Raw genomic sequence first — 72089 nt, forward strand, 5'->3', positions numbered from 1 at the left:
TATCTCTGCAGTAATGGAGCTTCCCCAATTGGTTTGCAGACTTTTTAGCATATTTACATTTCAAAATATCCCCTCTCCCCAGGCTTTTTCAGGGTTCCGTCCTCATTACAGGGCTAGATTGTGCTTAGTGCTGTGGGCCTGCCCAAGGAGCCAGTCTCTCATCACAGTGCACTCCTTTGTGGATTTAGGGCAAAAGTTCAGTCTTTACTCAGGTGGTGCACGAGGACTAGGACTTTAATTCTGACAAGAGATGTCTAAATGACATAGACGAGAAGAAGCAAGGGTAAGGCCATGAGCCGTCCCCTCCTACAGTGGCCAGAGTAACTGGACTGTCAGTGGGAGAAGTGTAACCCACATACCTGCTGGGTGTGGTGCTCTGTCCCCCTCCAGTGGCACAGAGAACAATTAGAGAACAATGAGTCTGCTACTGCCTTAACTAAGTGCCATGTGGCTTTTAGCTCATGTGGTAGAGGCTTATGCATTTAGCTCCAGAGGTCCCAGGTTCAATCCTGTCCTCCGTAAAGCCATGGTCTAGCCCATAACCTTGAAAAGAAGAAGAAAGATGCTGCATAGCTGATACAGAGAGCAGCAATTCAGAAGGGTGAGGGGTTTCCCCCCCAAAGATAGCACTCAGATATGGATCAGCTGCACCATTCAGTGAGTCAGAGTTCACCTGGGACAGTAAACAGAAAGATTCATAAAAAGAACAGGAGTACTTGTGGCACCTTAGAGGCTAACAAATTTATTTGAGCATAAACTTTCGTGGGCTAAAACACACTTCATTGGATGCATGCAGTGGAAAATACAGTAGCATGCATCCGATGAAGTGGGTTTTAGCCCACAAAAGTTTATGCTCAAATAAATTTGTTAGCCTCTAAGGTGCCACAAGTACTCCTGTTTTTTTTGCGGATACAAACGCAGCTGCGACTCTGAAAAAGGTTCATGAATTTCATCCACCTTTCTGAAGGATTAACAGTTTGTACCACCACCATTGTGAAATATACCCTGAGAATGTAGATCTTCCCTCTTCAAACCTTTCAATGGATTGTGTTATCTCATGGCTCTCACTGCTATTTGAGGTATCATCCCTTGCCTCCACAATTATCTATCCTGTCACCTCTCCCTGTTAATGTAGGCATCATTGCAGATTGAGAAGGGCAGTGGATAGCAAAAACTTTAAGGCTAAGAGGATAAGTGAGAATGCATGGGAAAGGACAGTTAACTGAACTTGACATTGTAAGTGACATTTCTAATTTCCAAAAGCCTTTTAGCCCTTATGAAATGCAAAGAATGACAGTGTTTCTTTGAAAGACTGGCAGACCCATCTGCCTTACAGTAAATGCTAACAAATTAAATCCATAATGAAGGTCAAAGAAAGGCAGGGTAGTGTTTGTCAGAGTTTGTTACAGGTCTATAAAATCATGACTGGTGTGGAGAAAGTAAATAAGGATGTGTTATTTGTTCCTTCTCATAACACAAGAACTAGGGGAAGTTAATAGGCCGCAAGTTTAAAACAAACAAAAAGGAAGTATTTCTTCACACAACTCACAGTCAGCCTGTGGAACTCTTTGCCAGAGGATGTTGTGAAGGCCAAAGATTGTAACAGGGCTCAAAAAAAGAACTAGATACATTCATGGAGGATAGGTCCAATCAATGGCTATTAGCCAGGGTGGGCAAGGTTGCAAAACCATGCTCTGAAGCGTCCCTAGCCTCTGTTTGTCAGAAGCTGGGAATGGGTGACGGGACAGATCACTTGATGATTACCTGTTCCGTTCATTCCCTCTGAAGCACCTGGCATTGGCCACTGTTGGAAGACAGGATACTGGGCTGGATGGATCATTGGTCTGAACCAGTACTGAAACAAGTGGGAAGATACCTCCATGCAGAGATACATCAGGACCTAAATTTTGCTGGGTCCTGTGTGTCTGTGGACAGGATTCCAGGGCCTGTTACCCTCCTTGCATTTCCATGCAGGAACTAGGGAGAATTGCAGTCCTTGTGAGACCCAACGTTCAGTGCCCTCTGCATGTCTCCCAGTGTTCTAGACCCATAGAGGATTGCATATGTTGGTAGGCTAGAGACAGCCCTCTAACTCAAGCTGCAGAAGTTCTCCTTTCTCTCTCAGGGTCCTAGATTTGATCCCCTCTTTTGTGAGGACCAAAAAGATGACTGTTACACTTGCAAAGAAGATGGGTGTGTACTTCTACACTGCAGCCAGAGGTGTGATTGCAGAACATGTAGACATACCTCAGTTACCCTTAATCTCACTAGTTTGGGCACCAGTAGCAGGGAAGCTAATGCATCATGGGATAAACTGCCAGAGTATGTACCCAGGCTCCCTGACATGCTTGTAATGGGGCAGCTAGCCTGTACTGCCATGGCTTCACAGCTATCGATACCCAAACTACCCAGATTAAAACTAGCTTGGATATATCACACCTCTGATTGGAGGGTACTTAACCGATCTGCGATTAGTTCTGCTAGCCACCTCAAAGGGGACAGGACCTCGCCAGCACACTCCATAGGTTGGACTCAGATTACAGCACATTCTGTACCCTCTCTACAATCCTTAAAAGTCCCCAATCAGCAAGTATTATTACTGCAAATGAACTCATCTGAACATAATTTGACTCCAATTCTGTGCTTTCTTGTAACAACACCTTCACATACTGTGTTTACAGGTGAAAACGATCTTCCTGCCATCTTTCAACCACTTTTAACATAGAAGATAACAGCCAGTGGTAGGATCCAACACAACACACTCCACCTTTAACTTTTTATTATTATTATTATTGTATGGAATAATCATTCAATGTAGGAATACTTTTCTTTGGCAATTCCCACCACTTTGCCAAATAATCTCAAGACTGCCTTTTCAACTATATATGCCATTGAAACAAGATTGAGCAGGAATTTAACATAACTAATTTGTTTGTTTTGAATGACTGTTGCAATCATCCGCTAAGCAAGATCAAAATATTGTACCAAACTTATGAAGACTACAGTGTCATGGGAGCTGAACTGTGGTGTGTGAAATTTCTGTTTTCTCTACCAGAGTTATCCTTATCCAGATGAAATGCACAGATATTAAAGACAGGTTTCAGAGTAGCAGCCGTGTTAGTCTGTATTCGCAAAAAGAAAAGGAGTACTTGTGGCACCTTTGTTAGTCTCTAAGGTGCCACAAGCACTCCTTTTCTTTTTACAGATATTAAATATCCTTCCAAGCTCAAGATCCTTAAAACACATTATAAATCAAGAGCTACCATTGGATGGAAGGGGGCTCCTGTTCAATATGGCACATAGCAACATTAGACAATAGTTTAGGAAAGGAAGGGAGTAGAACATTATACCCAATTGACAGATAATGGCAGCATGGGCACCGTTGTCCCTCAAATTGGATACATCACAGAGGCGATGTGTGTGGGGAGTGCCTAGATTTTTCCCTTAGTCCCGCTTCCTTGGAGGAACATGGAGGTGAAGGGGCACAGAGCGAGCGGTGACACGAAGCAGTCTGTGTCTGCCGGTCAGTTTGCCCACATGGGCTGTGTAAGAGGGGAGGGCAGGGAGCAGCTCCTTTTGACTCACTGCACAGCCCACGTGGGGAACTGACCAGCAGGCCCAGAGCACCTGGTGTTGCTGCTTGCCCCCCTCCCCATCAGCCCTCTGGGGGGATCAAGGAACATTCAGGGGGGCAGCCAGGTGTTTACTGCTAGCAGGTAAGTTTCCCCCAGTAGTCAGTTTCCCCCTCGTGGGCAGGAAAGCAGTGACCTATGAGATCCAGGAGGCTGAGCTGCTTTTCCAGCTCTGTGCAGTGTACAGGCCAGGTGAGTGAGAGAGTGAATGACTCCTGGGGGAATTGGAATTCTGTGCCTGGCTGAGCCCCTTGGGGGAGGGGGTGGAAAACAGGACTTCCTCTTCCCCTGGAGCAGCTGGGGTCGGTCAGACCTGCCAGGAACCTCCTCAGGTGCAGGAAGCTCCACACCCCTCCCCTACTTCCTGCTCCCATCACTCCTCAAACGCAAGGGGGAGGGGTCACTCTATAGGAAGCTGCCCCCACGTCCACCAAATCGCCTTGCATTTGGACCCACCCACACACACAACCTCCCCCACTGATCCCTCCACACCTGGACCCACCCGTCAATGCCCCTCCCTCCCCTGCACCTGAATCCATACCCAGGCGAGTCCCCCCGCCAAGCCCCACCCCCAGATCCCCTGCTGAGTTTCACCCCCCCACCGCCCCTTACCCCCTCCAAATATAGACGTCAAACTATGCTATGAATGGGAGGGTATAAAACACCGGGAGGATATACGGGGGATATAATTGCTAGACTACGTGAAATTCACAATCTTTGTTTAATGAAATTTCCCACCATATCTGCCCCCACTTTTAAAATTGTCATTCTTTCCCCAATTCCTCTCTAGCTTCCCAATTTTGCTTTATTTGCAAAAATGGCTTTCCCCTCCACACTCAAGAACTTATGCAAACATTAATTTGAATATGTTTTCAATGTGAAAGCCTTCTTCACTTAAAAATAGGGCCCTCTTTCACTTAGAAATGCAAATGTGCTTGAAAACTCATTTTCATTGGAAAATGGGTCTATTTTTGTTTGGAAAATGTGTTGAAACTTCTGGTCACATGAGCCCATTTTGGTGCATGTAGTAAAGTGTCACTAGCTTTGCATTTCATTAAGATTACTTTGCTAATAGTTAGCCAATTTGGATTTTACCCAGAATGCTGGGTCTAATGCCTTTGATCTCTCAAAAAATAGTAGCTAGTGATCTTCATTAATAATATATAGGCCAGGAGTCTGCTTTTACATCTAAGATATTGTACCTCCAATTAAACAGTGCTTTATAGATCAATACTTGAGTGATGATTTAATACCTGATTCAAAAAGAAGACTGCTTTTTGCTGTCCCACATGAATGGAGTATTTGTTACAGATGTCCCATCTATACTACTGCACAAGAGTAGAGAAGAGCCATTGATACCAATTCATTCAAATCAAGGTTAGTGAAATGAGTAGTAACTAAATCTGTGGGTCTCAACCAGGGGTACATGTACCTTATGGGTACCCAGTGGTCTTCCAGCGGGGACATCAACTCATCTAGATATGTACCTAGTTTTACAACAGGCCACATAAAAAGCACTAGTGAAGTCAATACAAAACTAAAATTTCATACAGATGACTTTTTATACTGCTCTATATATTATACACTTAAATGTAAGTACAATATTTATATTCCAATTGATTTAGTTTATAATTATATGGTTAAAATTAGAAAGTAAGCATTTTTTTCCAGTAATAGTGTGCTGTGACACTTGTATTTTTATGTCTGATTTTGTCAGCAAGTAGTTTTAAAGTGAGGTGAAACTTGGGGGTACAGAAGACAAATCAGACTCCTGAAAGGGGTACAGTAGTCTGGAAAGCTTGAGAGCCACTGAACTAAATGCATAACTATGAAATATCTACTGTAACCTCATGTTGCTAGTAGATACAGTTTGAGAAACTGTGCAAGCTTCTGACAGAACCCACCATTATTAGAAAGATGGCTGAGAAGATTTCCCCATGTTTATTCCTGCTTCCCCCCCCCCGCCCACCATTCCTCATACGTTCTTGTCAACTGCTGGAAATAGCCCACCTTGGTTATCACTACAAAAGGTTTGCCCCCTCCCCACTCTCCTGCTGGTAAAACCATGCTCTGAAGTGTTCCTAGCCTCTGTTTGTCAAAAGCTGGGAATGGGCAACAGGGGACAGATCATTTAATGCTTACCTGTTCTGTTCATTCCCTCTGAAGCACCTGGTATTGGCCACTGTTGGAAGACAGGATACTGAGCTGGATGGATCATTGGTCTGAACCAGTACTTAAACAAATAGGAAGATACCTCCATGCAGAGATACATCAGGACCTAAATTTTGCTGGGTCCTGTGTGTCTGTGGACAGGATTCCAGGGCCTGTTACCCTCTTGCATTCCCAAGCAGGAACCCCTTGCCCCTACTTGCCCCACTTGCCCAAAGCCAATTTAAAAAAAAAAGCAGCAACAAGCAACAAGCTACAAGCCAAAAACTAGCCAACAAGTAACTCACAAGACAAGTAAGCCAAAAACAAGCGCAGTTTCTGTTTTTTTTCCATGGGTTTGGCATGTCTGAGTGCAATTTACAAATATAGGGGTTTTTTTGTTACATAACTGCACTCAAAAACAAAACAATGTAAAACTTCAGAGCCTACAAGTCCACTCAGTCCTACATCTTGTTCAGCCAATTGCTAAGAGAAACAAGTTTGTTTACATTTATGGGAGATAATGCTTCCCGCTTCTTATTTACAATGCATCTGAAAGTGAGAAAAGGCATTCAGATGGCACTTTTGTAGCCAGCATTGCAAGGTATTTACGTGCCAGATATGCTAAACATTCATATGCCTCTTCATGCTTTGGCCACCATTCCAGAGGACATGCGTCCATGCTGCTGATGCTTGTTTAAAAAAAATGTGTAACTGAACTCCTTGGAGGAGAATTGCCTGTCTCCTGCTTCATGGTTTTACCTGCATTCTGCCAGATATTTTTTTGTTATGGCAGTCTAGAATGATGACCCAGCATATGTTGTTTGATTTAAAAACACTTTCACTGCAGATTTGACAAAACACAAAGAAGGTTCCAATATCAGATTTCTAAAAAATAGCTACAGCACTCAACCCCAGGTTTAAGAATCTGAAGTGCCTTCCCAAAATCTGAGAGGGACGAAGCGTGGGGCATACTTTCAGAAGTCTTAAAAGAGCAACACTCTGATGCAGAAACTATAGAACCCGAAGCACCCAAAAAGAAAAATCAACCTTCTGTGGGTGACATCTTATGAAGATAATGAAATGAACACGCTTTGGTCCTCGCTGCTTTGGATCATTATTGAGCAGAATCCATCATCAGCATGGATGCATGTCCTCTGGAATGGTGGATGAAGCATGAAGGGACATATGAATCTTCAGGGCATTTGGCATGCAAATATCTTGCAACGCCAGCTACAACAATGCCATGCAAACGCCTGTTCTCACTTTCAGGAGACATTGTAAACAAGAAGCAGGCAGCATTATCTCCTGCAAATGTAAAGAAAGTTGTTCGTCTTAGCAATTGGCTGAACAAGAAGTAGGACTGAGTGGACTTGTAGGCTCTAAAGTTTTACACTGTTTTATTTTTGAGTGCAGTTATTTTTGTACATAATTCTACATTTGTAAGTTCAACTTTCATGATAAAAAGAGATTGCACTACAGTATTTGTATTAGGTAAATTGAAAAATACTATTTCTTTTGTTTTTTACAGTGCAAATATTTGTAATAAAAATAATATAAAGTGAGCACTGTACACTTTGTATTCTGCATTGTAACTGAAATCAATATATTTGAAAATATAGAAAACATCCAAAATATTTAAATAAATGGTATTCTATTATTGTTTAACAGCGTGATTAATCATGCAATTAATCTCAATTAATTTTTTAATTGTTTGGACAGCCCGAGGTGGCACTAATTTGTATTAATTGGAAGGCCAGGTGTTAGAGAGGCCAGAGAAGAGGTTGCTGTAATCAAGGCACAAAACAAGGAGGGCTTTGATTAGACAGAGAGGAACAAGGTTAAATTCATACAGAGGTTGTGTGGTGTGGAAAGGAGAGGAGAGAATCCAAGATAAACCCTAAGTTACAGGCATGGGAGACAGGGAAGATGTTGGTGTTGTCGATATTGACAAAAAATGGAGCAGGGGAAGAGAGATACTAGGAAAAATTCCCAGAGAAGATTACGAGTCTGGACCACGTTAAGTCAGACTCCATGGTGGGATGTCTAGGAGATGTCTTCAGAGAAATAGGCTGACACACAGGGCTTGGTTCGAGACAAGAGAATCGCAGCAGGAGAAGAAAAGCAGATTTGTGAGATGTGATAATCAGGGCTCTGAATGAGGCAAAGAAGGGACTTAAGCTAGGTTTCTTACATCCCACACGTGTTCCCTAACCATTGGGCTATTGGCTATTCTTGGGTGGGTGGATCTATCAACTCTATCCTGGACTCAAGAAACCAATATGTTTATGAGAAAAATGTTGGTTTTAACAAATGAACATTTTCCAAGAATTTTTTTTGGAAAATTCCTAACTGTATTATTAGTCATAATAAATATGGTAGCTGAAGCTGTATGAGCAGATGAGATTACCTAAAGAAAGTGTAAATAGAGATATATTCTTATCCCCTTTCTACAAATGGTGAACTAACTTAAAACACTGTCTGCAATAATGCCATCTGGTGAGTCACAACCATGTCACAGAATGACCCACCCAACCAAGTTGTTGTTAATACTATGATTAGAATTCAGGGCATTTTTATCTCCTAGCCCTGTGCTAACTACTTTAGACCAAGGCAATATTTTATGTATCAAATTCTAAAAGATTCATTAGAACTCACAGGGGGGAAATGCTGGAACAAGCACGTAACTGAGCATTTGATTTACATACAGCAAACTGGTAGCAAATTATGCACAGAAGGTTCACATGAAAAATCCTATTCATGCTATCAGCATGGAAAGATGCAATGCACAGTTTAGAGCTTTACATGAAAGAGTGTATTGGGAAATTTTTATAAAAGTTTAACAAACTGCCCATAAACCTTCATTCCAAAGTAAAAAAATGATATTTAGCAGTAAGTAGTAAAGGCAGATTCAATAAGTAGGGCTCTGTTTTAAGATTTGTTCCAAAATTTACTTTATGCCCAGTAAATTTGTCCTATAATCTTTGTAACTGGAGCAACCGATGGCTTCCTCTTCTGATGAAAAAAACCCAATCCCTTAGAGCCATTTGCAGAACATTTGGCTTTGTTATTTTCATTCTCTTCAAAGCACAGGAAGATAGCATGAGTTCCAATGAGTGCTGCTGTTTTTTCAGGATCACTAGGGGATGCCACTGTTTTTTCCATCGATTTTGGGTCTGTGTGGCCTAATGGGCCGTTTTGGGCTATTACAATGTTTCATGCTCAAGACCGGAATACAAGTAATCTTTTGGGAATTGCCACAAGCATTGTTTGCTAAGGAGCAAATTCTGACACCAGTTATGTCAGTGCACATCTTTACACCAGCCTAAGAGATCAAAGTGTGTAAAATATCATCACAACAAAATAAATCTTATTTAAAAGGTAATTGCCTTAACAGACACCAGGTTCTTAACACTAGTAAACCACACAGAAAAATAATAATGCTTAGCTCTTAAAAAAGATTTTACGTGTAGCTCTCCAAGTGCATTGCTAACGTAAGTGGCATTCTATAAATAGAGAAACTCAGGCACAGTCAGGTGAAGTGCCTGGCTTACAGTCCACAGCAGGTCCATGTCAGAGGCAGTGATAGTAAGTACCCAGCTCTCCTGATTCCCAAGCCAGTGCCCTACATGCTAGACCACTGTTCTCAACTGGGGGCCCTCAGCAGGTTTCAGGGGGTCTGCCCCAGGTGGTGGAGCTTGGGCTTGAGCCCCGGGTGGTAGGGTTCAGGGAGGGTTCACCACCTCCACCCCCGAATCACCTCAGCAGGCCACCCAGCCGATCTGGGTTGGGGGAATCAAAAATTGCTGCACCACTGCAGAAAAGAGCTCCCTTCCCTCTCCCTGGATACTCTCAGAAATGATCAAGTCTGCTACCTCCAAAGAGACAGTACATACGCCAGTCTGTCAGCTTAGCTGAGAACCCACTTTCCTTTACGTTTATAAATGTGCTTGTCCTAGACAAAGGAATGTGGATTTGCCAGTCCACCGGTCCAGCTTTGTAAACCAGAGACAATGACATCTGAGGTAAACACCAGTTATCAGGAGGATGGGAAGTCAGCATGGCATCAGTTCTCTGGAGCACATGCAGCAGGGGAGAATACACTTCAAAAGAATACATTTCTATAGGACTGTAGGAAAGAAAGGAAGAAAACCCTTAGGTATGGCTCACTTAGGGGACAAAGAACAGCACTTTCTGACTCTGAAGAGCAGAGGGGATCAGGATGCTGATAACTTAATGTAAGCGAGAAAGCTACTTAGGCAAAGATTACAGCTTGCCAAAGTTAAGTGTGCTATTTTTGTTTTGTTTGTAACCAGACCGGTCACTTTTTCTCTTGCTTAGTATCACTCAAATCTCTGTTCTTTATTAATAAACTTAGGCTTAGTTTTACTACAGACCCTCTCTGTGCTACAGTATTAAAGTAAAGTGTGGGTCCTTGCTAAACTAGTAGGCTGGTCTGTACACAGTCCCTTTGGAGGCAGTAGACTCAATAATTTCTGTGAGTAACCAGAGAGAGGCCTCTGGAGAACTCAGGAACTGGGGTCACTTGCAAGGCAAGGTTTAGACAAGCAGAGTCTGGAGGAGTTTGCTATTGAGGCAGACTGGTATAACAGGGAACCCACACACACTTTAAGCTCCAACAAAGCTCTCCTGTCCAGGCAGAGGGGCAACATAGTGTTTTTTTGGTTCTGGGCCCCCTGAGATAAGTGTCACATGCATATCTATATTTCCCCAAAATTTCCCTCATTCTTTTTGCACTAGTGTTTTAGCTCCAATCCTGGCCCTGTTTTACATAGGAATAAGGAGCACTTAACCTGGCTTCTGCACATACAACTACTGGATTTGTGCATAGGTATTGGACATTTCTGCCTGGACGATACATGTGTGTGTATCACGTGTGCAATTGCATGTACTGAATATTGAAATTTCAATTCTCCCCCCCCGCCTTTTTTTTTTTTTTTAAGTTCAACCAAATACAATGCCAGGGTTTAAGTTAGAGGGGTGAAAATATTTGCAAATTTCTACACAAACCCAAAGTAGAATTGGAGAGGTTCACTAATTATGTTGCATAAACACTTTCTGTGGAACAGCATGCATGCTCTCTTTTTATCACCTCAGAAACACTGCTGGAGATTCTCCTTTTTGCCTCTGTAAGATCTAGATCGTCTGTTTCACAATTTTTTGTTAATTCTTTAGAGCTATTGCAATGAACTTATAGAATCATAGACATTTAAGGGGGCTGGGGGGGGGGGGGGGGAAGAGAAATTATAGCCTCTCCCAATCCATCCCACTCTCAGTGAAAGAAGTTATCCCTGCCGTATGTATACTAATGCTTTGCTCAGCCACTTTTCATTGTCCCAGAATGTCTACAGACCTTCTTTGTAAATGTTGTTTCATTTAACAATTATTCAAACTGCAGCTGTTCATATGGTTTCCATATGGTAACTGGTTTCTAAAAGAAAGTTCAAGCACATCCAACCCTTTGGTCTGGCATGTCATTTTAGTGATGCTGTTCTATCTGCTTTGCAGTTGCGCCCTATTGTGAAGGGAGCTGGACAAATAGAGGTAAGCATATACCCTCCCCAAAGAGCACGTGAACTGATTTCACATTAAAAATAACACACACATTTTATCTGTGAGAGTAATTAACCATTGGAACAATTTGCCAAGGGTTGTGGTGGAGAAATGAAGATTGGATGTTTTTTTCTAACAGATATGGTCTAGGGACTATTTTTTTGAAGTTCTATGCATTGGCACTAGAACTGGAGTGGAAGTAGAAGGGCCCATGGCCCCCCTCTTTTTAACAAAAGAATCATATGCACTGTGGGAAAAAACATGATTGTATTGCTAAAGACCAAGCCACACTAGGACATTGGATTGGACGCATTCCTAGATCTCCATTGCAATCCTAGATAATCGTGTAATCATGTGATCAAAATTGCATTAAGTATACATTTTTGGCTAACTAGATATTGTAAGGCTTCTATCTGCCACAGCCTGTTGACAGTGTTTGTTAGGTTTTCTAAAAATACAAATATATACTTTGATTTTATTTTTATAAAACATTACAAAAATCATTGTATATGGTAGCTCTAATATGGGGACACGTTTGCCTCCCTTCAGAGTTGTTTGTTATTATTTCCAAGGAAATTTACAATTTACTGTTACAATTGTTAAAATATGCATTATATATAAACAAGGATGATTTGACTGTAATGTTACAGAACTGCAAGTTACAGTTTAATAAATAATACTAATAGTGCAGTATTAATAGTGGAGTATATGCAGTAAAATGATAAATGCAAGTGAAGTACGATACATGAAGTGGAAAAATAAAATGCAGTCCTGATGTTTAGAATTAAATTTGTCTTATTTTTTTCTTTAGTACTACTATAATTATACCTTAACTATTACAGTGTGGCTACATTTGTATTCTGGTTGTTTCTGTTACTATTTATCCTGCAGAGTACAACTTCTACAAAGATTCAAGCGCCCTTGGTCCTATGGCCTGTGCTATACAGGAGGTGGTGAGGCTAGATGATCACAGTGACATTCAGTAGCAGTATCTAATTTTTCTTTATCTTGGTTTGCTGAAATATTTAAAATTATAATAAGCAAAAAGCTTTTCTGGGAGCTATTTTTCTGTATTGTCCCATTTCTCCCTATTGATCTTGCAGGAGAATGAGATGCATTCATCACTCCTGAACTATACTCAAGTTAATAATTATCCAGTCATAGAATATCAGAGTTGGAAGGGACTTCAGGAGATCATCTTGTCCAACCCCCTAGTCAAAGCAGCACTAATCCTCAATTTTTGTCCCAGATCCCTAAACGGCCCCCTCAAGGATTGAACTCCCAACCCTGGGTTTAGCAGGCCAATGCTCAAACCACTGAGCTATCCCTCCCTCCAGTCTAGCAAGGCATTTAAGAATATGTTTAATTTTGCTTACCTGAACAACCCCCACTTCACAAATCATTGGATCAGGCCCCACAAATTCTGTCTAAGTAGGGAACTGAACCCTAGTCTCAGCCTAGCAGTCTAACTGCTCGTCCATCTTTCCCCTCACTGTTGGCTCTTACAGCTTCTACAGCCCCAGCTCAGACTTCCTCACCATCACACACTTTACTGGGGTTTAATCACAGGGTACGTGGGATTTTTTAAAAAAAATTTTTAGTGAAACACTTGTTAAACAACTGGCAGATCCATCACCGCTTTCTAACTTTTGCTATATTTCAGTGAAATAGATTCCTATTTGCTGATAAATTAATACGTAAATAAATACAAAGACTCTCTCAAACAATACTTTATTCGAAAACATCATGGGTATCTGGGAATGGAATCTGAGGAATAAGAATTTTATGAAATGTTAAGCCATCTAGTCAGCAATGGGCAAGAACCAAGTTCATAAATTTAGTCTTTCAGATCAAGATGTGGTAACTGCATTTTTTTTTAAAAAAAAAAGAAAAAGACACTGTTTTCTCCTGTAATCCTGTCTTCCTCCCAGTTGGATGAGAAAGATATTACAGCCTCGTTGTCAGTTGTGAGTTAAGACAAAGGTTGTGTTCTTGACTGATACAATACTGTCAACCCAAGCATCCAAAAGCCATGAGCCATAGATATGAGAGTTCTTAAAAAAATCATGAAATTTTACAAATAGTCATGGAGAAAGGCTCAGAAACCAGAACAAAAATATACCCTTTTGGATGTACTCATGAGACATTTTCAAGCTCTCTTTGCATCCATGAGATCTGGATGCTTACATAAAAAAAAAAAAAAAAAAAGTAAAGCTGACATTCTCATGCAATCATGAGGTTCCAGAAGCTAGTGCTTTAGCCTAAAACAGACTTATGACATAACTGCAAGAAATGACAATACTATGATAAAACATGCTGCAGAGGGACTTGTAGAGTTAGTGACAATTCACAACAAATTCTTTTGTCCTTGTTTCTTGATAGATTCTTAAGAACATATGATGGAGACCTCTGTTTGGATTCTTATTATTTATATTACAGTAGCAATTACAGGACCCAGCTGAGATTGAGGTCCCCTGTACCAGACACTGTACAAACACATAAGCCAAGATTGCAAACTCGGCAATGCAGTGACTATCTAAATAGATACAAAAAGGGGGAAGGAAGGGAAGATTATTTTTCTTATTTCACAGATGGGGAACAAAGGCAAAGAAAAATTAAATGATTCATATGAAGGAAATCTATGTCAGAGCCAGAACTGAACCCAAATCTTCTGAGTTCCATTGCAAGGCCCTATGTAGGAGATCATCCTCCATCTCAGTCCTTATTCCAAATTTTTGGAAGCTTATCCATACTCTAATTTTCAAGCTTCTTGGTTTGTCCACCATGAGCCTGAAATACCAGGAAACATCTCCCTAATTTTTCAACTCGCAAGGAAACCCATAATGGCTTTCCTTATGGATGAAATTTATCATGCAATTTCCACTATGGTTGATGGTATTTTATCTAAGGAAATCTCTTAAGGATTTCCTTTAGCTTTGTTTTACATCTTCTCTTTAACAGTGCATTACTGGTATATCTTAAAGTCCATTTTCCATCTAAATCAAAAGCACTTAAATTGCTGTTGTAATTTTTGTAATGCTAGGAGTATGAAATTCAACTCAGTGGGCTAGATCCACTGAAGCCAACTGAGTGATACAAGATATGAATTTGGCCATATGCCTATATGCAATGGAAAATATACATTAGGATAGTAAAAAAAAATTGATGGAATTATGGGCTTATAAGGGGGAAAATGTGAAATTAAACAGCAATCAAAATCCGTAGGTTTTGAAAATTAGCTGAATAAACTGCATACATATATAGCACTGCCTAAGAAAGAACTTAAAAAGAATCAGTGCTGAAGTCTGATTACATTATCCCTGAGAATGCAGAGGTAATGCAACTACATCCTTGCACACAATATGCTATTTATGTATCTGATTCAACTTGTCTAGACCATGCAGTAGACTCTAGAGACTAAGCCGCAGTCATTCTTTCATTGAATACAGTTAATTTATTACAATAAAGGGCATTGGGATAGAATTTTATGATTACACTCAGTGGTGCATTTTGGAGCAGAACAACATATCTTAAAATTAAGATCACCAGGTATCAGATACATCTTTTTTTTTTTTTTTTTTTCCCTTTTTAAGGTTCAGCTGTGAGCTCATTCGTTCAGTAGCTGATTAACTTGTGAGAGTCATAGCAAATCCTAATTTCTACCATGGAGTTCTCAAATTCAACTCTTTTCGGTCTCAAATTATAATTTTTCAGACACACTATAATGCACTGGGCACCTTATAAACAAGAGAAACCAAAGCTATCTTGGAGAAGAGCTATCTTGATGCGATATGACGGGAGAGGGTCATAAACAAAGATGGACAAATAACCATGAGATCAGTTATTCAGTAAGGCCCTAATCATACAAGCACTTATGCACATGCTTAACTTAAAGTATGTGAGTAGTCCCAGTGGAGTCAATTGGATTACTTTCATGCTTAAGGTTAAGTATGAGCATAAGTGTTTGCAAGATCTAATCAAAGGGACTAGTCACATAATTAAAGTTAAGTGCATGCCCAAGTGTTTGGATGATCAGGGCCTTATGGTTCACTTTCCTTTCTCAACCTTTCCTTCTTATAGACTTGCAGTATAAGTAATTTTGAGGAGGGATTTGAATGCAGCAAGGAAATGGCTTGGACAATAGACTCAGTGGGGGTGTTCCAAGCACAAAGAGTTGCACGGAAGAAGGTACAGATATACCTGTGAGAGATTGTGATGAAGCAGTGATCACTGATGGCACAGAGATGTTGTATCGTAGGAGAACTAAGAATTCAAAATGTAAGTTTTGAATCTCGGGGGGGGGGGGGGGGGGGGGGGATGAGTTAAACTAAATAGTAACAAACATGCTCACTGGATAAGGGGCAAACAGGTGACAGGATTTCACTGGTAGTCTCTGGTGGTTTACATGAGGGAGTAATTTTCACTGTAAACTAACCTTTACCATGTCAGGATCTCAGTGTCAGTTTCATCAGTGTGTCTTGCTACCACTACTATTTTCCTCAGCAGCAGTAGCACTAGCCCTGCTATTAGCCACTGCTGGGCTTTCCCTCTGAAGTGCCCGATGTCTCATTGCTTGACAGGTTACAGAAGAGTGAGGTATTAATAATAAAGCTAAAACAAGGTAAAATACATTGTCCGCAGAGTACAGGGTGGGCTAGTTGGCCAAAGCGATACTTGTCCATTTAGACTAGAGAAGGATCCAACCAGTAACACTCGGCCTGAAGCTCACTAAACTCTGGATTCACATGCTAATCTGAGTTTTGCAATTGGAGCCCCATCTCTGATTTTAACCTGTTAATTCACATAATAAATAGAGTCCTCCCAACTCCTTCTGTCTCTCTTTTCTGCAGCACCCACCACCCTTGCCATGTAGAGTACTCCTTTTCAGGATCCCAGACAAAGAGGCTCAAACTATTCAAGCCCTTCTGCTAAACCAACCATTATGAACTCAATTCTGCCCATCAGTTACACAAATACAATTCCCACTGAAATTTCTGTGAGAGTTCAGATGAAGAATTGGGTCCTATTAATTATAGTAACATCAAGGACGCAATCAATATTATGGCCCTTTCTGCACTAGGCATCACACATAGTAAAAGACAATCCCTGCCCCCAAGCAGCTTAAAATATAAATAAATAAGACCAGCAAAGGAAATGTCATCCCCATTTTACATTTGGAGCACTGAAACAGAGAGAAATTAAGTAACTTACTCAAGCTCATACAGACAAGACCATTCTTCTCCTCTGATTCATGCATGACCAGGATCTGTAGTTTATTTTGAAGTTCACAGGCCAACAGAGACATCATTCTCCAAAGTTTTAAAGAGCAGGGGGGAAAAAAGCTTAAAAAAAAGGAAAACAAATTTTTGTTCTGTGGGTTGTATGTAGGCCACAATTTTTTTATAAAAACAATACGGAGTCCGGTGGCACCTTAAAGACTAACAGATTTATTTGGGCATAAGCTTTTGTAGGTAAAAAACCCACTTCTTCAGAAGCATGGAGTGAAAATTACAGATGCAGGCATTATTATACTGACACATGAAGAGAAGGGAGTTACCTAACAAGTGGAGAACCAGTGTTGACAGTGGGGGCCCAATACAATCAGGGTGGATGTAGTTCACTCCCAGTAATTGATGAGGTGTCAATTCCCGGACAGGACCAGGTTTTTTATAATAATTAAGAGGAGAGGAAATATAAACATGCTTGTGCGTCCTTTTCCTGGAATTCAGGAGATCTGATTTCTGTTGCTCATTCTGGCACTGGTTCCCTGAGCATGTCTATTAATATTTCAGTGTATCTGCAAATGGTGACACTTATTTTTCCATATCTTACAGGATCCCTAATGTTCGTAAAGCCCTTTGAGATCCTTGAATGGAAGGTGCTATATAAGTGGACAATATTCTATTATACTAAATCTATTACTATTTTATCTTCCTAAATGATGCTACTATGCAGAATACTGTAATATACATTATCCCATACAAAAATACTATGATATAAAAGTATAGAAAAGGAAAGGTATAACCAAACCAAGTAGCATCACAGAAGACGAAAAATACTTACCTACCCTACCACCATCATTCAGATTGATAATTCTCTGAGAGATCTTCAAAGAGACCCTCTCTGCAGCATATTGAATTCAAGAGACCATTGTTTGTCTATTTAAAAATCCTTTGGCTTCATCATAATCAACGCAATATATTTGCGATCATAAAAATAGTCCGAAGCTTTACTAGATGAAGCATATCAGCTTATTCTCCAATTTTAGACAATTCTGTTTTATGGATATCACAATTCCAACAAGGAGTTGCCCAAGAGCAGCTGGCTGGAAAATAGCTTAGCACTATCCTGAAGAAAAGACTAAATGATGACAAAACATGGCCCTTATCAAATAATTCACCACAAAATAAAAAGATGTACTAAGTGACATGATTCACCAAGGAAGCACTCAGACCCTAAGGTGATGGGGGCTATATAAGTAACTAAATAAGTAAGTTCATAGAGAAATAAATAGCCTCCGATATATTCCAGAACATGAAACATTTTTTTCCATCACGTTAAAGCAGATCTTTTCCTTATGCATAGCCTCAAGAAGTGAGTAAACATGACAGAGAGGGCCTGATCTCTCACTCTCTACTGAAATCCCCAGACTTGCAAATTTCCTGCTCTAGTGTTATTCTGCAAAATGTTGAATTAGCATTGCAAAGGGTATACTGTCTCTGATAATAAACAGCTTTCAGATTCTCCATCTCTGTGTTCATTGCCTCAGATCCTTATTTATAGATTGTCAAGTCTCCTGGCAAGTAAAGGCTTCAACTTTTACAAGTCTAGGAGACAAAGAATCCAGCTGGTCTTCTGCACTTCTAATACCATGAATGAAATAAAATCATTATAGCTCTCCCAAGGGAAATTGCTCCTTGCCAGAACGGGGTTCTTTAAATGAGGAAGTGGGGATTGGTGAACAGTAGATGAGACAGAACTCCCAGATATATTTCCCCCATAATCCAGCTCCTGTTTTAAAAGTTAGGCTACACCTACACTACAGTACTTTCAGAGGTATAGCTGCACTACTGTAGCACTTATGGTGGAAAGGCTCTCGGCCAATGGGAGAGAACTCTCCCATCACTTTAATAACTCCTGCCTCCATGAAGCTCTCCTGCTGACATAGTGCTGACTACACCGGCACTTAGGTCAGTACAACATACATCGCTCGGGATGCAGATTATTTACATCCCTAAGTGACGTAGGTTATGCCAAAGTAACCTCTAGCGTAGAAAAGGTCTTAGTCTGTTATTTTGCAGAAGTTGCTGTTTCTTAGGGCCCATGAGTAAAACAAACAAAAAATATATATATAAAACAATTACTTGAGGGGAGGGGAAATAGTCTAGAAAAGCACTGAACTAAAGAGCACATGGGCCTGAGCCAAACCACAAAGTCAACAGAAGGACTCTTGTTGGCTTTAACAAGACTGGGATCAGGCCCTGACAGCATAAATTACTTGCAAGGGTTTGAAGTCAACCCTTCACAGAACACACAGCCAACATGCAATAATTCAGAATACTAGCACCCAATCCTTCAACCAAACTGTCCAGGACATTTAAATTTTTTAATGCAAGCTAAAGGCACAGCAGGAAAACAACTCAAAGCAGCAACAGCTTCAAAAGGTGAGTCGGAGAACCTAAGTTTATAATGCTACTAGACACTAAAAACCATGGACTTAACAGGGACACTGGTTTCATGGCTCATTACAACAATTCACAACAGACACCTGCTTGCTAACCCTTAGTGGCTCGCTTCAAACCCCTTTTGCTCAACAATCTAACCCTTATTACAGTCAATTTCAAGCGGCCTTCTAGAATGTGTTAGGCTGTTAAGCACACAGGGTATCCCAGTGTCTCTCAACCTTTTTGATACCAGGGACCAGCTTGCTGCCTTCCTAAATTGTGTCAGGGAAATCTCAGGGACTGGCAAGGAGGCTGCCACGGATTGGCACTAGTCCATGGACCAGTTATTGAGAAACACTGGTATCCCAAATTTGTTTGCAGTATTATTGTAGCCCCGTTGGCCCCAGTACATGAGAGAGACAAGGTGTGTGAGGTAATACCTTTTATTGGACCAACTTGTCTGTCCCAACTTGTACTTAGCTCAGACATTCAGATTTCCTTTCCTTCCCCACATGTAACGATGAGCTCTAGGTAGATCAAAAGCTTGGTACTTTCATTCAACAGAAGTCGGTCCTATAAAAGGTATTATCACACCTTGTCTCTCATATCCTGGGATCAACACAGCGACAACACCACCACAAACAACTATCAGCTTTGTCAATCAAGGAAAGCTGATCCAGCCCATGAAAATGTGTCATCGCAAGCAGGATTTATGCTCTGACCTTCAGCTATCTCCTCTGCTGTGACAAACAAGTTTCATTTGCCACTCAGAGAAATCAGTTTATTTCCAGCAAAAGAAAAAAATAGCTTCTTGCTTCCTAGGGGAAAAAAAATTATTTTGTACCCAGCTGGAGGAAATGCCATAATTTGCTGGTTTCACTTTACAGGAATACTTTCTGTTCAGTTCCAGATAGAGCTTCCTTTGACACAGGTAAAACCTGCTCTTGTCATTAAAGTTTAAACTGGAATTCTATCCTTAGGTTACGTATCATCTACTATGTGCTGATTCTTCATAACAAGAATTAAAGAAGTAAAACAGGTAAAAAACAAAAAATAGTGGTTTTATTTAAAAAAAATCCTCATTTGCTTTGCTAGATTTTGCAGTGTCATGTTATTTGTTATTCATGAGTATTCAGATAAGAGCTAGGTATCTGGGAAAATGTCACCCAAAACTGTGAATTTTATGGTAAATTAATAGTTGTCTCAAAACTTCTATTGAAAATCATTTGCTATCCTCTATTCATTATTCTCCTGTATACGAAGCATCAGAGTAAATTTTTTCCAAAAGCACCTAGAGATTCAGGAGCCAGAGTCCCATTTGTAGAAGTGACATAAGCACTTAAAAACCTAGGTCCTATTGACATTCAATGAAACTTTTGGCTCTCATATGCCAACTTCCCTTCTGAAAATGGAACTTAGGAGCTTTTGAAATTTTTACTCTTGCTCACTGGCAATTGTAAACCATGGTACACACTATGGACAATGATGTGTTTTCAAAGGACTTCAGTAGTTTTCTCATCCTCTCCATCTTTCCCTTTAGTGTCTCCTTGTTATTGACTTCGCTCTCACTCACAGAATTGTCCTATGGCAACAGATGCTTGTTTGTGTTAATGTCAGTGCTTGTTAACATTAATAAGGGTGAGCGTCTCTATGTTCCCCACGGAAAAGCAAGTTTATTTGCCATTCTCTGCAAATCACTCAGGAGCAGGGATTGATGGGTAAGGAGCTTAAACGAATCACAGCATGTTATGATAGCACTAGCCACAAATCCTTCCTCATCTGTCATTTGAGTAGTAGCTGCGTGAGCACATGATAAAACAAAGGTGTCAAAATTAACTTCTTATCACCTGTGTCCCCCAGCCTCTGTAGATCCCTGGTCTAAGTGGCACCACATCAGTCCAAACCCGTCAATTATTGCCCAAAGGAGACTTAACTTCATTACCTGTTCATCCAGTCCAATGTTGATACTAAGGTAATGGATGTCATGGAAACACCTCAGACAGGCAGAGGTGTGACCTTGCCTGTCAGAGATCGGTGTCTACAATCTCCACCGGTTTTGGGTTTGATATGTATCGTATGTTGCATCTTGTACTTTCACTGGCTGACAAACTATATTCCCTAACAAACTTATTGCTCAACTCTGAATACAGCCCAGTGCTATTGTATCTTAGATGTGTCAGGAGGGGAAAGTATTTGTACATGCCATATTGCAAGCAACACTTTCCTTGTCAAAGACAATGCTCATACCAAAAGGATCTCTCCATCTTTTTTGGCCTGAAGCCCAGGTGCTCACCACAGTCTCCCTACACCATAGTCTCTAGAGTCACATAATTGAAATTCTATTACAATTTCCATGACCATCAAAAGCTTCCAAAATACAGAACATACACTTAGTGATCTTTCATTGTTACTGAACCCCAAAAACCTATCATGCTTGTATCTCATGCACCATATTTAAGGAAAGGGAAATGCAATTCAGTAAATTATCTACTTCAATTTTTTCTTTCAGTCATTTCTGAAGGGAAAAGAGGGATCTCTTTTCTTCTGTTTGTTTTAAATCCATTACTAAGATGCCAACCATATACTTAGCCTTAGCTTGGGCTTTGCTGTAAAAATCTGCAAGAAGGTTGCTCTGGTAGGAGTTATAATGAGCATAGCTGTCACAAAGAAAAGTAATCTCTGACTCCTAAGACAAACCCTGTTTATTGTGCAGCTGGTGACAAGCAGCAAGAGAGCTAATTCCTGAAAACTGAGACTTTGGTTTCTAACATTAGTGAACCTAACATTTTACTCTTGCTTTTAACAGTTATCTAATCAGAACAGTCAAAAAAAAAAAAAAAAAAAAAAGGGGGGAATTATCATTAAGCCAGGAAACAACAGACTGGAATGTGTAGACAGTTGAAAGCTAACTAAGGCAAGCTGGAGCATATCACCCTGGCATTTACAAGACTTATAAGAATATTAATGCTGAGGAATATTTTCAACACTCCACAATTACCAGTAATTGTTTTATCTTTGAATTAATACCAGCAAGTGCTGGAGACATCAGGGTTGTAGCAATCTGAAATTGGTACACACACACACACACACAGGCGCTAATCTATGATCCTCAACCCACAATATGTTTAGGCCAAGATGCGCAGGCGTGGGTGGCTAACATTAGGCACCTATGACCATATTCAGGTACTTCAACAAGCTTCAGTCTGATTTTCAGAGATCCTGAACATGTAAAATTCCTATTAAAACCATCTAGGACCAGGCTACTTGATTCAGGTGTCTGGACATAGATTTATGAGTAACTTTAGGCACCCAAATTTGAAAATTTAATTTTCCTGCAGAAGGTTGGTCATTGTGTTCTATATGGGGCCCAATCCAGGTAGGTGCTGAGCAGTTTCTGTTCAGTATTCTCAAGTTACATTGACTTTAATGAGAACTGTAGATGCCCAGGACCTTGCAGGATCAGGCCCATGATCAGCGTTCCCGCTAAATTTCAACATTTAAAACAACAACAAAAAAACCCTTGTCACTTGCCAGGACCATAAGGAAAGTCACTACAAACCTTCCCCCTGTCCCTTTAGCCCTAGAAATTAAGGGCAAGCTTTTGCAAACCTCACTCACCTGAATAATCGCTTACTAATAGCGGCCATCTTAATGAAGTCAAACTCTGTTGCACTAGGGGTAGGGAAAATGGGGCCCAGCCAGGGCCACGCCTTTCTCTGAGCAACCCCTGGACCCAGAAGTGTATGGGCGAAATCCATAAGGGCCCAGGTCTTGTCTCCCTTCTACCCCATCATGAGGGCTTGGGGGAAAGCTGCAAACAGGATCCAGCCAGTAGGGGCAGAAGCAGCCAAGCAGAGACCTTTGGTCTTCAGAGAACTTGCTACAGTTTTGACTGGACTTTCTCTGCCCTTTGCTAATTGGCTGTGTGTCCCTCACATCTCCGTTCTCTTTACTAGATCCCCTCCCAACTAAACCCACAAGGAAAATAAAATAAAAACTTACATGACATTTGCTGCCATCACATTGTTCACTCGGCTGGTATTATACCTTTCCCCCCCAAGCCAATGAGTATGTCTATTTACACTGAAAGATCTTTTGGACAGGGACTGTCCTTTTTTGTGTGTGTTCATACAGCACCTAGTACAATGGGTTCCTGGTCCATGACTAATGCTCTTAAGTGCTACACTACTATCAGTATTCAGAGTAGCAGCTGTGTTAGTCTGTATCCGCAAAAAGAAAAGGAGTACTTGTGGCACCTTAGAGACTAACAAATAGCTTTCGTGAGCTACAGCTCACTTCATTGGATCCATTCCGATGAAGTGAGCTGTAGCTCACGAAAGCTTATGCTCAAATAAATTTGTTAGTCTCTAACAAATTTATTTGAGCATAAGCTTTCGTGAGCTACAGCTCACTTCATCGGAATGGATCCAATGAAGTGAGCTGTAGCTCACGAAAGCTATTTGTTAGTCTCTAAGGTGCCACAAGTACTCCTTTTCTTTTTGCGACTACTTTCAGTAATAATTTTCTTCATTGCGTTATTCCCATCACATGTGGTCCACTCTACAAGGCCTCTCCTTCCAAAGTGCTCTGTGCCAATGCCGTATCCTGTCACACGACATGCCAACATGTCTTCCTTTATGACCTACCACCACTACTTCCTGTGTTGGCCTCTCTGTCTTTTTCCTTCTACCTTGATCCATTGGACTCTCTTACCCACACAGTTGCCAGGCCTGCACTTTAAATGACAAAATCGTCTGAGCCTGCACTCCCTCTTTTTTTGGCATACGGGTGTTACTTTGAGCATGCCTCTAATATACACTTTCCTCATGTGGTCTTTCTTGCTTACACCACTCATCTATTTCAACATTCACATTTCTGTGGAACAGATCATTTGTTCATGGTTCTTCTTTGTTCCCCAACACTCAGTACTACACATTAAAAGTGGCTGGACCACTGTTTATTAGACTTTCTCTTAACTTTACTTGTATCTTCCTGTCATACTATACTATTTATCCCTCTTCCTTTATGCTAGGTATATATTATCCAAGCTCTAATTTCTAATTCTCCATTTCTTCAAACTCTGGAACCCAGATACCTAAAATTTTGCATTTTCAGTATTGTGTCCCCATCTAGTTTCAAAGATCATTCTTCAATGGCCACATTAGTGAAATCTCATACCATATACTCTGCTTTTCCTCTATTTTAAGCCCGTATCTCTCTAACACATCTCTCCATTTGTCAAGATCCTCTTCTAGACTATCGTTTTCCTTATTGCATAGGATCATATGGTCTGCAAACAACATTAATCGTGGTGCCTCCTTCTGTCTATTCCTCATGAGGGTATCCAGGATGAAGATAAACAGGAAAGGGCTCAGGGGTGACCCCCCGATACACCCCGCCTTTACTAATAGTTTGTCTGTTTCACCAGATGTCCTGACTATTGACACTGCACCTACAATGATGACTATGATTATTATCATGCTGGTATACTGAAAGCTGTGTAAAAATTAAAAGCTATCACTTTAAATTGTAGGGGGTTTCCTAGTCCTGCTTGCAGGTTAAGGGGCTCTGAAGGAACTCATGTGAAATGGGTCCTCAACAGGCAGTCTGTAAGAAGCTAGTTGGGAGTAAGGCGGGTTGAGTTTTGCCTTGGGTAGCAGACTGCTAGGTTTCCCTCTATATTTCGTAGTTGTGTGTTAGAGTTCTGTATTCTAAAAAGTAATATTGTTACATTGCATACTTTCAGAAAGAGTATTTTGTGGGGGTTCTAGTTCTCTGTTTGTCTGCAATGAACAGCAGTAAATAAGTGCTACTCAACTTGAAGAAGGCTGGTCTTGAATCAATCAGGTCTTGAAATGGTTTCCTTGCCAACAACCACGGGAGACAAGATAATGGACTTTATGGACCAGGGAGGCAGATGTGACATGACAAATTCTATGTGCCTCTAGGGGAAATGCTAGTAGAATGGAATTTTGAGACTTATATTTTCAAAATTTCAGCTTTCTGAGTTTTTAAAATGGATCTTTGGTTTTAAGCATGAATAAAAGGGAGAATGTTTCATAATGGACTTGACATAAATCCTAAGCACAGGTAACTGAAAATTAAATATTCAAGCAATGACCACACTTTTTGTATTAATTGTTAGTATCATAATTATTAACAGCCTGAGGATAGAAAGGTATATATCACTTTTAAACATTAACCACCTGTACCCTGGCCCATACAGTTGTGACTAAGTCTAAACAATATATATATTACACACACACAGTATATATTAAACAGGAAATATTTAAATATATGTCTGATTCCCCACTGGGAACACTGATGCAAGTGGACTAGAAAATTAAGCTTTTTATATTTGCTTCCCAGTGGAAGCTAGGTAAAATAGAATAATAAATTATTGTCAGTTCATTTTAGAACATAAAATTAATCTCAGAAAACAGAAAAGTCATGAACAATATTTCAGCTGTATTTCATGGTTCTCTGGTTATTATCACTTGCTAACATTAAGGTCACAAAAGGAACATTTCTCATTTGTTGCCTAGAGTTTCTGTGACTTTGTGACTATTGTCAAGTGTAACCTTTATAAGAACCACAGAGGGGAAAAAAAAAAAAAAAAACTATTTTCAAGTGTAGTTTCTTTTGTTGCAATATGTGTAAAAAATTAAAATTAAAAGCCTCAGGCTGTTGAAAATGGAGCAGGTCAAAAACTGTGTGCGTGGTCCCTCTTGGGAAGAAAGCATAAGCCAGTGTGCCCGTGCAGCACCTCCTCCAGGAACTCCTATGCATCCTAGGACACAAATTGTTTGAGCGTTCAAAAGCGATCACATTTCTCAGGAAATATATGATTGGAGGCAGTGCGGGGGAAGGAGACAGCAAAATAAGGTTAGGAACTTAGTAAAAGCAAGAAAATGTAGAGGACTAAGTGGTTGCGGGGGGGTGGGGGGGGGGGGGGGAGAATTGTGTTCCTCTGTTCCCAGGTGGTAGCCTTTTCAAAAGTGAGTGGCTGTTCTCAGGCCAACATCTAGTGTTTAAGTGTCCACATCACAAAAACCACTATCACATTTATCAATAATCGGTTGGTTTTTTTTTTTTCAGCAAAGGCCAAGATCTGATTAAGCCTGTAAAAGCTATCCTCAGATCCCTATTGTCCAGAAGGATGTGAAGAGCCAGACAAGGGAAACCATCTGCAGTTCACAACAAGTTTGTTTGGTCCAGTAAAATCCCCAGAGTAACACTACATGTTCTTGAGAACCATCTGTGATGCTGGAGGATTAGGCCAACTCTAGGCTTATGTATCAACTGAGAGTCTGTCAAGTTTAATGCTGGTGGAACGTTATTAAAATTAACGTGTTAAAACTGCAGAAAATATGTAGTGTTTGGACTTTCCTAAATGCTAGTGAACAGATGACAAATACTCATATGCTAATCTAAGACTATAACAGGTTTTAAAAGAGAACTGGGTAAATTCATGGAGGTTAAGTCCATTAATGGCTATTAGCCAGGATGGGCAAGGAATGGTGTCCCGAGCCTCAGTTTGTCAGAGGGTGGAGATGGATGGCAGGAGAGAGATCGCTTGATCATTACCTGTTAGGTTCATTTCCTCTGGGGCACCTGGCATTGGCCACTGTTGGTAGACAGGATACTGGCCTGGATGGACCTTTGATCTGACCCAGTATGGCCATCCTTATGTATTTCTCGTGTTAAGAGTAATGTCTTTATGTATGTTCATAGAATATCAGGGTTGGACTAGATGACCTCCTGAGGTCCCTTCCAACCCCCTGCTCAAAGCAGGACCAATCCCCAATTAAATCATCCCAGCCAGGGCTTTGTCAAGCCCGACCTTAAAAACTTCTAAGGAAGGAGATTCTACCACCTCCCTAGGTAACACATTCCAGTGTTTCACCACCCTCCTAGTGAAAAAGTTTTTCCTAATATCCAACCTAAACCTCCCCCACTGCAACTTGAGACCATTACTCCTTGTCCTGTCCTCTTCTACCACTGAGAATAGTCTAGAACCATCCTCTTTGGAACCACTTCTCAGGTAGTTGAAAGCAGCTATCAAATCCCCCCTCATTCTTCTCTTCTGCAGACTAAACAATCCCAGTTCCCTCAGCCTCTCCTCATAAGTCACGTGTTCCATACCCCTAATCATTTTTGTTGCCCTTCGCTGGACTCTCTCCAGTTTTTCCACATCCTTCTTGTAGTGTGGGGCCCAAAACTGGACACAGTACTCCAGATGAGGCCTCACCAATGTCGAATAGAGGGGAACGATCACGTCCCTCGATCTGCTGGCTATGCCCCTACTTATACATCCCAAAATGCCACTGGCCTTCTTGGCAAGAAGGCCACACTGTTGACTCATATCCACCTTCTCGTCCACTGTCACCCCTAGGTCCTTTTCCGCAGAACTGCTGCCTAGCCATTTGGTCCCTAGTCTGTAGCGGTGCACTGGATTCTTCCGTCCTAAGTGCAGGACCCTGCACTTATCCTTGTTGAACCTCATCAGATTTCTTTTGGCCTAATCCTCCAATTTGTCTAGGTCCCTCTGTATCCTATCCCTACCTGCCACCGTATCTACCACTCCTCCTAGTTTAGTATCATCTGCAAATTTGCTGAGAGTGCAATCCACACCATCCTCCAGATCATTTATGAAGATATTGAACAAAACCGGCCCCAGGACCGACCCTTGGGGCACTCCACTTGACACCGGCTGCCAACTAGACATGGAGCCATTGATCACTACCCGTTGAGCCTGACAGTCTAGCCAACTTTCTACCCACCTTATAGTGCATTCATCTAGCCCATACTTCTTTAACTTGCTGACAAGAATACTATGGGAGACCGTGTCAAAAGCTTTGCTAAAGTCAAGAAACAATACATCCACTGCTTTCCCTTCATCCACAGAACCAGTTATCTCATCATAGAAGGCAATTAGATTAGTCAGGCCTGACCTTCCCTTGGTGAATCCATGCTGACTGTTCCTGATCACTTTCCTCTCGTGTAAGTGCTTCAGGATTGATTCCTTGAGGACCTGCTCCATGATTTTTCCGGGGACTGAGGTGAGGCTGACTGGCCTGTAGTTCCCAGGATCCTCCTTCTTCCCTTTTTTAAAGATTGGCACTACATTAGCCTTTTTCCAGTCGTCCGGGACTTCCCCCGATCGCCATGAGTTTTCAAAGATAATGGCCAATGGCTCTGCAATCACAGCCGCCAACTCCTTTAGCACTCTCGGATGAAACGCATCCGGCCCCATGGACTTGTGCACGTCCAGCTTTTCTAAATAGTCCCAAACCACTTCTTTCTCCACAGAGGGCTGGCCACCTACTCCCCATGCTGTGTTGCCCAGCGCAGCAGTCTGGGAGCTGTCCTTGTTAGTGAAGACAGAGGCAAAAAAAAGCATTGAGTACATTAGCTTTTTCCACATCCTCTGTCACTAGGTTACCTCCCTCATTCAGTAAGGGGCCCACACTTTCCTTGGCTTTCTTCTTGTTGCCAACATACCCTGAAGAAACTCTTCTTGTTACTCTTAACATCTCTTGCTAGCTGCAGCTCCAGGTGCTATTTGGCCTTCCTGATTTCACTCCTAGATGGCTGAGCAATATTTTTATACTCTTCCCTGGTCATTTGTCCAATCTTCCACTTCTTGTAAGCATCTTTATGTTTAAGATCCGCAAGGATTTCACCGTTAAGCCAAGCTGGTCGCCTGCCATATTTACTATTCTTTCGACACATCGGGATGGTTTGTCCCTGTAATCTCAATAGGGATTCTTTGAAATACAGCCAGCTCTCCTGGACTCCTTTCCCCCTCATGCTATTCCCCCAGGGGATCCTACCCATCAGTTCCCTGAGGGAGTCAAAGTCTGCTTTCCTGAAGTCCAGGGTCCGTATTCTGCTGCTTACCTTTCTTCCCTGTGTCAGGATCCTGAGAGTTACATAACTCTCATGTGGCTTGGACAGACCCCATAACAAGATCCATTAATCATTGCCGAGGTTCGCCCACAGAAACAGCTAGGCTGTCTATATTACAGCCTAGGTAGGCATCATTTGTGTCACTCGGTGTGAATAAACCATCCCCCTGAGCGACATATGTTCCATCAACCTAGTGCTGTGCACATGAGTACTATGTCGGCGTGAAAGCTTCTTCCGTCGACATAGAGTGTCTTCACCAGACACGCCACAGCAGAGCAGCTGCACTGCTACCAGCTGTGCCACTGCAGCACTGGACATGTAGACAGGGCCCTATACCCCTCAGGGGCGAGAAAGTGGTCAACTGATACCCATTAAGAAGCAACACGTCTAGAGGAAGTTCCTGGATTCTCAGTACAATAGGTAAAAACCAGTACATGGACAAGGAAAATTCCCCACCTATGGATACATCCTACAGGTTGACTTCATCAAAGAATTACCTTGCAGTATTATCATAGCCATGTCGGACCAGGGATACTAGAGAGACAAGACGGGTGAGGTAATAACTTTTCTCTTTCACCAACAGATATCAAGCTACACAGACCTGAGAAAGAGCTCGGTGTAGCTCAAAAGCTTGTGTCTCTCACCAACAGAAAATAAAATTATCTCACTCACCTTGTCTCTCTACAGAATTCTCACAGACTCCTTCCCCTTAACTTTTTGCATCTGTGAGCCCTGGAGTATGAACGGTTGCATGGCAGGGTTTTCAGATCAAAGTGGTCTAGTGGAAGAAAACAGGATTTTTAGGATCCAGTGTGTTTTGTTTTGTAAAAGGCAAGGTCAAGGAACCCTAGCTGAGATAAGCCTCAGGAGTGGAACCTATAAGATTATTACTTTGAATAGAAGTTTTATAAGATAATAACCTAAGTTTATTTCTTTGTCTGTGTCTTCAATATTCTTAGCATTGTGCATATATCTCTTGCTTCATTTTCATTAATAAAGCCTAAATAAGTTTATTACATGATCAGATTGAGCATTATCTTATTGAATAAAGGAGGGTGATCTAAGGAGAAACTGACCTGTGGCGTGTCTGTTCCTTTGGAAACAAAGGAACTTGTATTTTCTGTGATATTATCGTGAAAGGGGCTCAATACTACAGGGTTCTGCTTACTTGGTGTCAAGTGGGCCTGGGGTTTCCAAGGGAACGGTTTAAGTTTTATATTAAGGCTGGCAAAAACCTAGGGAGTTAACAAGCAATGCAGTTAGCTGATGTGTCTAAGATATCAGTCACAACTAGGTTAGCTTCCCTGTTATTGAACAGCCTGCCCTGAAGTGAAACCCATGGACTTGAGATACCAAAGGATGACACCATATCTATTTTCATATATACAGAGCACTCATAACAAAAGGCAGAGAGGCATTAGGGCAATGCAGAATAGTGAAGCCATTAGGCTATGTTTACATTACACACCAATGGCGGCAGCATGTAGGGTATGTGTAGCTACACGCCACAGTGAAAAGCGGGCTGCATTCACGCTATGATGGGTAGTTATTTGCATCAGTCAAAGGCTCTGACAATGGGGGTGGGGGAGGGAAGTTGCAGAGAAAGGCTTCAACAGTTCCCCCTTTCGCTGGGGCAAGGAAATGCTCTGGCAGGGGGAAGATGTGGGGAAAGGCTGAGCTTTTCCCAGTTTCCTGCCCCTTGCTACAGCCTGTTCCACCCCCACTCCACCTTCTGGAGGCTTTCCCCATAGCAGAGAAAGGCTCTGGCTGCAGGGAGTTGGAGGAGTCTTTCCCTGTGGGAAAACATGTAGAGACTTTCCCCACTGCCTCCTCCTTGCTGGACCCTTTCCCTGCTATCAAATCTTTCACTGTGGCAGGGAAAGCTTCAGCACCAGGGAGGCACTGGGACACTACATTGCTAGAGTTGGGGAGGCACTTCTCAGGCAACTAGAGAGCCATGGAGGGTATGTACTTGGGTGCATCCTCACACCCGTTAGGTGTGTCTTTATGCTAATTTGCCTAAGCTACGCCTCATCATCTACTCTGCTATTTATACACATACTGGGGTGGGCTACCTGACTCTGTGCTCTAAATGCCTGTTATAAAAAAAGAAAAAGCACATATAGTGTAGACACTCTGCCTGTGCTACAGACAATTCTGGAGAAAGACTGTCTGTCTGCTGGGGGCTTTTAATTCAGCTCCTTTCATGACCATTAGTATATTTTAATAAATAAAAATCCTATAGACACTAAACCAAGTTGAGTACCAGCAAATGAGTTATGCATATTCTGTCTATTTTTAAGAGAAGCAAAAAATTCTTCAAACATTAGGGGACCACATTTCAGCTTGTGATGTTCCAACATCACAGAGAATAAGGTTATAAAGGAATGGCCAGCATGGGTTTGTCAAGAACAAATAATCCCAAACCAACCTAATTTCCTTCTTTGACTGGTCACTAGCCTAGTGGATGGCAGGAGTGAGGAGAGGCAAGGAAGAGATGAAGAGGTGATATATCTTGATTTTAGTAAGGCTTCTGACACAGTCTCACATGGCATCATCATAAGCAAACTAGGGAAATTTGTTCTAGATGAAGCTACTATAAAGTGGGTGCACAACTAGTTGGAAGACCATACTCTAAGAATACTTATCAACAGGGCTGTCGATTAATCACAGTTAACACATATGATTAACTCAAAAAAAAATTGCAGTTTTAATTGCACTGTTACACCACAGAACACCAACTGAAATTACATATTTTTGGTTTTTTACATTTTCATGAATATTGATTTCAATTACAACACAGATTACAAACTTTCACTGTAAAATGATAAAAGAAAACATATGAGGTGAATTGAAAAATACAAGTGTGTTGTGTAATCTCTTTATTGTGAAAGGGCACTTACAAATGTGGATTTTTTTTGGTTACATGCTGTGATGGTTTACCCCCCTCTCCTTTGGCGTGCCAACCGATATACTTGGGTACCACTGAGCCCACCTCTTCCACAAGCCTGGGCTCCCTCATACTGTCCTTGCAAGCCTCCTCCAGCACACACACAGGTAGGGATATACCCAGATGTGAAAGTCACAGACACTGAAATCAGCTCTGCATAGAGAGACTCAGCTACAGAATTGTCCAGCACTCAAATGCACACCTCCTCTGGAGTGTAAACCCAAAATTGTATTGTCTTGCACTGCACAGAGAACTATACAGCATAAGCTCATGAAATTTAATCCCTCCCTCAATAAGGAGGAAGATATGCACAGTTCTGTCCTGCCCTCCCCCAGTGATGGATTCCACAAACTGGGTTTTAGAGAAAAACAAAAACAAGTCTATTAACTACACAAAAGATATTTTCAGTGATCATACAAGATCAAACAGATCAAAGCAGATTACTGAGCAAATAAAACAATGCAAATGAAGCTTAATATACCCAAGAAGCTGGTTACAAATGGTAATTTCTTATCCTAAATGTTGCTGTAGGGCAGATCGCAGAGGTTCTTGAAGACAAGCTGCTCTTGCTTGCAGCTTAAAACTCTAGGTATCTTGTTCACAGCCCAGACACCTTTTCCAGCCAGGGCTCAGTCTTCCCCTCTCCTCCCCTTTGTCTTTGTTTCTTAGATATTTCCAGCAGTCATCCTGGGTGGCGATTCAGTGAAGAATGAACCCAGATTAACTCACTTCCCTGCCTTAAAGGAGTCCTGCCATATGTAAATCCTCTTCCTTTCCCAGCTTGATCCCCCACCGCTTATTAGTGGAACAATACTAGTGGTCCAAGATGGAATCTAGTACCAGGTGATATGATCACATGACCCTCCAGTGTCAAAGCAGCCATGAGTCAAGGTTGTTTGCAGCATCCAAGGAAACTTTTCAGGAAGGTAGGACTTTGAAGATGCTTATCTCCCATTGTTCCCCCTAATGGCGCATCCAGGTTGATTGTATTTTGTCTGGTGGGTATTGCCTAGGTGTAAACAGAGTTGTAATAGGTACACAGACAATATTCCCAACTTCAGATACAAAAATGATACATGCATACCAATAGGATAGTCAACATATCATAACCTTTCCAATGATACTTCACATGATCCATCTTGCATACAACAACATTTTAGTTATGCCATATTCATATCAGTATATTTATGAAGAAATAAGGGGTGTCACACATACCTGCACTCAAAAATGTAGAACTTTTGAGCCTACAAGTCCTACTTCTTCTTCAGCCAATCACTAAGACAAACAAGTTTGTTTACATTTAGGGGGATTAAATGCTGCCTGCTTCTTATTTACAATGTCACGTGAATGCGAGAACAGGCGTTCTCATGGCACTTTTGTAGCCAGCACTGCAAGGTACTTACGTTCCAAATATGAATGTTTAGCATATGCCCCTTCATGTTTCAGACACCATTCCAGAGGACATGCTTCCATGCTGATGGCACTCGTTAAAAAAAAAAAAATCTGTTAATTAAATTTGTGACTGAACTCCTTGGGGTAGAATTATATGTCTCCTACTATTTTACCCGCATTCTGCCATATATTTCATGTTATAGCAGTCTCAGATGACCCACAACATGTTGTTCACTTTAAGAACACTTTCACTGCAGATTTGACAAAATACAAAAGAAGGTACCAATGTGAGATTTCTGAAGATAGCCACAGCATTCAACCCAAGCTTTAAGAATCTGAAGAGCCTTCCAAAGTCTGAGAGGTATAAAGCATGCTTTCAGAAGCCTTAAAAGAGCAACACACTGATGCATAAACTACAGAATCCAGACCACACACACACAAAACAACCTTCTGCTAGTGGCATCTGACAAATGAACATGCATCGGTCTGCATAGCTTTGGATCATTATTGAGCAGAACCCGTCATCAGGATCAATAGATTCTTCTGGAATGGTGGTTGAAGCATGAAGGGGCATTGAATCTTTACTGCATCTGGCAGGTAAATATTGTGCAACGCCAGCTACAACAGTGCCATGCAAACACCTGTTCTCACCTTTTAGGTTACACTGTAAACAAGAAGCAGACAGCATTCTCTCCTGAAAATGTAAACAAACTTGTTTCTCTGAGTGATTGGCTGAATAAGAAGTCAGACTGAGTGGACTTGTAGGCTCTAAAGTTTTACATTGTTTCAGTTTTGAATGCAGTTATTTTTTGTACATAATTATACATCTGTAAGTTGCATTTTCATCGTAAAGAGACTACCCTATAGTACTTGTATTAGGTGAATTGTAAAATATTATTTCTTTTGTTTTTTTTACAGTGCAAATATTTATCAAATATAAAGTGAGCACTGTACACTTTGTATGCTGTGTTGTAACTGAAGTCAATATATTTGAAAATGTAGAAAACATCCAAAAATATTTAAATAAATGGTATATTATTGTTTAACAGCTCAATTTTTAATTGCACAGTTAATCACGATTATTTTTTTAAATCACTTGACAGCCTTAGTTATCAATGGTTCTCTGTCATGCTGGCAGGGTATATCTAGTGGAGTCCTGCAGGGGTCAATCCTGGGTCCAGCACCATGCAATATTTTTTGTTAGTGGCTTGGATAAGGGAGTTAATAGTATGCTTATAAAATTTGTGGATGATTCTAAACTGCGAAGGATTGTAAACACTTTGGGGGACAGGATTATAATCCAAAAACAACCTGGACAAATTAGAGAATTGGTCTGAAGTCAACAAGATGAAATTCAATAACAATGACAAGGGGGAAAACAACAAATACACAACTATAAAATGGGGAATAACTGGCTAGGTGGTAGTACTGCCGAAAAGGATTTGAGGGTAATTGTGGATCAGAAATTGAATTGAGTCAGCAGGGCTATACAGTTGCAAAAAGGGCTAATATTCTGGGGTGTATTAACAGGAATCTCATATGTAAGACTCAAGAAGTAACAGTCCCATTGTACTCGGCCCTGGCGAGGCCTCAGGTGGGGTACTGTGTCCAATTCTGGACACCACACTTTAAAAAAAATAAAGATATGGATAAATTGGAGAGCATCCGGAAGACAGCAACCAAAGTCATAAAGGTTTTGAAAACCTGACCTATTAGGAAGTTTAAAAAACTGGTCATGTTTAGTCTTGAGAAAAGACAACTGAGGGAGGGACCTAATAATTGTCCTCAAATATGTGAAGGGCTGTTATAAAAAGGACACTGATCAATTGTTCTTGCTCTACCTTCAATGGACATGGAGAAGAAATGGGCTTGATCTGAAGCAGCAAAGATTTCAGTTAAACATTAGGGGAGGAAAACTACCATTCTAATTAGCAAATTAAGCTCTGGAACAGGCTTCCAAGGGAGGTGGTGGAATCCCCATCCAAGGAGGTTTTTAAGAACAGGCTGGACAAACCTGTCAGGGATGGTGTAGGTTTACTTGGTCCTGCCTTGGCACAGGGGGATGGATTGGATGACCTCGAGACCCCATCCAGCCCGACATTTCTACGATTCTATAATACTTTGGACTACAAAAAAAATTAAAGTATCTAGTCCCACACTGTTATGAGGGTGAATCATGCACATGGGCAATGCCATTAATATTAATGGAAATTGCCCAAGTCAATCCCCAATGTATCACAGAACAGACTCACCCACCTTCTGTTCTCTCTAATTAAAACAGCACATAAATCTCTAGTAAAGAGAATGTAGATTGTAGTATAGGTTAAGAATTGACAAGTCAGGGGAAGGGCAATTCCTACTAGAAGCAAACAACTCATTTTGAACCCCTTTTAAAAATAATTCTCCAAGCTGATAAGCCTAGTAAGATGTCAAAAGAGTCAACATAGAAATCTCCCTGTATAGAAGGGCAAAAAACCACCACCATTAGGCATTCCTATATGAACTATTCTTGTTCTGGGTTCCCAAACTCTCTCTGCTTGACTGGCCTCAGTCTAAAATAAAAGTGACGGACTCAACTCTAGAAGTGTGTGTTTTGACAGCTTTCATATGCTGCCTTTTCAACCTGAGCCTGATGAGCAAAAGGCAATGAATTGGCAAATAATTTCCAATTAAGTCTATAAGGGGCTTGTGTGCCAGATATGCTCATGGTAAGTGGCCCTGTCTGCAGGCCCTAGTGTTCATTCTGTCTAATAAATGACTGTTTAAGTTAATTAAATCACACATTGTGCCATGCACCATATATTTGACAGACATGTCTTTAAATGTATCATCAGTGATGCAAAACAAGCAGTAGCTTTGAAGTCATGAGTACTGGGTTATCAACAATAATATTTTACTCCTACATAGTGTCTTACATCTCCAAGTATCCCAGAGACCTTTATTACTATATAAATAAATAGAGTACTAAATGCATACAACCCATTCTGGAACAATGGGAATTTTAATTTTTCACTGCAATGTTAATTAGGGATGGAGGGGAAGTGTGAAAATAGCAAAAATGTGTATTTAGTTTTCTCCATTTCCACTGTTCACAAGCCTAGACTGTATTATATAGCTTAAGTAAAACTCAATTTAGGGAAAATACAAATGAATGAATAAATACATGTATAATGTGCTGGACTGGCAATAGGAATCAAGCAAAATAAAATCCCAGAAGTCCACATGTGAATAAAGCACTGTCAGCAGGTTGACATCCTTTGGTAGTTTCCTAGATCCCTTTGCAGTTAAGCAGAACAGAAATGAACATTTTGCCACACTTAGCAGAAAGAGAAAAAAATACATGTAAAAGAGTAGCTGACCTAGAATCTTTGCTTTGGAAAAAGGTTTCCCATACCACCCAGGAAAAGTTTAAAAAAAAAAAAAAAAGATATTTTTAATAAATAAAGCAGCAGTCAGAATGATCTTCTCACACTCAAAAGCTCATATGTAGCTGAGGGGTCATAGCAGAGCCAAATTTTATCCAAAGTCCAAGATACATTTGCTGATAGGTTAGTTAAGGTTCAATCAAGATTTTTTATAAACGTGGACTGAGCTCTGAATCACTTGCAGGTGCTGAGGAGGAATATAGGTAGAATTTTGAAGAGGCCGGACAAAGCAAAAAGCACAAAGGTTTGTTTAATCTTTGCACAAAAGAGGGCAACATTTTTATGCATGTCAGAAGGATTTTATTTTGAGATTTTAGGGGTTCAATTCAATCGAACCTAGAGTACTAAGGGGAAAAAATTTCTCAGGGTCTGAATTCTCCCAAACCGAAAAACAAACAGGTTTGTTCAAAACCCTTGGGAGCTGAAACCATCAAGTTCTGCAGAGTGTTGGTGGCAATAGGCTAAATCCCCCCACTTGTATCTCCCTCTTGAAGTTAATAAGAGATTGATTATAGGAGGCAAATGTTGATCCTGCAGCTCCAAACATTTGAAATCTGGCAGAATTCTCTACTGCTGTTGGATGGTCAGATATCAACAATGGCCAGGGTATTGGTTTATATTTTCCTTTTTCCAACTACAGCTGGCGAGGGGGTTGAGATTGTTTCCCACCCCTTCCCCTCCATGCAGACCATGATATCATGCATGCTTCTGTCACCACCAGGTCAGGTTACTGAAATGTGCTCTACATGAGGCTAACCCGTAAATGCATACGGAAACAAGCTATTAGAATTCAGCAGCCAGTTTTCAATCAGAGCATCTCACTGTGACCACAGTTCCCTAGTGCTCCATGATCTCTACTAGCTGCCTATTGGTTTATAGGTGTTGGTTTTAACACAGAAAGCCCTAAATAGGCTGGTAACTGCCTCAGTTGAGATGCCCAAGCTAAAACTTCCTTGTTTTACTATAAAGGGAGCTGCTAGCAGGATATTCTCAGCAAGGGCCCATCAAGTGGGAACCTGCTCCCTATTTCAGTCCAAGATAACTCATCTTTTGCCCTTTTAAGGCATGCTGCAAAGATCATCTAGTCTCCCAGCCTTTCACAGAACAGGGAGAATCATGAGGGTGGAGATTTGTGTTGTTCACTTGGTCATTGTTGGCAGAGGAGTTGTATGAAGTTGCTTGATTTGTGCATCATAAGAATTGCATTTTATGCATATTTCTCAATGACAGCTAGAATCAGAGAGGCTCTAAACTTTTCTATACACTCAAATAAGTGAATGCCCTATTAAAAGCAGGACTAATGTTGCCTGGGTTTAAGACATTTTTTATCTCGGATCAAAGAATCAACCGAGTTCTCTATGTGGGGATGAAAAAAGAAGGAGGCTATGTCACATGGGGGCTGGAGTCAGACAACTTATATTTCATGGCAAGGAAAAATTACTCAGATGATTAAAAAGCCAGACATCTGGATAAATTGGATACAGCCAAACAAAGTGGTCTGTGACATGCTGTAATTAAGGCAGACAGTTAATCATTTGAAAGGTATCTATTAATCATAACTTAGAGAATCTTCTTCCTTCCCTAGCCCATCTCTTGTAAGAGGGGGGGCTGCAAACGTTCACCAACCCTACTGAGTGGATTTATCTTCTGAAAACTGTTTTGGAAAACAGAAAAGGAGTGCTGCCCTGGACTGAAGAGGTTGACAGATGAGTCTGGTGGGTAACATCTCTCTACATACATCAGCAAGAGGTCATGAGGCTGACCAGGAAAATAATCAGAGAAGGGACTTGCTTTTGAGAGAAGTAAGGTTTTCCTTTTTTCCCTCTGAACTAAGCTAAGGAATGCCTACCCCACAAGGTTTTGTATTCAGATTATCTTCTGTATCAAGGTAAGGTAGGTTATGTAAATAGGGTGACCAGATAGCAAGTGCAAAACATCGGGATTGGAGGGCAGGGGTAAAAGGTGCCTATATAAGAAAAAGCCCCCAAAATCAGCACATCTGGTCACCCTATAGGCAAACCACTTTTGTTTTAAGACCATTGTCTCTATATTGTACGGGCAGATGCATGCAGATGGCCTCAAAGAGGTCTGAACCCCTCAACCTATTAAGAACTGTGCTAGAGCATCTGGTAGCTAAACCCTCACTCATTCACTTTTTCCATGACACTCTGCTGCCAAGGGGTGAGGCAAACCAAGGGGAAAAGCCTAAGACTAAGGAGGAAACATGAGTTGGCAAGGGTTCTAGTGACAGGCAGTATTCATTATTCTTCCTTATATACAACATAGGCAGCCGTGATGTTTCCTACCTTGAGTTGATGGGAAAGATTCTGTGCCTCTCCCACCAAATCCAAACTTCCCCCCCAAAAAAAGTTATTTTACTTAAGCCTTGTCTGTAAAACTAGGAGTTGGTCCAACATGACTCTCTCTCTCCATGGATGGGTTTCAGAGTGTGCTGACTTCCACCCATTGTAGGCCTGAGACCTGATCAACCCCATATTAAACCAGCCTTGGGTGAAACTTGGAGTTCACCACTAAAATTGAAAAAAGGAATGTTTGCTACTGATAAAGCACCCCTAGCTCAGGGATGTCCCTCATGAGAGTTATAACCACCAAGGTTGTAAAAAGACACTGGGAAATTAGGGAGGATACAGAAAGACTCAACAAATGGTAAAAAGCTCTGACCAGCATTTTATGCTGACCATCTGCACAAATAGAGAAGGTCACAATTAAGTTACAATTTGGGCGTGAAATATAACATGTAAAGAACTTGGGAAGGAAGGGAGGACACATAGGTGCCAGTGAGTAATTGGTTAAAATGTTTGTTATTTAGGAGAGAGAGATAATGTTTAGTAAAGTGTTCAGTAAATTTGAAGAAGGGAGCTAGTTTTACCTATACAATGTAAATGAAAAACAATGCTCTTTGGGAACCATGTCTGGACTGCAGTTCAACATCAAGCTGCTGGAACTCTGACCCCTCTGCACGACCATGACATGCAGAGGCATCGCCGGGAACCCCCGATGAGCGGATCCTGACTGGCCATCGGGTGAAATCTATCTGTATATTGGCAGTGGTGAGCATAAGAGACTTGCTTGGTATACGTGTTCTGTGTGTGTTGCTAATAAATAGATGTTTAGACCACAACTGTGTAAGGTTTCAGAGTAGCAGCCGTGTTAGTCTGTATTCGCAAAAAGAAAAAAGGAGGACTTGTGGCACCTTAGAGACTAACCAATTTGAGCATAAGCTTTCGTGAGCTACAGCTCACGAAAGCTTATGCTCAAATTGGTTAGTCTCTAAGGTGCCACAAGTCCTCCTTTTCTACCTGTGTAAGGCTCTTTCACTGGGAAAAGGTTCTGCAGACCCTTAGAGTCCTGAGCCCCGAAGGGAAAGGGTAGGTACTTAAATTGACCAGGTTGCCTCCTGAGCCCCGTGGGCAAGGATAAATGCCTTACACCATGAGCCCTCAGAAGGGAAAGGGTGGGGGTGCCTAAACTGATTGGGTCATACCTTGAGCCCTCGTTAGGGTATAGATGGGGTACCCTAAATTGAGTGGTTAACACCACTGCTTCTTTCACACATCTCTCTCTGCTTCTCCCTTTCTCTGTTTATTCCTGTGCTTGTTCTTTTCTGCTCAAGATACTCAACTGAAAGCACATTCAGCTTATTACCCATCAATTTTAAAGCAGAAAATATTTTGAAAGGTGATCCTCTCATTAATGTCTTGCTGTCCACAACTATTGCTCTGCTAATGGGGTGTGCAAATCAGAGGTCAAAACTCAGCTTGACCATGAAACTACTGTTCTAGCTTTAGAGTCTCTACTATACTACAAGGGGGGGGGGGAGGGATTGAAAACTGCATTTCTAATATTTAATTTCTCTTTTCCTTAAGTCAGCATCAAAGTTTCAGAAAGTATTTCTCACAAAATGCACCTTAGATCATATTTACAAATTTACCGTGCACAGGCTACTACAAATCAATTGTACATTCCACTTGCTTCATATAAACTAGTAGCATGTAAAAACCATTCTGATCACCTCCCTTCTCCTTCCCCACGAGTCTCAAGGATTAAAATATCAACTTTCCTCAGATGATATTCTTTAAAAATAGCAGAGAGAGTTTAATTCACATCAGTGTGATATATCCAGTAAGCCACAAACAATTAAAATGGCATTTTGCTCCATGGAACGAGGACGGTGAGCCTATAAACCTCTCACTGTCCTGTTTCTCAGTTCTTTTATGGCATTCTGGTGGTGTAAAGAGGGAAGAACCAATCCACTGAGAATATCCCCCACCCTCTGTAGAGCCTTTATGACAGCTTGGCTTGCCAGAGGTATGGCTGAGTGCAGAACAAGGAGTAATGGTCTCAAGTTGCAGTGGGGAGGTTTAGGTGGATATTAGGAAAAACTATTTCACTAGGAGGGTGGTGAAGCACTGGAATGGGTTACCTAGGGAGGTGGTCGAATCTCCTGGGATGATTTAGTTGGGGATTGGACTTTGAGCAGAGGGTTGGACTAGATGACCTCCTGAGGTCCCTTCCAACCCTGATAGTGCAATAATAGAATCATAGACTTGTGCTATTTTCTATTTTCCCCAAGGCCCAAACAGGGGATGGGAAGCAGAGCATAAGACAGAGTAGCCCTGAAGCGGTATAACTCTCTGGGCAGGGATACTCGTCGTAAAGCTCAAAAAGGTTATTTTCAATTAACTTCTATAGGACATTTCCACAGGGGTTATGCTATACAACTTTTTAAGAATATAATTTACTTTTAATCATTCGCATCATTTCATTTTTCACTTTACTCAGTTTGGTACACAAAACTAGATTGTAGAGTTTCATTTTTGTTCAGTATCGCTTCCTGATTCTCATGTAATAGCACAGTGCTATGTCTGGAAAAACAACGAGGAGTCCTTGTGGCACATTAGAAACTAAAAATTTGGGCATAAGTGGGGCAAATTTGTTAGTGGCACTTTAGAGACTAACAAATTAAAAATTTGGGCATAAGTGGGGCTAAATTTGTTAGTCTCTAAAGTGCCACTAACAAATTTGCCCCACTTATGCCCAAATTTTTAGTTTCTAACGTGCCACAAGGACTCCTCGTTGTTTTTGCTGATACAGACTAACACAGCTACCACTCTGAAACCTGTCACCATGCTATGTCTGGGTTTCCACCACTCCACAAGACTGTCTATATAAAGACTATTTTCTCTTTAAAAAAGTTAAAATTCATAAAACATTTCTATTCCTATTAAGTTTTATGAAACCCCATTTTAAATAATTAAAAATGACAACCCCACATTTAGATCTCAAAATGACTTAATGATTTTCTGTAGCAGCTTTGAAAAAGACATTAGGAAATAGCAATTAGAAACAGCAGGACATCACCCCAGGTAAGAACTTTGTCTGATCAGGTTAACACGATCTTGATACACTCCCTCTTTTCCCAATACTTTCTAGGATCTTCCAAAGATGTCAAGAATAAAGGTGTTAAAAAAAAAAAATCTTTGTCACTGTCCATAAAGAAATCTAACAGCTGAAAAGGATGCACCTTATCAGAGCATGTTAGCCTGGAAAATAATAAAAGGCAGAACGTGGCAAAAGGGGGGAAAATAATTCTTTGGCAATAGCAGCATCTTTCAGCTCACAACTTCAAAAGCCTCTAGAACATGAAAACCCCACAGAAGATGAATTCTCACCAAAATCCAGGGATAATGTTACACAGGCAGCTCAAACAAAACAAAATTGAAGGTTTATTTAGTAAGAGGGTAAAAAACTGTATCTGCTAAAGTATTGATGAAATGATGCTGCTAGGTCTGATGCATTTCAATACATTCTTCAAACGCTGATTTGTTTCCTCTTTACACACATTTTAGAAAGTGAGGGTCAGATTGCATACTCTTTACTTACTTTGGTGAGCAGTTTTCCACATGAGTCATCCCACTGAAGTTCCTGAGGACGTGGAGACTGCTATGTGAGCCTCAGGTTCAATGAAGCACAGAGTTTTAATTAGGATCCCATTCCTTAGGCTACATATCCTTATGTTCTACAACTGAAAATTAATTCTTACTATGGCTGCACAAAGACTGCAGCAGGTTACTGTGCCATAGGAATTGATCTCAAGTGAGTGAGCTTCGGAATTATACTTGCTTTTGTTATCTCATTTTGACTACTTACATTTGCTATCACGTTTACTCAACTTTCCTTTAGTTGCCTTCTGGCTAATCATTTACTGGTTGTAGAACCATGATTAGTGCAGGATTCCAGTTATCAAGTCCTACTGTAAGGCCTTAGCATTTTCCTCTATGTGGACCATCTCCTGAAATAAAATGGCAACCAGCCTGAGTAACAGGGTTTTGTGGTAGTTGTGCTGAAGCTCAGAGCTGACAGAAACAGCCCTTAGCTCCCCCATGTACTTGATGGCCTTAAAATCCTGGTGGTAGCAAACAGCTGGCTGGTTGCTCTCTTTAGCAAGAGGGTCACAGTTACAGGGCAAGCTCCGCCATTTTATGTCTGGGCTGCAGCTCCCCACCCCTTGTTTCCCAGCCTTTTAACCCAACAGACAGGGGCCAAATGTTGCTGGGTAAGCCCCTTTCCTTTGGGGAACATGTGACTGCAGCTAGTTAAAGTGATTCAAAAACAGCATATTCAAAACAAAGCATAAACAGTCACCCCAGAGTACACAGCTGGCACAGCAAAGTGTAAAAACATTAAAGGAAATAAACACATTTCCCCTTATCTAAACCTTCATCTTTTCTTGCAAGCTTTGGTAAAATTCCATTCAGTCCAGTTACCTCCACCTCTAGGCGGTTTATTTCTTCCCCCCGTAACAACCTCCTTTGATTTGACTCCTTGCAATCAGACAGGAGAACATCAAAAGGAAAACTGATATTTATAAAACTAAACTTCCCTCATTCTCCTCAAAGGATTTGGCTCTTCTAAATCACGGTGTATGCAAACCAACTGGCCATGCCCACAACCCCCTCCACCTCATAGTGCTCACAGGCAACACAGAGGACTCATCTTCCTTGTGAAAGGAGACATGCCTCTGTGAGCACTCTGCTGCCGGAGCAGCAGAAACATGGGAATTCCCCTGTGAATTCTCATGGCAGTGTATAGATGTGTCTCGAAACCAGTGTTCTCCTTGTCTATATCACACTTGGTTTGTTGATGGACAGCCTCAGATATCTGTCTAGACTGCTACAAAATGATGAAAGAACTGAAAATATAAAGAATGCCCCCTCCCCTCCAAAAAAAACCAGAGTCTTTGTCAAGAAATCTTATTACCCAGCTAGCTACCTATTTATATAGTTCACATCATCATACTGTCTGAGCACCTCACAATCATGAATTTAATTTATCCTGCAAGATATCTGTAAGGGAGGGAGGTACTATTGCCATTGTACAAAACTCTGCTTGCTTTTAGAATTCTTCTGTATCCCAGTTATAACTTACATGGGTTCTTATGCTCGGCTCCAAGACCCTGACCCTCTAACTCCAGCCAAAGTGGCCAGACTGTCGCATCCATATGGAGCCAGCTGAAGGATTAGCATGCAGTTTGGAACAAATCCCAAAACTGGGAAAGTTTTGCCTGGCTTCAGACTTCATAACAAAAATTGTGCACAGCACAAGTGTTCTGCTTCTATTTACATCCTTATTACTGAGGCAAAGTACAATGGAGCAAAATAGTTAATTAAAATAAATTAGAGGAAGTAACAAAAATTACAGAAGCTCTCATTTTACTCTATTATAGTTCAGAAAAAATAACAGCTGTCATAGCTCAACATGAATGGCATACATAAGACAGGGCATTACCATCTTGAAGAAAGAAAAAAAAAAAATCCACTACGTTTCTTTGCATTCCTAACCCCTAGATATTTTCTCCCCAAGAAAATAGGGCAATCTGTGGGGGAGAAAAATCCTTTTGTTTTAATTTTTAGTGTTGCCAACACTTGTGATACTTGGTGTTTTTCTGGGACCCATTTGAGGCCATGAGTGTAATCTGGTGGGTTTGGCCACCGGCTCAGGTGGAGAAAGAGAAACAGCAAGCCATACCCAACTCTGTTTTAGCCTTCCAGGCAGACAATTTTATTCTCTTACATAAATGGAGAGGAAAAAAAAAAAAGAAGATAGAAAAGAAACAAAAGTGATCATCCTGACCTGGATTGATACTGCAGGGTCCTCTATCCACCAGTAGCTCAAGGTCTTAGCCCTCCTTTAGCCTCAGGGGGAATCACAGAGCCAGCCAGATCCCATTACAGCCTGCTACAACTGTCTCTCCTACTCTCTATTATAGAGCTTGGGTCTTTACTTATATCTTCCAGCTGGGAATCAGAGCAATCATTAGTTGCTGCTTACCCAGATCCTCTTATTCCCAACACCTGCCTACTGGACTTCTCTCTGGGCCAGGGCTTTCTGCTCCCTGGCTCTGCAGGCCCTTAAAAGAACAGACTGCCCTGCTGCAATGAGAATGTCACATTTATTTAAAAGAAAATGTATGCCTCTAGTCTTTGCAGTTGAGAATAAAATCAGGAAAACTTGAACCCTAACAGCTCAAACAGCTGTAAGCAAATAAAAAGAACCCCACATTTATTGTTTTCAAAAATCTCATGATTTTTAAGCCAGTTACCCAGACCTTGTCACACTGAGGGCTTTGTTGCCAGTTTGACAGGGGTCTGAAGTGTAGCAATTTACATATAAACTGACATTTGTATTGCCTCTGATATTTGGTTGCACTTGTATCTTCCGCAATACACTAACAGTAATATGCTTCTCTAGTAATCGAAACCTGCCACTGACCAGCTCTGTCTTCACCCTGCAAAGAGAGAGCAGGGAAAGGCCATGTTTTAGGACTTCACTGGCCACATTCAGTCATAGTGATAGGCAATCAGAGGCAGGGCAAGTAAATATGCAATGCACAATATGCCTCAGCTGCTACCTTTCTTTTAACTACAGTGTATGGCCCTGCAGCCATTGGATGGCTGATTGGAAATAACTAGGAGGTGATCATGGAGGTTAACACCTGCCTGAACCACAAACAGCTTTCATTTGCCTAAGTCATTCTAAGACAGTCCAATTCTAAAAGTAGGCTGTGGGTACTTAGATGCCACATCCCATCCCCACTTATTTGTACACACTAGTTCTTCATCACACAGACTCTGTCCAGCCACTGCCTTTGCAAATTCTACATTCTTGTGCCCTAGAATAAATGTTAATATGGGCATTTGCATGTATACAAGCTTTTGGAAATTTAGGCTTGATTAAGTTATCACACCATAGACGTTTCATGATACCTTCCTCATCATCAGGCCATTCTATGGCTTATATTATGCAGGAGGTCAGACTAGATGTTTATTATGGTTCCTTCGGGCCTTAAACGTCTATTAAACAGATGGGGAGGAGCAGAAAAATGTACACTGGAAAGAAATCCCAGCACTCGCCTTACTAGATTTGGCATCAAGAATATACTCTGGAAAACACCTCTCAACAATATATAAAGCAACGTAGCTACCAACAATAGAAAGTAGAGAGCAGGGGTCAGGCAGCAGAGTGCTAAAAGGATAGTGGCCCACTGAGATAAAGAGTTATAACCAATGTAGAACTGAGAATGATGCTATGGCTGCTGTAGTAAAGACAAAAATAAAAGATTCAGAATGAAATCAATGAAGCAGGAGTTCTGATAGCTTAGCAGTATTCTCTGGCTTGGTAGAGCTAAAAGAGAAAAACCACTAGGGACAAAAGTAATAAACTCATGCTACCCATAGCCAGACGTCACAGCTGTTGAGTAAGACAAATAGAAGAAAGTCGCAGCTGCTGCCCATAGGGAAATGTAATGACCCAAGTTATGACCTGCCAAAGAGAGTATCCCACAGAAGAATAAGACAGAGCCACAAACCTAGGAAGTTATCCGAAGCTGAAATAGGGTCTGAACAAATTGCAAGTCAGAAATCAGCGGATGAGGAAGAGGGAGAGAATTTAACGAACAAACACAGACTGAAACAAGAAAAAAGCCAACTGTATCTTACTGTTTGGCTGGACAAGGTTCACATATGGGACATAACAGTGACAGAACCAAAATGTATTCATGCAGGAGAAAGGTGAAATACTGCGGGGTTGCTTCATTCAGCATCAATAGTCCTGAGGCCCCTGTTCTGTGAGTTTTTATTCCTGATGTAAATTATTTTCAACAATAAAACGGAGAGGACACTAAATATATGTGGAAAAAAGGTAGCTTTGGGACTAGATTGAGTGACAACCCCTGAAATGAGAGACATGAGAAACATTTGAGAGTTATGAAAAGCACCTAGGCCAGTGACTTCACCAAAAAAGAATAAAAATAATCTCTGCTGTAAAGAGATAGAGTTTGGTGAAAGGAGGAGGTTAGGGTGTAAGTGTGTGTATGAGAGAGAGAGAGAGAACGAATGAGCACATTTTGATGCCTGGCAACTAGCCTGCATCATGAACGATGAGCTCTATTATTTTCTGAGGATGAATGGACCTCAAGGACTTTTAGAAATGGGTGCACCCTTCTTCCGATGCATAACTCAAGTAATTTCTGTATTGCTTGCCAAGTACTAAGGAAGGACTATATCAAGTGACATACATGGACTTGTGTGCAGGATTTTTCCAGAGGTTTCTGTAAAACTAAATGATAAATAAGTTTAAAATGAATATTTAAGATTAGTCCAACTTTCTGCAAGCTGTTGCAGACATTGCAGAGTTCAGTAATTTTGTTCAGATAAGCACAATAAAGTTCTAAAGGTTAGCTGAATTTCTAGGACATGCACTGCAAGATAGGAAAAGAAAAAATGATATACTGGACCAGACCGGACTAATGTTGCTTCTAGCCCAGTGCCATCAGAAAGTGACCAATACTGGATGCTTCAGAAAAATATACCAACTCTCATAATGAGCAATTATCAAATAGCCCACAAAGGAAGTTTCTTCCTAACCCCATCAGTTAGAGGTTTGCTTATACGCATGAAGATTTATATCTCCCCCCACCTTTTTTTTTTTTTACAATCTCATGTAACTCTGCAGATGTTTTTATCATCCATGTGAATGTTCAACCCTTTTCTGATTTCTTCTAAGTTTTTTACCCCAAAGATATATTGTGGCAGTGAGTTGTACAGGTTAATTATTTGCCCTATACAAAGTATTTCCTTTGATCAGTTGTAAATTAGTTGCCTCGGTAGTTTTTCCTCTGTCCTTTTATTATAACCTTTATTATAACAGGAGTGCCCAATTTACTGTCTCTGTACCATGTTATTTTATATACTTCTGCCACATGCCCTGCTATTTATCTCCTCTCAAAACAAAACAAATTCCTTAAAGTTAATATTTTGACATCAGGATACCTCAACCCTTGTAGGAGAGAGAGGAAAGGCAGCTGTGAATTAATATTTATCTGAGATTTAATTTGAATCAGTGGAAATGTCAAAAGAGATTTATGTTCTGAAGCTAGAGGTGTGAACCTGACCTGGGATAAGTAGATTTTTAAACAAGAAAACAGAAGCACTTTTGGCACTTTTCTCCCACCACAAAATAGGAATAATTCCTTTGGAAGTAAACAAGAGTTGTTAATCATACCCTATCAGAGGAGAATCAGGCCCTTAATCCATGATTTTTCAAGGTATTAAGGGGTTTCTGTGCTCATCAGTCTAAAGCCTAACTGATTTTGGAGCCTAAATCTCATTTTCAAAAGGGATTTAGTTATGTAGGAGCCAAAATCCCATTGGCACTGAATGAGATTTGGATTTAGGCATTTAGGATTTAAATCCCTTTTGAAAATGAAATTAGACTCCTAAATCAGTTAGGTGTTGCAATGCTGAGTGCCACAATGCCTAAATAGCTTTAAAAAGTTCAGTCTTGGTGCCTGATTATTATGAATAAGGAGTCAGGAGGGGGAGAGTGCAGAAGAGAAGAGCACAAAGCTGTACCAGTAAAGTTGATCATTCAAAATTGGTGGTGCCCAAAAGTTAGAACACACACACCAGAGTAAAGATGGCAATATATATTGAAATCAGTGGAAGTTAGGAGCCTAAATATCTTTGAAGATCTGGGCTTCAGTGCCTTTCACTCTTACCAGAGTCAATGTGAGCTAGGACAGCATCTTGTAAGCTCGGGATAGAAGGGGAAAAAGAGAGAGATCAAACCAGTAATCAAAATACAGAGTACAAGCCTCAAGGAGTCTTAAGAACATAAGAATGGCTATATTGGGTCAGACCAAAGGTCCATCCAGCCCAGTATCCTGTCTGCCGACAGTGGCCAACACCAGAGGGAGTGAACCTAACAGGTAATGATCAAGTGATCTCTCTCCAGCCATCCATCTCCACCCTCTGACAAACAGAGGCTAGGGACACCTCTGGAAACTCTAAATGCAAGTCATAAAATGTTACTGCAGGGCATAAAATAGACCACCCTGATTCCCCAGCAGTCTTGTTATCCAATAGAACTGTTGTGTAACCATTCTGGCTAATAGCCATTAATGGACTTAACCTCCATGAATTTATCCAGTTCTCTTTTAAACCCTGTTATAGTCCTAGCCTTCACAACTTCCTCAGGCAAGGAGTTCCAAAGGTTGACTGTGCACTGTGTGAAGAACTTCCTTTTATTTATTTTAAACCTGCTGCCCATTAATTTCATTTGGTGGCCCCTAGTTCTTATATTATGGGAACAAGTAAATAACTTTTCCTTATTCACTTTCTCCACACCACTCATGATTTAATATACCTCTATCATATCCCCCCTTAGTCTCCTCTTTTCCAAACTGAAAAGTCCTAGCCTCTTTAATCTCTCCTCATATGGGACCTGTTCCAAACCCCTAATCATTTTAGTTGCCCTTTTCTGAACCTTTTCTAATGCCAGTATATCTTTTTTGAGATGAGGAGACCACATCTGTACTCAGTATTCAAGATGTGTGTGTACCATGGATTTATATAAGGGCAATAAAATATTCTCCGTCTTATTCTCTATCCCTTTTTTAATGATTCCTAACATCCCATTTGCTTTTTTGACTGCCGTTGCACAGTGTGTGGACGACTTCAGAGAACTATCCACGATAACTCCAAGATCTCTTTCCTGATTAGCTGTAGCTAAATTATCCCCCATCATATTGTATGTATAGTTGGGGTTATTTTTTCCAATGTGCGTTACTTTACATTTATCCACATTAAATGTACAGTGTTCCGGAGAGTAGAAATGGGAAAGATATTATGTCAACTAGTTCATCCCCACCAAGTACAGGACTATCCCCTCTGTTCTAGTAATTTTTCCAGTCAAACTCTAAATGCAAGTCATAAAATGTTACTGCAGGGCATAAAATAGACTACCCTGATTCCCCAGCTGTCTTGTTATCCAATAGAATTGTTGTGTAACCAAAAATATGTCCGTCAGCTAAAACTAACACCACAAGTCTAAATAACAGATTAAACTACTTTGGTATGGACTTGTACTAAAGATTAAAAAACAAACAAAAAATTCTGATACAGTCCTCATGCAGATGGAAAACTCCATTGAGTGCCACAGTAGATGGTCACCTGCTGTTCTCTGATTGGTGGGTGATAAATAGCATGCAGCTGTAAACCTTGTAGGTCAGACTGTCTCAGGCTCCTTTACATTTTATTTAACATATCCCACACTTGCGTGGTGCCAGTTTGTGGATACATAGATCATTAAATGCATTTAGTTACTTCTTTGCTGAGATATATTATTCATTCTTTTCTGATTCCCATCATATGCTATTTGGGACTAAAATGCTCCTGTCAATAAAAAAAAGGGCTTAATGAGCATCCTGAAAATTTCCCCTAAGAATGTTTAAGTGGTAGTCAAGCTACATTGGTTGACACTAAAGAAATTGCTGTAATATTTCCCTGAAACACTGGAAGAGCAACTGTGGCTTTTTGGAGTAAAAGGTTATCCTTCCCGGTGTGTAAAATAGACAGCCTATTGTCACAGAGAAACATGCAGATGCCTCGCTCTGACATACTTCTATAACAACAGCTCATTTCAGTGAAAGTTTTGCCTGGTTAGAGAGAACTGAATAGGACCCAAATGCAGTAGCTAGCATTTGAAGAACATTCTTTCCTCCCAAGGAGTACTGTACTAGACATGCCATCTATTTGTTGCAGTCCAGAAATATACATAACCAAGCAGGAAAGGCATTGGAATAAAGTTCTGAGACAGATTGTCATCTTCAAATGTCCCTCATTATTTTATTCATCTCAACACGTTAAAAAAAAATCACAGCTGCACTCATGTGCAGAGGCCAGAGTTACGTGTCCACCTTGTTATTCTTTTTTTTCTCCAAATAAGCTTGAAAATGAGGCATTTCATCCGCCAGAAAAATACACCCAGAAGGACAATGGGCAGGTGAAAAAGTGAGAGAGCCAAGGGCTGTGCAACTGCCTGCATATTATTATGCCTATCTACAATTTCAGAAACCCCAGCTACTCAGCTGGAGAGGTTGGAAAAGCTGGATGCAGAGGCACCTAGTCCAAAAGCAGCAGGGAAGGTCACAGGACACCAACCTATTAGTCTGAAGATGAGCTGAGTGCTAAGAGTGATGGCAGGGATACGGAAAGTAACCTAATTATCCAGGGGAATGGTGGAGGTGGAAATGGGTGGGGTAGCACAACCTAACACAGAGATACTATTACAATAGACAGCAGACAGATTGTTCTGCTGCTTTAACCATACAGCCAGAATGCACCAACACCTAGATGAATCCTGTTCTGGCCCTTTGCCTGAGGTTGATGGTAATATTTATGGTCTCCATATTAGCTAACCACCTACCAAGTCCTTCAGTACAATGACAGTAGGTCTGTGTTTCCATTCAGCAACTCTTTGTTAGATGATGGATTTAATAAGGCAAGCTTTGCCATTGAGTTTGGGCTGCTTGCCGTGTGTAAGCTGCTACGGGTCCGTATTCTGGTGCAAAGGGTTTGCACCTGACTGTGCACCTGCAGTCCGATGTGTTGGGGAGACAATCCAATGGTAGGTACATTTTGCAGCTTTGACCCACAGTAACACTTCTTGGCAAAGTTTGTTGGGCACAGCTCATGGGTGGCCAGGTTATTCCCATCTTGAACATGTTCTTTGGCTCAAACACCATGGGAACCTTTTACAGCAGATACAGATGCCCAGGTTAGAGGTGCTGTGACCTAGGAACTTCTTAGTGCCCACTGGCCAGGGGCAGAGAGGGGTTGTAAATAGGTTTGGGACGTCCTGAGTCTGGTATGCACATTCTAGTTAAGCCAAGAGGGTCATGAGAGGTCTGCAGTGAATGCTGGTGTCACACTGATCATTTGTATCATTGTGAAACATATGCACAGATGTTGTGTAAGGAGTTATGTATATGCACAGAAATTTATGTTCTTAAAAGGTCTGTGTCCAGGGACCAGTCACCAGCAAAGGGTAAAAACAGGTTTTCTGTCAGAAAAGACAAGTTTATCTAGCTGGCTGTTTGCATGCAAACTGAGTATTTTATAGTTCACAATGGCTCTCCTCTCACCACTCTGAACTGAATGTTAATGAAGGATTGTAAAAACTTCAGAGAGAAAAGTAAGAGCAAAAGCAAGCAGCAGGAGGAGGGGAGGAAGGAACTATATCTGGAGGCTATATCTGAAGTGTCCCTAGACTCTGTTTGCCAGAGGCTGGGAATGGGTGACAGGGGATGGATCACTTGATGATTACCTGCTCTGTTCATTCCCTCTGAAGCACGGGTGGCATTGGCCACTGTTGGAAGACAGGATACTGGGCTGGATGGATCATTGGTCTGACCCAGTACGGCTGTTCTTATGAGATGCAAATCAAAAGGTTTGCTTACGTATACTTGGGAGACACAGAAGAAACCATCATTCTTCACCATTTAAGTAAATGGACAGTGTGTTTTCTTCAGGAAAGAGGGACCTCAACCAGGATTGGCTGAAAACACTTGGGAGAACAATGGATAAAATAAGCTTCTTTAGACAGGAGGGTACCTTGTTAATTAACTTTAGGCTCTAGAAAACATGTTATGCAATTGTTTTATATTGTAATCGTTGGTTTCCAATATTCTTACTCACGGTCACTTGAATTTCAGTTCTTTGATTATAAACATTCTTATCTTCAATATAAATACATCTAAGTGCTGTGGCATTAACCAAAGTGCTGGGCCTGAGTTAAATCTTAACAGCTTGTATGTACCATTCCTTTGGAAACAGTAGGCCTGGTAATTTTGAGAGTGGCCAGAGAAGAAGGGGGTGGACACTAGAGGAAATGCACCGAGGACTCAGGGGGGTTGATGTGTGTCTATTGCTCGCTACCTGTTGTCAGCTGACTGGGGTGAGGGCAGTCTAGCCTAGTGGCAAGAGCAGTCAGTTGTCAGGAGCCAAGCCCAAAGGTAAAACTAGAAGGCAGAAACAGGGTACGAGAGCCAAGGGCTGAGCTGCAGCCCATAGTCAGGAGCCAGAGCCAAGCCAGCAGTCAGAAACAGAGAAAGCAGAGTAGCAGTCAAGGAGGGAGTCAAAACAGGGGCACAACAGAGGCAAGACTAGCATGCAAGGCAGGAGTACGGTAACACAAGAGCAGGCATGGCTGTCAGCATGGGTGCTGAGAAGCAAGCCAGCTGCTGCAGTTGCTGGCTTAAGAGCCAGCCTGCTGGCCTCTGCAGCCAATCAGGTTGTATGGCTAATCAGGCAGCCTGCTGCAGGCCAGCTGTACTGATGAGGTTCCCTGGAGACTAGCTCCACTGCAGGCCCTGGTTCCTGACACCTGTACAGAGAGGGGGTTTGGAAGGTAGCGCTTGTGCTGCCAGAGGCTGGTGGTTTCAAGGAGCTGATCCACAGCAGACACAGATAAGACTTCCTTATGCTGAGAGTAGGTGGTGGTGAAGTGCCTCACAACCTTGGCTGCCCCTTGGGAGCATCACAGCTGCAAATCCTCTAAAAATGTAATTCTGGGCTGTGTAATCCCTCATTTCAGATTCCCATTTATCTTCATTCTACATGCTCCTGCTGTATCATTTGCCTCAGTGCAAACACTAATTTTAAACTAAAAAACCTGGACCATGCATAGCCAAACCCAACTGCTTTAAAGCACAGTTCTACTCTCAAAAGCAGGTACATGGAAATGACGCTTATTACCTCCACAGACCTGCTTATGGTTTGTATTTAGACTCAGTGGTGCTGACTTTAGCAACAACAAATATTTGACAACTGTTACTCCTGCACTGCCAACACAGCTAAGAGAGCTTGAAGTGGATTCTAGTCCTTCTTGAGCTGTTTGCTCTGGGCCAGATTCCAATACCCTGGCTCACACTGAGTAGTACCCTAACTCAGTCCATGGGACCTTTCACTTCATTGGAACTATTGGTGGAGTAAAGTGTTACTCAACACTAGCAACAATAATATAATCAGGCCTTAAATTCCAATGATTGCACCTATGTAAACCTGTGGAGGGCCTTGGGGTTGCAGAGATGGATTTGAAGACACAACAAACACGTGAATAATAAATGAGTCAGTAAATGAGGTTGCACAGGTGTTATAGTGACAGCCTAATTGGGCCTGTAGAACCTGGAATACTGATGATGAAGTGAGAGAAGCAAAGCACGCTGCTTGAATTTCAGATCCTGGTTGGAGCTGGTGGGACAGACAGTGTGTTCTTATAAATTGAGCACATCTGATATGAGGATCACTCAGGGTGGGGAAAAAAAAACCAAAAAAACAGAAACCCCCACGGCGACATTTTTACAGACACATTTCAAAGTCAATCATTAGTGTCAGTCTGCTGATTATTGCTTTGTTGCTGACCTCTCTTGGATTGACATGTTGTCCCTGCCATTTTTTAACTGAAAGCTTGAGATGCAGATCATGTGGCTCTTTTTCACACTACCCCTAACACCTACATGTTACACTGCACCTCCCAAAATATGACCCTAACCCTAGCCCACCCAGGAACATCACAAGCGGCCACTGATGGTTCTGAAGTCACTGCATCCTTCAACCTTTTGCAGGATATGGGTCTGGGTTCTGCAAGGGGTGTAGTGTTTTTCTCTTCTTAAGACACAGAGAACGTGTATTAAACAATTACATTATTTATATTTGAACTGTATATGTCACAGCAATGATCCTACAGTAAGCTTCAGCCAACCCCAATCTGTTCCATTCCCAAGCTATCCAGCCTTCCAAAACTGAGAATGACCTTCAACCTCTGTAGCCCACACCTACATGCTTACATACCAAGGGGGGCTGCTCCTGTTTGAACAGTTATTGCCATTCTTTCTTTAGACTGATTTTTCTCTCCTTTCCCTTAATATAACCTTTCATCATTTTTTTCACTAGTTATGCCAAAACGTGGAATAATAATCATCATCAGAATGAGTCTGGGAAAAAACAAAGTTGAAGAGACAATAAAGTTAGATATTATATAAACTCGGTATAAAACCTTGCTGTGTGTTTTGAAAGCCATTCCACAATACACAGAGCAGGAGGTGCGATAGCTTGCAGTTCAGAGGGTACATTGTTTACTGTGAAATGCTGGATTTGCATATGATAAGTACTGTCTTTTATTAAAAAGCAATGCAAATAGTCACACAAACGCCTGTCTAAATAGCAGAGCAGAACATTTATCCACCCACCCACTCTTAGGATTTACACTATCTTAACTGCAGAATCTGGCCCAGATATTCTGCAATGTCCAAATTTAACTTTGAGGCATTTGTTCACCATTCTTGGAGTTGTTTTCTTTCTTTCATTGCCAAACTTTGTTCCATTTTAGCCTGCAAATGTTTCAAATCAAAAAGATGTGAACTATTTCTGCACATGGGGGCGGGGGCGGGGGGGAGTTGTGTTTGAAACTGAGATTTTTTCTCTTTATGGCTCATGAAACTGTTGGCAAACAAATTCTCACAGAAGCCTTCATCACATATAGGATACAGGGTTTCTTTCCTTTGATTAGGTCTTCTCTATGTTTTAAACTCTTCTTTGTTTACAAACTTTAGAATAACACTCTCTTCAAGAACATGTTTGTTAGAGAGCTTATTCCTTCACTCTCCCACTTCCCTGGTCCTTCTCGCATGAACAGAGAGCAACAATACCCGAAGTCCGAAGGTGCAAACAATTCGATGTTTATTGGGGTGAACTTCCAGCAAGCTTAAATACAAGTTCCTTTTTCCTTATTTTCGAATCCCAACTTACTTCCTGTTTGCCCCTAATTTATATAGTAATATTCTTAGCTATACCTTAACCAATCATTCTACTGAAATTTAACTAACCAATCCTAACATATTGTAACATGATTAGCTAACCAATTATATCCCACCACCTTAATTAGATTACACCCAGCAAAATTAATTATACAGCAGACAGAAACAATCACAGGACCAGACAGAGATTATACAGACAAACAATAGCAAAGTGGGAAAACAATACAGAAGTGAGGATTTCACATCCCAGCTATTGATAAGTGAGTTCTTGCCAGACAGGATGCTATCAAGCTAAGTTTCCTTTTACATTTTCTAGGCACTTCCCTTTCTTTGGAGGTGATAGGAATTATCAGGACAGGATTGTATTCAGGACAGGATTGTATTCCTAACAGCCCAATAGCACCTTCTCTCAATGTGGCTAGTTTGGAATGTGAGGATGTGACTGTTCGCTTCCTGGCTTATGGCTGCCTCTGCTGCTTAGCCAAAGGCCTTAGCCTAAGAACAGGGCCTCAAACTGTCACAGTGAGAGAAGGCCCTTACACCAGCAGACAGTGATTTTGATTCTTTCTTTTATACCTCTAGAACTAGCCAAGTAATAAGAATACCCCTAAATTCTTAAAGTACAGGCCTTTACAGACAGGCCTGAATATCTATATCCTAACACTCCACCCCTTTTTTTTTTCTTTTCTTTTGGGATCCTCCTGCCCAGGTATCCCTGGAAAAGCATAGGACATATGGCGACACATTTCCTGATAGGGCCAGGCATCAAGGTGGAAGGTGTCGATGCTCCATCTGTCCCACTGCCCCTTGTGTAGTACCATGCCCTGCACCTTCTCTCGTACGGGCATACTACACCTATTCCAATTAGTGTTCCAGACTTCCCAGTATAGTGGGCCCGAGAAGGTTGGGTCCGGGTTGTCTAGTACACTTGGGGGGGGCTTACTACATTACTTATAGGTTATAATTAGTGGCTGTTCTCTAGGGGGTTGTGCCCCCCTTGATCGTTTCCATATGCAATGTAACACACATATAATTAACAATACAACAGCTGCTATGATAATCCACAGCAACACCGAGAGTCCTGACCCCTGCAGTATGGTCCAACATCCTGGCCACCACCAAAAACACTGCTTCTCCTCCTTTGATAAGGTTAAAATTTTGTCAGCGCCATCCTGTAGTGTGGATTGTAAGTGTGTCCAACTGTTGGCGCTTGCAGCAAGTTGCTCTTGTAATCTTTGTGTACTTTTGTCCATATTGTGTGTCCACTGAATATCCACAGTGAAATTTGGTATTGTCCAAACCAATTCAACTACTTGGTACGGTATGGGGTAGTAGGTGCTGGTTCGATTGTTTACAACGATTAAGTCCACTGATCCATTGGTGCACCATAGTCCAGGTGGCAGTGTATAGAAGCTCATAATTTTGTCATACACTGGAAGGATTTTGCCTCCTAGTGTTATATTGCAGGATTGGATACATTCCCAACAGAATACACCGTACCCCATATACATTACCCCTAAATGCCCCCCCTTTGCAATAGGCCATTGATCCTGCTCCTCCATAGTCATAGGAGGGGGCATATCCATATTCCTCCTCTGGATATACAACTGCTTAATGTGATGACAGTCCAATTTACCCCATTCCATCCCCCCCACCTATTCCCTAGTGGCTCCCAACGTGCTCCCCCTTCCCTACTTACTCCCATAGGGGTCAAGGGAACCACCTTATTTGCATTTCCTTCCCATGGTATCATAGTAACAATTACACAAGAACTGTCCCCACAGGTCGGGGATGTTATTTTCCAGGTAGATGGGTATGTTTTTGCAATTGTGGATAGATATGGGCTAGCCTCCCGATTTAATACTGAAGGCCATTGTTCTGACCAAGCATCTCTCATAATATCCATTAACATTATTAACTGAGCATTTTGAATACCTACGCACACTTCTCCCCATGTTAGTCTTCTGAAGCCATCCTCTACCCATGTCACCAGGTCCCCTGCCCAATGAGTTAACTGCAAGTTTACCTCTACTGCTGTCCTCCACCCTGTGGCAACTGCTGATAGATGCTGTGCCATTAATTCATTAATTTGTTGTTGAAATTTCACATTTTGGCTTACTAATTGTTTGGTTACCCACTCGTCCCCCAGATTCCATGTACCCAGCATAGTGTTCCCAGCTGCCCACAATCCCCTTTTCCGACGACGATTCCAGGTGTGTCCCCTCACCCATGCATTGAATTGTTGTTTCAATCCTCTTATGTACATACTACAGTTAGGATGGATTTGGTCCACCCACCATTCCTTGGGGCGTACCACCCATGTAATAGAGTGAAAGGACACGTTAAAAAGTGCTGGCTGCACCTGCTCCCACAATGGCTCCCAGACATTTGCTCGTCGGGGAATATTCTTGGCTCCAGGCTGTGGCCACTTTAAATTTGGATTCTTCCAACTTGGCATCCATATCACCTGTAGGGTTACATTCTGTAAAATGGTTAACTCATCGTACACCCAGCGTCCCAAAGGGGATTTTACACCTAATGTAATATGTACATAACAATCACACCCTCGGGGATTATCTTCCATGGAAGTACCATTGTGGTTACATATGGTAACATCACACCCTAAATGTGGGGCCCTATTTTCCCAAGAGGGTTCATTTGCTCCAGGGGACCAGAGGGTTATATTCTTTGGACCCTTTGTAACAAACCACATAGCTGGGTAACTGTGTTTTCCACTATCGTTAATCATGGCAGCACCCAGGGAGTACCATGCGATATTTCCTGATAAATTTGATATTCTCCACTTGGTTGGGATTCCCCCATCTAATCCATAAACCATATACCGACACTGCCAAATTCCTGTTGGAGTATTAGTGGTACATCTTTCTATGGGGAGATTCTCATAGTCTTCATTAGCTTTATTACCACAGGTTGCATGTGTAGCCGTCCATGTGTTTCCTCCTTTTGACACTTCACATCGTGGGATCTGAATAGAATTTGTAAATGTGACAATTGTGATTAGCACTAGTAATTGTTCCATCCAGGGCCAGGGAATTTTCATCCTTTTCTCCTTTTTGAATTAACCTGTAATACACACATAACAAAATTTACACATCCCCTTTCCCAATCCCCTGTTTGTACCTTTTTATTTGCGTGCAGTGAACCCACTCCCGTCCTCCATTCTCTGTACCCAGTAATAGCAGACTGGGCCCTAATTGGTCAAGGACAAGATAGGGGCCCTTCCATTTAGGAGCTGGGAATGGATGGTGTTGACCTGGAATCTTGTACATCACTAGATCTCCCACCATGGGTAGATTACGCTCCCCAGGCAGGTCATACCATGCTTTGACTCTTGCTGCTCCTTGCTCGTCTCGCCAGGCCACCGCCTGCTGTACTTGTTTTACATGTTCGATTAAAGTTAAAATCCATTCTTGTGTTAAGCCATGTGTAGTGACTTCCCCAGGTACTGGGGTAAGTAGATTTTCCCACCGTTCCATAGGCCTTCCCATGAGAGCTTCATATGGAGAAAATCCTGTGCCCTTTGATTCTCGGGCCCTTATTCTCATTAAGACAAAGGGCAGTAACTGTGACCAGTTTTTTCCTCCGATTTCCACTCCCTTTCTTAGCTCACTTTTAATGGTGCGGTTCATGCGTTCCACCTGCCCCGCAGCCTGGGGGTGATAAGCAATATGGAACAACTGTGTGATTCCAGTGAGGGCTGATAGCTCCCCTAACAGATCTGACCGAAAAGCAGCTCCTTGGTCTGAGTCAATCACCTTTGGGACCCCCCAGCGAGTGAATACCTCATTTACCAGTATTGCAGCAGTTACCCGGGCAGTCTGATACTTTGTGGGGAAAGCTTCCACCCACCGGCTGAAAGCATCCACTACCACCAACATGAATCGGTTTTTCCTGTGATCAGGTGGTAAGGGTCCTGTGTAATCAATCTGTATTCTTTCCCATGGTCCCCTTGGGGTTTGTCTCATTAATTCTCCCCTTAGCACCTTGTGAGGTGGGCTGTGCCTGGCACAGTCCAAACAACGTTCCAGATGTGATTTTAAATCAGCTGCCATTCCTGGCCACCAGCACAACCTTTTTAAAGTTCCCAGTGCCTCCTCAAACCCAGGGTGTCCCCCTGCCAAGCTTCCATGCACCCAGCTTAAGAAAGCCGTCCGACTTCCCTGAGGGCACAACATTACCGGTCCCTCAATTGTTAAGACACACCAAATCCCTTCCATTAGTTCCACCTTTGGCACATGCCTGTCCCCAAGTTTCATGATGCCTTCCAGTCCTGGGTCGGATTCCTGCAACTCTCGAATTCGCCCTCCCCGATCTGTATCCACCCCGCTTCTTGTTATCACTGCTACAGGCACTCTCTCTTCTGGCTCCCAGGGCCATGGGGGTGCCTCTGTTGCAGCCCGCCTGGCCTCTACATCAGCCAGATTATTTCCTTTGCTTAGGGGTCCTGTTTTCTTGTGTGCCTTTACCTTTACCACATTGATCCGTGTAAAACAGTGACTCAGCTCCTCCACTCGCTTCCACCAGGTAGCATGCTTGATTGTGGAGCCGTCTGTTGCCCTGAAATGATTATCTGCCCACCATCTCAGCATTAATGTGGCACCACGAAATACATAATCTGAATCTACCACCACCCAGCATTCTGGCTCCAATTTGGGATCCACTTCATTTAAAGCTGTTAGCAAGGCTGCCAGTTCTGCCTCCTGAGCTGACTTTGCTTCTAGTGAGAAACCAATCGTGCTGACTGTCTCATTGCCTCTGATTCCCACAACAGCTAAGCCTGCAGTTTTCCGTCCCCCTTGATACCTACAACTTCCATCCAAAAACCATACCAGTGTCCCCTCTTTTACCTGATTGGGGTTAGCCGCCCGAAACACCTGATGTTGGGTTTTACCTGGGCTGGCTTCACATTGGTGTGGGGTGCCAGCCAGATGTAATCCAGCTACCCAGACTGTGGGTTCCTTTAACACCTCTGCTGTAATGTTTTCTGCCTGTAGAGCCAGCAACCATTTAGCAATACGCTGCCCACTCACTTGTCCCTGTAAGATAGTGTGCATGTTTAACAGCCGCAGGGGGTCATGATGAGATCGGACTATTACTTTCTGCATTCCCGTAAGGTATTTAAATTTCCCTACCCCCCAGTAGGTGCACAACAGCACCTTTTCACACCATCCGTACTTCAATTCCACAGCACTCAAAAGTCGAGAGGCAAAGGCCACAGGTCGGTCCTTTGCTCCATACTCCTGTGTTAATGCACAACCAATGGTAGTGTCTGATACCAAAGGGTACAGATAAAAGAATTTCTCCCCATCCGGGGAGGCCAGCACTGGAGCACTGGCCAGGTTTTCCTTTAGCACTCTCACTGCCTCAGTACACTCTTCTGACCATTCCCAAGTTGAGGCTCGGGTTAGGTCAAATAGAGGCTGGGCTATTTCTGCATAATTGGCCACAAAATCCCTGCAAAATCCAGTTAGACCCAGAAAACTTTGCAAGCTTTTAACATCCGTAGGCAGTGGCAGGGACTGAATCAGTTGCACCCGTCCCTTATCGATTTCCCTTCCCATCTGAGACACTTCCACTCCTAAGTAGGTCACTCTTGTCTGTCCCATCTGAGCCTTTTTCCCATTGACCTTCAATCCTGCTCTTGCCAAAGCTTGCAGGACCTGCTCAGTTAGTTCCCTGTCTTCTTCCTCTGTCCCTGACATTAGCAACAGGTCGTCTACATATTGTATGCACCTTGCTGAATCCACCCCCTCCAGAGCCTGTCTCATGTATCTGTGAAAAATTGCAGGGGAGTCCCTATATCCCTGGGGTAGGACTGTCCAGCAGAATTGTCTGCCCTCCCATGTGAATGCAGTTTTATACTGACATGAGGTAGCTAGTGGCAGAGACCAAAACCCATTAGCTATGTCCAAAACAGTGAAAATTCGGAATTGGGGTCCAATACGGGCCAACATTTCAGGGTACGCTGCCACCACTGAGGCTGGCGAATTGGCCAGAGCATTTAGTGCCCTGTAATCCACAGTGAGGCGCCAGGTACCATTTGGCTTCCTCACGGGCCACACAGCAGCATTACAAGGGGATGCAACTGCCCGAATCAGTCCCCTCTGTTCCAATTCCCCAATAGTTGCCCCCACCTCTGCCAATGCCTCCCGAGGAATAGGATACTGTTTCTGTGGGGGAGGGTCCCCTCCCTCCATCAGTACCTCCATGCTGCCCCTACCACAATCCAGGTTATCCTTCGCCCACACAGGGATGTGTTCCCACCCAGCCGGGGGTGGTGGGAGGGCATGTGCTGCTTTAATGGTCATAGTGGCTATCCCCATGGGAATGGTATAGCCCTGACTGTCCTGCGTTTGCCCCAGTAAACACACCCAATTGGCTAAATCCAGTACAAGTCCCAGTTTGTGTAAATCTCCTGCCCCCAACAGATTAAGCATATCATTACAACCCCACATAATCTCCCCTTCCCCCCAGATTCCTTTGATTTGTCCCCGCCTCAGGGTTAACTGTGTCTCCCCTCCTGTTGCCCCTACAATTGTCACAGTCCCTTCTGAGGGTCTCCCCTGCCCCCATGTGGTTAAACTGATGGCTGCTCCAGTGTCTATCAAAAAATCCCTCATGGGACTCCCTTCGATTGCCCCCTGGAGCGTGGGGCGACCAGATGCATCCCGTCCTAAACTGAGAACATGGACAGGACGCCTCCCAGGGCACCCCTAAGTTGCAGCACCCACCTCTGTCCCTCCCACTGGTTCATGGGGGGACCGGGGGTCCTGGCACCGAACACATTCCTGTCTCCATGCAAAATTGTGTGCCTGACATTTCAGGCAGTCCCAGTCCCTTGGCCTCCGGGACCACTTTCCCCCTGATCTGGTAAAATCATGGGTAGTCAGTTTAGCCTGCAGTCTCTGGATCTGTTGCTCTATAGCTGCCCGCTCGTCCCTGACTACCCCCCCAAAGCCACGAACTCTCCCTCTACCTCCTCCTCTCCAGGCTGACCCACTCCTTTCCACCTTGTATTGATCCCCCGCAGTAATAGCATGGACTGGCTCTTCCCCCTGATGCATCTGCCTCCACACGTCTGCCTGTTCCAGAAACTGGGGTAGCTGATTGGGAGCAAGTTCAGGGTGCTGCAACCTTAAATGCCCCACGAACTGCGGATTGCTCAGCTCCAACCATTTCTCCAGCAATTCCACACCCCTACCCTGCTCCACACCCCCACCAGGTCCCGGTGCCCCTGCCTGTGGCAACACCCATGGACCATCCAGGGGATTCACCCAGCACCGTGCCCATGCCTGTATGTGATTAAGTGTATCCCGCCCTGTTTCCCCAGGGATTCGCTTCATCTTATTCATCCCCGCAGTACGAGAGTACACCCCAAACAAGTGTTTTGCCACCTGTCCGGGGATTAGAAATGGGTGTGCCACTCCTGCCACATCGATTCCCAAGGTACCTCGTCCCAAAAGACTACGCCATAAGATCACCTGGTCCTCACGAGTTAGACCCTCCATCTCCCTGTCCACCTCCACTAGCCACAGCACAAACTGATCCCAATCATTCCGGGGTACCTTTCCCAAACGACCCAGTACTGCCTCCCGGTCCTTCAGGGACAAGGGGCGGATTTCTGCCTGTTCTACTACTTGTGGGGCCTGGTCCCCCCACCCCGCAACCGGGGCCACTATTCCTGCCTCCTGCAGTTCCTCCCGGGTAGCCTCTCTCGCAGGGGCTGTAACTGTGGATCGCCGGCTTACAACGTCCACTGGCAGTGGTGGGTACAGTGTTTTTTCAGGGTAGGGTGGTGGAGGTGTCTCCTTCAGTTCCATTAGTGGGGCGGATGGTTTGGGGTCCCCAAGTCCATTGCCCCCATGTTTACAATGATACAATTCCTCCTCTAAGTCTCCTACTCTCCCCAGCAGTTCGTCCCTCTCTCTCCAGATTGCCTCACAAGACTCCTCTGTCCGTGCAGCATCCCGTGCCTTCAAATCTGCTACCTCTACTGCTAACACAGATTTTTCTGTTAAAATGCGTTGCTGATCCACAATCCCCTCCAAATCCTTAATGTGTTGGAGGAGATCAGCTTCCCTTTTTACCCAGTATGCCATCCCAGCACACAAACCTTGTAATACCATTCCCTTTTTCCTACACTCCTTTCCCTTGGGGTCTCCCAAAACCTCTCCCATCTCCTTCTCAATCTCATCCCAGGTGAACCCCTGCACCTGGTATGGGCCCTGATTCTTCCTTATCCATTTGTTCAAAAAATCCGTTACCCCAGCTTGCCAGAACCCGCAACTACCATCACGAGAGTTCGCCATACCCCCTCCAAGCAGCTGCGCGGACTGTTGGGGAGGGGGACTTACAGGCTGCCACTCACCTATCCAATGCGATGTATCCGAGTCACGGCACCAAGATGTTAGAGAGCTTATTCCTTCACTCTCCCACTTCCCTGGTCCTTCTCGCATGAACAGAGAGCAACAATACCCGAAGTCCGAAGGTGCAAACAATTCGATGTTTATTGGGGTGAACTTCCAGCAAGCTTAAATACAAGTTCCTTTTTCCTTATTTTCGAATCCCAACTTACTTCCTGTTTGCCCCTAATTTATATAGTAATATTCTTAGCTATACCTTAACCAATCATTCTACTGAAATTTAACTAACCAATCCTAACATATTGTAACATGATTAGCTAACCAATTATATCCCACCACCTTAATTAGATTACACCCAGCAAAATTAATTATACAGCAGACAGAAACAATCACAGGACCAGACAGAGATTATACAGACAAACAATAGCAAAGTGGGAAAACAATACAGAAGTGAGGATTTCACATCCCAGCTATTGATAAGTGAGTTCTTGCCAGACAGGATGCTATCAAGCTAAGTTTCCTTTTACATTTTCTAGGCACTTCCCTTTCTTTGGAGGTGATAGGAATTATCAGGACAGGATTGTATTCAGGACAGGATTGTATTCCTAACAGCCCAATAGCACCTTCTCTCAATGTGGCTAGTTTGGAATGTGAGGATGTGACTGTTCGCTTCCTGGCTTATGGCTGCCTCTGCTGCTTAGCCAAAGGCCTTAGCCTAAGAACAGGGCCTCAAACTGTCACAGTGAGAGAAGGCCCTTACACCAGCAGACAGTGATTTTGATTCTTTCTTTTATACCTCTAGAACTAGCCAAGTAATAAGAATACCCCTAAATTCTTAAAGTACAGGCCTTTACAGACAGGCCTGAATATCTATATCCTAACAATGTTCTTTAATCTTATCGTCTGAAATCTAATTCCACTTCAGCTAGCCTTTTGACAAGTGATCTTCTGTCTCCCCAACCCCTAACTGGGTAGGCGGTAACAATAAATAAATGTCTACCTTTATGATTGTTTCCCCTGCTCAGCATTCTAGATATCAAAACTGATCATATATTGCTGTTCATAAGAAATAATATTGCCCTTGCAGAATTTTTCAGTGAACACTTCTTGGAAAATATTCTTTTGTGGGAGCCGTTTCATTAGTTTATTTAAAAGCATTTTTCATCTAAAACAGGTTGGTTGTTTCAAAATGTCAGAGTCCAGGAGCAGATTTGAGAGCAATCCCTGGCAAACACAATTTTCCAAATTAAAAATGAACCGTAGAGACTTGACACCAAAGTGGACCAATGACTGGCCTACCATCTGTCACTGATGGATTAAAACCGTCTTGCTGTAAGGATATCAAGGAGACATTAATTCCATTGCAAATACATGGATTGGCTTAACAGGACCAGATTTACTCAGAGGAAGATGTTTTTTTTTTTCTGGTTGTTGAAAGTCGGCTGTAATCTCACTAATATAAACTAATTGTCCTGATTAAAGGCAAACTCCAGTCACTACATATAATTCGTGTATGCCCTAAGTGGACTAAAAAAAACGCATAGTTTACAATTACACCCGCATCAGTTTCATTTCTGTAACCTTCATGACAGCAAAATCACCATTAACCACACAAAGGCAAAAGGATTTGACTACAAAGAGGAAGCCTTGAGGGAAGTTACAGTAGCATAATCCACTGTTACTCCTTTGGTTTTACTCCAGATTGGGGCAGTGTGACTACCGCATAAGACAATGCCTGTGTGCATTCACTCAACTTCAACAATTAATTTGCTTCTACTCTGCTTGCATCATAAAGAAATTATGTCCATGGGTGGGATTTTCAAAAATGACTGCAACCCTTGATGTCATGGGACATTTTGCACATCAGAGTTCACAGCTGCAGAGTTTGGAATGTTCTCTCAAAGAATCATAGAATATCAGGGTTGAAAGGGACCTCAGAAGGTCATCTAGTCCAACCCCCAAAACACAGGCCTCGCTGTGAGCAGGAAGCTGTCATTTTAGTGCTACAGTATTCTACTACCCAGCATGGGATCCAACCTGTTTACATGTAATAGGAGTGGGTAAATGCTACTGCCAAGATAAACGAATCCGGGGGGGGGGGGGGGGGAGAACAACGTGAATAGTCAAAACATGGTGGGGAAAAGGGATATCATGCAGTCAGAGTGAACATTGTGATGGTTTGCAAACATCATTTTCGTTCCACTTTTTGGGTGGATGAAGTGGGGAGGGGATTAATGAAATGGGAAGATAAATGAAAGGAGAAGTATGTTAAAGAAAGGGCGGTAAGAGGGGAAAAGAAATGAAGAAGTTGAGCATGGGGACCAGATGGAGCGTAGAGTGAAGGCTGAAGTGTGGGGCTGGCTAAGTCCCACTGGTTTGAAAGATTCCACCAGTTTAATGGAATTCCTATTTAAGGTAGAAGATATGGATCTGGAGCTAGATAAAAAGTTCCACCAGTTCACAAGATTCTAGGTGCAACCAGCGTGTGTTGAATGAAAAAAAAATTACTAAAGAAATTTAGAGTTATTTTTCTAGGGTAGCTAGATACCTTGTGCCTTAGAGCCTCAAAGATTTTCTTTGGGGAAAGAAATATGTGGCTTATTGGGACTGAACAATTGGCTGAGAGCAAGGAATATTTGGGTTCAACTCCTGGCTCTGCTTCTGAAAGTCTCCTAAACACTGTTTCTGTATGTTAATAAGGTGTACTTATCTATTTCAAGTGCAGTAGCTATTGTGAGGCTTATTTAGTGAATATTTGTAAAGATCTTTGAAGATGGAATACCAATGAAAACACTTTAATACATTATTTGATTTTAGAAAAGAAAGTGGAGGAGACACTCCACCTGAATTTCAGCCAACTCATACCCAGGTGGGTTGTAATCTGTAGCTAGATTTGCTAGAACACTCCCTTAACTATGTGATAGAAAGCTATTTGCCTAATACACTGTGTTATATAACTGAAGTTGCACTGAACTGAGCTCCGTAACTGCTCTCGTAGTGTAATACCTATTACATTATATATGATCATAAAACGATGAGGAAGTGGAAAGAGCAATAGGTAGCTCTGGGAAGAAACAGAATAAATGTTATTCCCCCATTTACACTGAACTTTAAAATATGATAAAATATAATAACAGAGAAAAAACATTTAAAAGGGAAAACCTACCCATGAAAGTCCTTTTTAGAATATGACAGCTTCATAAGTAACTCTAGGTTTAATATATTTTCACATCTTGTTATTGATTTATTCAGTTCCACTTTTCAGAGAATAAATGTGTCACTAACACATGCACTAGGGGGAAGAATTCAGGTTATGAGCATTGTGAAATTAAACAGCTCTGAAAAGGTGGTGTGCATATGTATACTACATCTTACCTCTCATGGAAATGCTAGAGCAGCTGGAAGAAGTGTACATGCTTGAGATTTCTTCACTGAAAGGTAGTGCCAGAGCTAATGCCCATTTGAACTCAGCAGAGAGACTCCCATGGATCAGGCCCACAGAAAGCAATGTGGTGTTAGAGCTGTGACCAGACAGTAAGTATTGCGGGGTTCTATGACAGGCTTGGGTCAATCCATTACCATCACTTCCATGTGTTTCATTTATTGAGAAAATGGATACAATAAATAATGCTTATCAAAGGCGGCGGTGCGGCTTCAATTAATCTCTATATAGATCCTAGCATGAAACATTCAAAGGATACCTACATACATGCTCCACATTATACCAAAAGCACGTGAGAAACATACATATATTCACATTTTTGAATCTACAGTGCTCCTGGGTTTGAAGGATTAAAAAGTAATCCCCATAATATGCTGGATAAAATCTTTCATTCTTTACTGGCTTATGAAATAAGCATCCACAGCAAAGTCAACTACCCTTTGGGGATTATTTATATTTACTGTGAAAAGTCATTAAAGTGTCTGGTCTCCTGTTTTTTTCCAATCAGGCAACATATCCTAAGGATTAGCACTATGCTACACTTCACATTCCCACTCTTGCTCTTTATCAAAAGCTGCCATAAGGAGAGCACTATCTTACAGGTGTACATGAATGTATAGGTGACATTAATACACCACTTTCCTTTCCTGACCTCAAAGATAGTAGGCATGACAAGGATTTCAACCTGGCTTTACTGCTAACTGACTGTAGCAAATAGCTGATAAGGCCTTCATTAATCTACACTGGTATTTACCCCAATTGCTACCAATGTAGCAACAACAATGCAACATCCAATGTAGACGGACAAAGCTGCTATTTGCACTAGTGGTGTTTACCCCTTTTTCAGGTTGGAGTAAGCTCATCAGTGCAAATGCCTGCTTTGCCTGACTATACTAAGGGTTTGCACTGGGCCAGCTACGCCACTAACCTGAATAGAGACAAGGGCTAAGACACTCTCATCCCATGTCTATCTATCTTCCCTTCTTCTTAAACTACCACTGTGTACACATACCCACCCATCCACCCACACACTAACTATAGTTCAAAAATTGAACAGGTGCCTGAGAAAGTGACAGGTGCTCTCTTAGGTGAGCCCTTGTGCCTTGCTATGCAACTGCTGCTTAGCTTCTCAAACTCCCTTGATGTTTGACTTTTCAAACATCTGCCATTTGACTTCTTAACCTTGCCGTCAGGTGCCTTCACTTTTCCCCAGGATAAATGTTTCTCAAATGTTACCTCAACCCACACCAGAGACTGCAAGACAGTGAAACTGCAAATAAAGATTTCCCCCATCCCCTCCGTAAGCAATGTATTCTTCTGCTGGTAATGTGAGATTATGAAGTTTGCCTTAGATCCAGGGTATTTTAGCTAATTGTTTGGGAATCAGGTTTCATGTGCAGAAGATTGTGTGAATGCAAGAGCAGTTCTTATTCCTAACTTACAGTTCTTAGCCAATTGTACTGTGAAGAGCTGGGAAGTTTGCATGCTCCCTTGCTTTTTGATTAGCTGAACATAGGCCAACATTTTGAAACACACCTAAATGTATACGTAAGCTAGGGTGACCAGACGTCCTGATAAAAATCAGGATTGTCCCGATTTTTAGTTCTCTGTCCCGCCTCCTGACCGATGCACAGTCGGGACGCCGTTTGTCCCGATACTGCAGCTTTGGCCGCTCTGGCGGTTTTTTTTTTTCTTTTGGAGGGCGGGTGGATTGCGCTTCTCCCATATGTCCCTATATTTTGTCTGTTTCATCTGGTCACCCTAACTTAAGCAGCTGCATAAATAAAAGGTCTGATTATCAGAAGTACTGAGCAGTCAGAAATCCTACTGACTTTTGTGGAAACTACAGGTCCTTGGTAATTTTAAACAAAAAATATTTAGATGACTAAACAGGGATTTAGGAGCCTAAATTAAGGTCCTTGGTCTGAAACGGACGGCTAATGAACAAGTACATCAGCAGATTTTCCACAGATAGCAAGTGCCTTTCTTGCTTTTCCTTACTCCATAGACAATTGAGTAATTATTAGTGTTACAGTATGCTTACAGGGCCAAGAGAGCGAACCTCCACAGTGCATGGCCTGTACCTACACCTACCAAGACACCATCTCTACCTCACAGAGACTATACCGGCAAGACATACGATGGGAAAAGAGGAAGGATTAACAACAGTTAGGCAGCTGGTGTGCTGAGATCACTCTATATCCTGCTGACCATTACTGTGTCATGGTTTCCTTGTGCTTCCCATCTGCATGTATCAATCTGTTGTGTCTTGTCCTGTACTTAAGATGGTAAGTACCTTAAGGCAAAGAAGAATTGTTGGGTTTTTTTGTTCTGTGTGTTGGTACAGCACCTTGGACAAAGGGGTCCTTTTGCATGACAAAGGCTCCTATATGCTATCATAGTACAAAAAAAACCCAACAACCCCCCCGAAACAAAATATAGTCAGGTTTTACAGATGGGGGACTTTGACACAGTGAGATTATGTAGGAAGTCAGTCGTAAAGCTAGGACTTGAACACAGCACTCTTAAGTCCCCATCCAGTACCCTAACTGCAAGCCCAACTTTCCCAAATTAAAGGGCCAATTTTGCCATCACATTCCACATCTAAAACTCTCCAGAAATAATATCTGAGGGATGATGCGCCCATTTTCTTGCTCTAACTTATACATGAACTATTTTCATCAATAATAGAAGTGTCCTGTAGGGCAAAATATTGCACCAAACTCAATCCTGACTCCTCAGCGGGAGTTGTGCTACGTATGCCAGCGCTGAATTCGAGACATAATGCTTTACTTAAATACCCACCAGGGTAGCCTTTTAAGTAGAACCTGGGCTACACTTTTAAAAAGATGCAGCCACGAGCACTAAGCTCACTTAAGAACTAAAACTCAAATAATTCAATAGTTGCACAGCTAAAACTGAAAGTCAGAAACCAGAAATGGGCACAATCTTTCACACAATTGAATATTTTTAAACAACTGGCATGAAGGAGCCTAGGACTGGATACAGATATGCATGTGCATCTAATTTGCTCATGCAATTGCATGCACCTATCAGGTACTTGTGCTGGAGATCAACATCTTCCTAATTAAATGTCTTGAAATGCTAAGAGTCACCTTCACAGAAGTGCAGGTGGAGCTGTGTACACAACATGCACTCCCAGCTAATGTGAACGTGCACACAAATTATGTACCTGTGTGTAGAAATGTGTAGTGAGATGTGTGCCCCAAAAATCCAATCATGGTGCGTCAAGGTATTCTAACAAAAATTAGGCACAAAAGTGCCAACAGATCTTTGTCTCAGAGTTTGAAAATCTGGCTTATGAGAACCACTAAGTACCAAGCGGGGAGCATGTAATCAAGGAAACTGGGTATGCAGGAGGATGGAGCCAGCTATTGACAGAGCCTGGTATTCAACAAAATTCTGCTGCTAATTCTCGTCATTTTATGTGTACAGTGGTGGTGGCGGCATCTTATTTAAGAATATAGATTTTTAATTATATTTAAATTCTAAATATCAGGAAATCCCCCCTTCCTGATATCAGAGGATTGTATATAGCTATACAAGGCTGAGAACTGCTGAGCAGACCCTGTCCCTGCCTAGAGCCTGTGGTAATGATCTCAGAGGTCAAAAGAGATAATGGTGTTATAAACTTTCACTGTCCGACATTAAACAAGGATTGGTATACAGAGACCTCAGCCTGCTTAGTACCATGGCAAACATGCCATTAAAAATCCTTTTAACCTTTTTTATTACAGATATAGAAAAGGAGGGACAGTTAAAGCATTTGAAATGTCAAGTATTAAGCTTTCATTTTAACATTTCTTGTTAACTTTCCCTTAAGCAGGAGAGTGCTTTTGCAAGGAACCCCCACTCCCTTGTTTTACAGTCTTAGAGGGTATCAAAGATAGTAACAACTGTCCTTTTGGGGAAAAAGAGAAGAAGTTAGTTGAGATGTTGTTATTGTTAAAGTATAATCTCATTTCATTTTAGGTGGTTGGCATTCAGCTGGAGCCAGTAGAGGTGGCGATGTTATCTGTCTCTGTCTTTGGCCTAGTCTGATCAGAACATCTCAGGATTAGGATGGCAAAGTCCCAGGAGATGGTGGGAGTGGAAGAGGTGATGGTGAAACTTACTTCAGTAGCTCCATCTGTTCTTTAAGAACACACAAGGGATTGGTGGGTGGGGCCCACCCCTTCATTATTTTGTCCATCAATTAGGCCTAATACAGACACACTAATTTGGGTTTATTAATTTCCAGTTCCACATCTTCTGTTTTTATCAAGCAGGATTTCAACATAGCCCTTGAAACATATCAAGGTGGGCTTTTTGTTTGAACTAATTTAGTCTCTGGTTCTTTTCCATCTGTTTCTAATATTCATTACTAAA

The 72089-nt window shown here is 42.0% G+C and overlaps 2 long non-coding RNA genes across 2 annotated transcripts; one reads left to right on the forward strand and one right to left on the reverse strand.

Annotated features, from left to right (window-relative positions):
• Positions 1-25595: 25595 nt before the first annotated feature.
• On the reverse strand, positions 25596-45420 carry LOC122464911. The gene is made up of 3 exons (XR_006289345.1): positions 44852-45420; positions 29603-29708; positions 25596-25808 (listed from the first exon to the last, which is right to left on the reverse strand). It is a non-coding gene; the product is annotated as an uncharacterized LOC122464911 (long non-coding RNA).
• LOC122464912 lies at positions 33504-43398 on the forward strand. The gene is made up of 3 exons (XR_006289346.1): positions 33504-33633; positions 34490-34492; positions 43387-43398. It is a non-coding gene; the product is annotated as an uncharacterized LOC122464912 (long non-coding RNA).
• Positions 45421-72089: the final 26669 nt, after the last annotated feature.

The sequence above is a fragment of the Chelonia mydas genome, chromosome 3 (assembly GCF_015237465.2).
Source record: "Chelonia mydas isolate rCheMyd1 chromosome 3, rCheMyd1.pri.v2, whole genome shotgun sequence".
Classification (NCBI taxonomy): domain Eukaryota; kingdom Metazoa; phylum Chordata; order Testudines; family Cheloniidae; genus Chelonia; species Chelonia mydas.